Here is a 72,089-nt window from a genome sequence, read left to right as displayed (position 1 = left end):
AGTCACTAATACCATACTCGGGAGAAGAAAAAAGAAAAGTTCATCGTGAACACAGACCCACTACCAAAAGGAGCTTACCAAGATGGTTGTAATGTCACTGTGAAAGACTGTATAACGACAACAGAAGAGTTTGAACGTGTTATTTGAGCAATGACCACAAAAGCAAACCAAACAAAATTTCATGAAATGAATATATCATGCTTATATTTAAGCAACTAATTTAATTTAATTTAATTAAAAACCAAATTTTATCTTTTTAGAAAAGGCTAAATTTAATAATAAAAAACCGACAATAAAAAAAAAAGACTTTAGATAACTCGAGTTATTTTTAAAATTAGTGAAAAATCCTATAGGAAGCAAATAAAAAAAATAATGGAGTCCAGGCTCTAATTAAATCAAATGTTTAAGAATGAAACTGGAAAAAAAAACATGAGCTTAAAAACAGAAAAAAAAAAATATGAACTCAAGCAAGTCTCCTAAATCTGGGTTAATCTCTCAAATTCGCAACCCATTAAATTCGTATGCAAACCAAAAACAATATCATGAGGAGAGCATAGCATGCTTATATTTAAACAATTAATTTAATTTAACTAGAGAACAAAATTTCTTTTTGAAAAGCTAAATTTAATAAATAACAACAAATAAAAAGACTCGAGACAACTTGGGTCATTTTTAAAATTAGTGAAAGCTTAAAGAAAGAAAATAAAAAATTAACGAAGCCCAGTTTCTAATTAAATCAAATATTGAAGGATAAAACTGAAAAAGCATGAGTTTAAAAAAAACACAAATGTCTAGTTGAATCTTCTAAATTGTGGTTAATCTCCCAAATGCCAAACCTATTAAATCCTAGACATGGGCTAAATAAAAAAACTCAATTTAATATTGAATGATGAAATCAGAAAAAAAAAATCAATTCAAAAACTTTGTCAAAGAAAAAAAATAGAAATAAAAGATAGAGGATAATGATCTAAAAAATTAAATAGTAATCAAAAGAATGTAAATCAAATATGTCATATTAAAAAATTGAATAAAAATAAAATTGAAAATAAATTTCAATTCTATAAAGTAATTTAAATAAAACATATCAAATGAAATAATATAAACTAAATCTGAAGGAAAAATAAATTGAAGGGTTCTTGTGAAATTTTGGAAGGTAAAGCGCGGAAATCAAGGAGGAGAGAGAAAAAAATGTCAAATGACAACAAACCAAAGGGAAATCCACCACATACGCCGCCCAGAGAGGTAAGCCCTGCCGTGATGAATCGAAAAACATCAAGGAATGCCATTTTTTTATTGCCACCCAAACACAGTGAGGCAGCTTACACGCTAGTGCGTTAAACGCACGCACCAGTAACCTTTTTTTGTTTTTTGTATTTATTAAAATATCAAATATCCTCTAAAACCACATGATAATCACACACAAAAAATCCAAAATAAAAATACAAATAAGCACTTAGATGCAAGGTAAATAAATTTTGAATTTAATGGCAATAGTCATTTTTATATGTTGTTAAAAGTGAAATTTCAAAAAGAAAACCTAACCCAAGTTAAATAATTTTTTTTAAAAAAAAGCAATTAAATAAGTACACCGTGCAAAAAATAAAAAAGTAGTTGCCCCCAATAAATCTCATAATGCCTAATTGACTTTGTGCAAAGACAATAATAACCCTAAGTGCAAGGCCATTGGATTTTCTTCAGGGGGCAAAATCATAATTTTATTATTTCAATTTACAGTAAATCATGCTTTGTGTACAATACTTTCCCCACGTGTTTTATATTTTTCTTTTAATTTTCCTAAAAAATATTGAATTTAATCCTCTTTTATATAATAATAATAATAATAATATGCTAGGGTAAAAGTTTGAAACAAATTTCAGGATATGATATGTCCACCTAAATTCTAACCCCTTAGTTTGTTTACCTCTATGATATAATAATAACTAGAAAGCTTTCGCACGCTTTACCATGGGTCGGACCGATTTTTTTGTAATGTAAGAAAAAAAATGCTTACACATTATAGGTGTATTTTAAAAAAGAAAAATATTAACAACTCGACATTATAGAAAAAGAATTGAAAAAACTAACATTGACAATCCCTAAGAATCAAAACATTGAATGATGAAATAAAAAAAAATCAATGAATAAAAAAAAGTCTAAAAAACTTAACAGCAAACCCAGGTGAGGTAGCCAAAACTCGTGAGCAGGATCACGCGAACAAGATAATCTAATAGAAAGCAAAACAGGTAAAAAGACAAAGCTTAATTTAAAAAAAATTGATTTCTAAAGGACAAAAAAAAAAGGAAAAAAAAGCAATCTAAAAAAACTTGGGTCACCCTGTTAAACCTTCTCTCTAGATCGTGAGATGTGGATAACTTTATTGAAAACAAACCAAATAAAATAAAAAAGTTCATTACTCAAAACGAAAACCTTCGAAGAATGTAATCGGGAAAACAAACGATGTAAACTCGTGTCAACTTTTTTAATTCATGACCCTAGCTAGTGACTAAACGAAAAGCACCCCATCTGGAAAGCCGTTATTTTAAAACCTGGCTTGACCCAAAAGATTGACCCGTGACATAGGTGACTCGAGGCTTAGGCTAATCCGAGTTTTAAAAGAGATTGGGAGAGAATTGATCCAATGTAAAACAATTAAAAGACCCGATTTGACCCATGTCTCGGTTAACCTGAGGCAAATCCATTCAAAATCAGGTCAAAAACCTTTTACTATTTTTCTTTATTTTAATTTTTTTAAATAATGTCATTTCTACTTATTTTATAAAATAAAAAATTATTTGGTTGACTTGGGTTAACTCAAGTCAACCTGCTCAACTCAAGAATCGTACTTGTCCCGATCTTGGGTCGGGTCTAAAAACTATGGAAAAAACGACAAAGGCCAGATCCTAATAAATCAAATGCAAAATGATGAAAAATAAAATAAAAATAGCACTTAAAAGAATAAGAACATCATATAAAAACAATTGAGAGGATAACCTAAAATTTTGAATAGAAAGAAAAAACATAAAAAAAATCTCATTAAAAGGACAACCTAAAATTAAGATTTCAATAGTGAAAGGGTATGCCATGCTTCCTCCTTTAATCTCGTTGAAAAACATGAATGGGTTATATTTTGAGTATATAGAGGAAATGAATGATTCACTATTATGTTTACTTTAACAATTAAACCCCAATTTTCATCTTCAATTCTACATATAATGTTTTTTTTTATATAAACTCCATACTCCTTTTCTTGAAGCTGACCAGTGTTAAATAAATTTATTTTCAATTATTGAACAAAGAGAACATTAAAGATGATATGAACAATATTCTTCTTATTTTGGATTACTACCATTTCTTTTTCCATAACAAGAACTTTAGACTCATCACCAAACTTCATAAAATCTTGATAAGATTAATCTAAATTTGAGAAGACTTATTTATCTTGACTCATGTGTTTCCTATACCCAGTTCTTAAATACCATAAATCTTGCTGATTTTTCTCATTCATATGACAAGACATTAATAAAAATGTTTCATCTTTCTTCTTTACAAAATTAGATTTTCTACCACCATTTCTATTCAGATTTGTAGTGTCCATACCTGTAATACTTGAAGCATGAACCTTTGATTTATCCACCGGATTTTACTTTTAAAAAGTTAAATAATTGTTATCATATCCTTTTTCTTTTCTTTAAGGATTAGAATTAAGATTGATTATCTTTAAATTCTTGATGTGAAAATCTTTCAATATTGTTGTTTGTGCTCATTCCTCTTTCTCGTCCACCTCTTTGTTAGGTAGAAAAATGATTATTAGATGAAACTCATAAAGCTTGTTCCTTATTGTTTTAATGATTCAACTTTTATTCATGAATTAGCAAGGAACTTTAAAAATTTATAAATGGAAAGTTCATCAACATCCTTAGCTTTCTTTATTGAACACATAACAAAATTGAATTTTAGCATCTGTCATAACCCAATTCTGGGTTATTCCCCAAAATTCACTATTTTTCAAAATAAAAATCAAAAAATAAAACAAAAGCTGGTAACGTGGAGAAAGCAGGCCGGGGAATCAAGCTGTAATTTTTTGGAGGAAATTCAAGACCTAATTGGACCCCATTATGCCTAAAAATGGAGAGAAAAAAATGCAAATTCAAGGTTAAATTAAATGATTATTGGACGAATTTGCATAAAAATTAAGTCCAATGACATAATTAAATTTTTAATATGCTAATTTGATTTAATCATGGGCCAAATTAAATTTTAATTATGTTTAAGAATTAATTTGGGTCCAATTGAAGGATTTAATTAAGTGCAAGGACTTAATTATACTTTAAATGGGTCAAATTAATTTTATTTGGGGCTTAATTGGTGAAAAATTAAGTTTGGGAGCCTAATTTGGGCTTAATTGAGAATATTGAAATTTTAAGAGACCAAATTTAATTTTTACTAAGTTAATTGATTGAAATTAGGGGCCAAATTGCAAGAAAATTAAAGTTTTGGGGTCAATTAGGGGTTAAATTGACAAAATTCACAGCCAAGAACCAATCTGCAAAAGGCGCCAAACTATAGGGGTTTAATTGACAAAATCCGACAGTCAAATTGAAGAAATTGAAAGTTTAATGGTCAATTAGGGGTTAAATTGCATAAATCCGAAACCAAGGACTACACTGTAAAAGGCGTGCAAGCTTGGGGTTCCAATTGAAGTTTCGGCAGGGGCTAAATTGCACAAAATCAAAGGTTTAGGGTTAATTAGGGGTACCATTGAAACAATTTGCAAGAAGGAGGACTAAATTGAAAATCAGTCAAAACACCTTTATTTAACCCAAAACGGCGCCGTTTTTTAATTTTTTTAAAAAAAGAACGAGACCAAGCGACGCGTTGCCTGGTCACTGTTCATCATCTTCCCCGTGAACGCTGCCCAGGTAGCAATGTTGCAAGTGCATTTAATGCCTCGTATGTCCCCCAAAATTGACAACACATGCACCAAAATGGCCACCTGAAATCCCTCTATCCCCGAGTATTATCCGTTCAGGCCTATTAACATGAAAACTGCTCCGATGACGGGCCTGAAGTAGCCAACTCGAGCAGCCTTGGACTGTCAAATTTGGCAGTTTGAGGTGCACACTTTGAACCAACAGTTGGGATGCTTACCAACCAAACCAAAGGCCACGATTTGGCACCATTAAATACAAAATGTTCCTCTTCCACCTCCTATAAATAGGGCTGCATTTCATGGCCTGAGGGAGGAGAAAATCGGGTCCAAAGTCGGCCAAAAACCAGCCCCTCTGCCCACTTCTCTGCAATTTTTCTTTCCCTCTCTCTCCCCGCCATTTCAGCCACCAACTAGAGCCACCACCGGCTTCTCCTCCACCAACAGAAGGCGTCTCAGCCTCCCCAAGAACCCAAATCCTCACAGGTGATAGGGGCAGCCACCGTGAGGTCTTCCCTCTCCCCTTTGCAGATTTTTGTCTTCTGCTTCTTCTTCTTTCTTCCTCCGCCACAGGCAGCCAACACTGCCACCATTTCTTCCACCAGCACCTCCGCCAACTTCACGTCAGGCCAGTAACAGCAGCTCCTTCTCCTCCGCAAGGTTGCCTCCCATTTCACTCCGTCGTCTACAACTGCAAAGTTGCATGCAGAATGCGAACTTACTGTTCACGTTCTGCAAATAATTCATTTGCAATTGAAATCAATCAATTAGAAAATTTAATTTTTTTGCCTTGAAATCTTTCAATTGTTGCGTTTCTATCTCTTTTTTTTGCATATTCATTGTAACTGATCTAGATGGTGGTTCAATTATTCTTTGAAAAACAATTTGTCGGTACTCTTTGGATCTTAAAAAATTCTCCATGAACAGCTTCAATGATCATAATGTCCATCGAAACATGAAATGGTCGGTTGAACAAAGTTATTGGAAGCCATGTTTTTAATTTATTGTGATGATGTTGCTACCTTGTTCGTTGAAATTTTACTGCTGCAAAAGAACTATTTTCCTGTTAACGCAAAGAGTTTTTCTTGCTTCCTTGGTTTTTTCTTAATCAACCTAGACTCTAGTATCAATTATTGAAAACAATACACAGAAGTATTTAAACCTCCTAAACTTTTATTGGTTGATTCACACTTTTAAAATTCTAAATATATTGACCTTATATTACATCTCTGACTATTATAATTTAATAAGAATTCTAACTAACTAATTAAACAAGTATCTAAATTAACTAGTCTAATGTATTTTTATTTATTTATTAAAGATTCCTACTTCTGCTAAGATTTTAATTAATATATATCTAACATTTTTTTACAAGAATAAGATTGAAAATAAAAAGAGAAGAGTTTTATGGGTTTTCAGTAGCTTTGCTATATTTTCTTTTTAAATATTTTTGAATACGAACAAGCTTCATATCCATTGCTATATGCCACGTCAACATAACATTATAGAATTTTAATTGAGGCTAGATGTATATTGTACATTTAATTTATTACAAAATCAGATAAAGTAATGGGGTGTTGTGTAGGGTCATGTCAGGATATGCTTTATTAAATCTCACTATTTGTTAATTATTCAAATTGCTTGATCTTTTTATTTTTATTGTTATTTATGACTTTATACAACTAATTGTATTAAATTCTTCCAGTGCTACAAAAATATTCAATTACCAACCACACTTTCAATTACATTTAATTTGTTTGTGGGATCAATTCCTTTCTTTTATTATATCTATTTTTAAATTCTTACCTTTAATTTTATAATTGAAAAAAATAGTTAAATAAACAAAATACACACAAAAAAATATATGTGAATGGTACGTGAAGCAACGTTTATGTAGCATAGTAATAATAGTAATATCTGCTGCTTCTTTTTCTCAAAAAAAAAATCAATAAATAGGGAAAAGAGGAAAATAAATCCTTTGAAATAAGAAAAATATAATAATAGTAATAAACAAAGGGACAAATAAAAGATTCCTCAAAATCCTTTTTAATGTGTCCCCTCAACCACCTACTGCCACCCCTTTAGCTGACAACAACCGCACATGATGGGCTGTATTGGGACTGGGTCCACCGGGCCCAAAATAGAAAAAGACAACCTACCGACTGAGAAAGCCGATAAACCACCCAGAAGCCACCGGATGCTTGCCGAAAAGCAGGTGACATTCGATATTGGGCCTCATCGAACATTGGAAAACAAAAGGCCCATAAAAGTTGTGGGGTCCATAATCTTTTTTTTTTAAAATATTAAAATAAATATTCAGTTAGTTTGCACGGAAGTGAACCTCTAAAAAATAAATATAAGAGCTACACCCTCATATTATTTTTTCTTCTACTTTTAGAGGTTTTGTCTCACTGTTTGCATTTATAAACCAAGGATCACTCATGTCTTGATTTTAGCACTTTTCTTTTCTTTTTATTATTAAATATATACTCAAATTAGTTATCATGAACATACACTAAGTTTTTAATTTATATAATTTTTGTAAATTGATTTATGCTGGTTTTGACTTTTGACTAAAAAAATAAAAAATATATTTGGTTAAAAATAACTTTTGATTTAAATAATATTTATTATAAAATATAGTGAAAATTTTGAACTTATGAATTTATAACTAGTATGGCTTTCATTACTTAAAAAAAATCATTTTAAGTTATTTTTAGCAAATATATTTTTAATTTTGAAAGTATTTTAACTCACTTTTATCAAATAAACAACAATTTATAAACGCGAAGTTATATTTTAAAAATCATGCTAAACAAACTTCTCGTCCAATCGAATTAAAAATATATGATTCATGTAAATTTACTCGTCAAACCCAGCAACTAATGTATCAACCATTGCAGTAGCCTCTTAGATCATCATTTTGATACCATAATATTTGAGGTTTCTTCTCGAATGATCTTAAAGACTCATCCTTTTTGTGTTAACCTGATACCTTAAGCTCATGTCTGCTGCAACTACAACAGCTGAATTTCATGTAACAAAATCGCATTAGAAAGAGAAGAATTTGCCAACCCATCTTAGAAATGGTTGCTGTATTTGTTTGGGACATGTTTAGGGTGTCAAAGTCTTTAGCTTACGAGTTTGGCACAGAGAAAATTACAGGAGCATAGCCCCATGGAAACGCACAGACCATGCTCATGCACGGTTTTTCATCTTCATTGATTGGTCATACCTGCTGTACTCATGATGTGGGTTTTTTTTAAACTGGTTTTTTCCTTGCTAGCAAATATCAGTGCTTTGTCTCTGCATTTTTTTTAATTTATCCCAAAGAAAGATTCAATTGTTGATTTCCTGAATTGATTGATGGTCACCTACTCCAAAATCAAGAAAAATAAACGCAAATGGAGATATCCAAAAATTCCCACTAAATAAATGATAGTATAGTATAAAATGGTGGTCTTTGTTTCCCTGTTGAACAACTAATTAGTAGTAGCATGCATGTGTTAATGCCAAACTAAAGCATGAATGGATGGCTACTTTGCCTTTTTATTTTTTTTTCCTATATAGAACTTTACTTCGTGTGAAATATTTGCCTTTTTTCTTTTCTAGCATGCATGGCCACTAGAATATATGCTTCTCATCCAATTAGAATTCACAGCTTACTAGCTAATTTCAAATCCTGTTTCAACGAGTTCCTTTCTCGTATTTATTTGTCATGTTAGCGCACAAGTCTTATTTATAGAACTTCTTATATGTAGGATGAGTGGTTTCAAACCAGCAAATGCATTCACTCAACAACCAAGTCAATAGCAGCTCTGCCCTCTCTTTTGCACAGGAAGCTTGGAGTCCCTCTCTTCATTCGAACCTGTTTTTGTTTAAGACTTTTGTATGGGAGCTTTATTAGCTTGCTTTGTACTATGACGTTCATCAACATGTTATCCTTCTTTTGCTATTTTGAATATTTTTAGTTTTCTCTCTACCTTGCAACATACACTATGGACACTTCTTTTTTGCTTTCGACTTATGAATGCATCTGCTTCGCTCATCATCTTCTTCGAGTATCATAGCTTCGTTTACGTACTGAAAGGTAGCCCGTGCATGGCATAGCACGGGCAACCTAAGATTTCATGCTTGGCTACTACATGTTTGAGTTCCCTTATTTCATGTTCTTAAGCAACCCTTGGTGAATGTCTTTATATTCTGGTTGTTGTGGTTGACTCTGTGGTTCTAGCTACCACATACGTCCGAAGCATGCTTTTTACAATAAGTTCCTCTACCAGGTTGGATGGGAGTTGGCTCAAGGAGATTCTGATATGGAATGCTCAAACCCCTTTAGGAAATGCGACATTATCAGTGTGATTCCTATGTGTAATTAAGGTGTGTATTTGTGTTCTATAAACTCTCTAAAATTCCGAGCACATAAGAGTTTCAGCCCAGATTTGATATTTTCACCATGCTTCATAGAGTGTAAGATGCTCTTCAACTGATGGGCAAAATCCGTTGGAGTCATCGAAGGTCGCTCTTGATAAAGAAAAGCTCGAGGATGCTATTGGTTATGGAATTAAAGAAGGTGATATCCCATTGAATCTATATGTTAATGCTATATTTATAAATTCCTTTATTCAATTAAACATGGTATTTAAAAGTGTTGTAGCGGTTGTTTTTTAAAGTGATTTTCATTTTAAAACGTATTAAAATAATGTTTTTTTATTTTTAAAAACTTATTTTTAACATCAGCACATCAAAATAATCTAAGAACATCAAAAACATATTAATTTAAAATAAAAAATAAAATAAAATTTTTTAAAATTTTTCAAAAACACTTTCGAAACACAATACCAACCACTGCGGGTCAATATATAGTCTTCTAGCTGTTCTCTAGATTTTAATCGGGTATCAACTATCCTTTTCAGCATTCGTTTTGGTTTTATAGATTTTACATGTTTCCTTTACGAAGAGGGTATATCTATAATGATGCATGCTTCATGTTGGTTGAACTGCACATTAATGGTAAATATTCCCAGCTTCTATATATGGAATGGTTGTTTGAAAAGGTGGGAAGTTGAACTCAAAAGCAGCTAGAGTTCTGCTACACTCTTACAAACGTGTCTGTACTTTGATTTTAGCATTGATGCAATCCGGTAGAGAGTTTAAATGTTCTGGTTTCTGTTAAATTATTATGAATTTATGAGCTTTAACCAGACAATTTCTTACCAAATCTAAATTTATGTTCAAATTGTCCCTTTAGATGTTCGTTGTAATTAATTGTTGCCATGAAAACAGAGTTTCTACGAATGCAAGATCTTGATGGGAACTTGCCCTTCTCACATGTGTAATCATAACGCATTCTTTAAGGTTTGTGATGGGGACAAAAAGTTTAGGTGAAAGAAACTGCATCGCTGCATTGTGGGTTTTATAGTGAAAATAAAGGCTTTAAGATTTGTGACGAGGACAAAAATTTACATGCCTATAAAGTTGCGGTGTCTACATGTGCATTTCTAGCCTGGAATCGGTTGAAACAATGTTTTTTTAATTTTTTTATATTTTTAAATTGTTTTGACGTGCTGATATTAAAAATTATTTTTTAAAATAAAAAATATTATTTTAATATATTTTTAAATAAAAAATACTTTAAACTATAACCGTTCTTACATTTTCAAACACAACCTTCTTCATCATGGTGGGTACAACCTTCATCAAACAATTGGATTGTCGGGGGCATTAATTGCAGCTGTTGGTCAATATATGAAGTGTAGATGTCTCCATTTTTTTTTTAACATCCATAATTCAATAAATAAGAGAAACACTTCTTATTAAACTGATAAACATATGGAAATATCAATTTATTTAGCTAATAAAAATATGTTTATTTTGCCTTTTTTTCTTAAGGCTGATTTATTCATCCCACCAAGATATTCAAGCAAAAAGCTAGCTTAAAAAGGGGTGTATTTGGCTAGAACATACTCAAAATACATGGAGCATGCATATCGTGAGTTTAACTTACATGGATTAGTAGTAACCACATATAATGGTGGTAAAGTCTTCAATATTTATGCATATAATTCTAATAGTATGGATAATTGATTATGGTGCTACAGATCATATGATATTTGATTCTAGATATTTCATAACTCTTAATTTGTCCACATAAAATTTTGTTTCTACTATAAATGATAGTATAACTCCAGTCATTAGAAAAGGATCCTTTAACGTTTATTGATACTTTATAAATTTAGATTTTGTTCTAGTTGTTCCATCATTAAATTATAACTTGTTGTTAGTTTCTATCTATATGTTAATGCTATATATATGAATTCCTTTATTCAATTAGATATGGTGTTTAAGAGTGTTGTAGCGGTTGTTTTTTAAAGTGCTTTTCATTTTAAAACACATTAAAATAATGTTTTTTTATTTTTAAAAACTTATTTTTGACATCAGCACATCAAAATGATCTAAGAACATCAAAAACATATTAATTTAAAGCAAAAAATAAAATAAAAAATTTTCAAATCCCTACTTTAAAAGGATAATGTTGTTTTGTTACTTTTATTAATGATTTTATTAAGATGACTTGGGTATACTTGATAAAGTCTGAAGGTGAAGTGAACTCGTTATTTCCAAAGTTTTACAAAATGGTTGAGTCTCAGTCTAAAACAAAGATTCAAGTTTTTCATAGTGATAATGGAAGAGAATATCATAGTTTAGAAGTTCAATAATTTTTTAAAGCACATGAAACTATTCATCAAACTACTTGTTCTAATACACCCTAACAAAATAGGATTGTTGAGCATAAGAATCGACACTTATTGGAGGTTGTTTATGAATCATTGATAGAAGCTCATATATCATTATTTTATTGGGGAGAATTAGTTGCCCCTACAACATATTTAATCAATTATGTATCTTTTAGTTTAATTAACTTTAAAATACCATTCTAAACTCTCATTGATATTGTTGGTGCCCCAACAATCCTAAATTTATCACCTTATACTTTTAGTTGTATCGTATTTGTACATATCCATCAACACTAGCATAATAAGTTGATTCCTCAAACATTGTGATTTGTTTTTCTTGGGTATTTCAATCATCAAAAGGGGTACCAATGTTATTATCCTTTAACTCGATAAATGTTTATCACAATAGATGTTATTTTTCATGAAGTCATCTTATATTTTTTCTTTTGAGTCTGAACTTTAGATGAAGTACCATGAGAAAATTCAAACTCTAAAATATGACTTTCTAGAAATCAATTTGGATTCTAGTTGAGATGATTCATAAATTGGACCAAATAATCAAGAAAAAGGTGATTTAGATTTCAGTAGTGTAATTTTAAGTCAAAATGGTGATGGACACTTAGAAATTGAAGATTTGACTCTGACTAATACTTATATAAGAAATACTTCAACCAATTTAGAATCTCTCGTAATTAATATACCAAACCAATTGATTGTTGAGGATGTTCATGACTTAATATTTGAGTTAATAAAAAAAATTACCATATATTCACACCAGAGGTATTCCTAAACCCACGTATAAGCCTAAACTTTCTAGTAAAGTCAAATATCTTATAAGTCATTATGTGTCTAACCATCCGTTGTCAAAATTAAATGTCTTTTATAAATCAATTGTCTATTATATTTATTTATAAAAGTGTACAAGAAACTTTAACTAACCCAAGATGAAAAGTAATTATAAACGAAGAGATGAAATCCTTGCACAAAAATGGAATATAAGAACTTATTGATCTTCTACCATGAAACAAACAAGCTGGATATCAATGGATTTGCATAATAAAGTATAAGTTTGATGGTATAATTGAATGTTTTAAAACAAGACTAAAAGGTTACACTCAAACTTATAGGATTAATTACATAAAGATATTTACACATGTAGTCAAGATCAACATAGTTTGAGTCTTATTATCCTTAGTTACAAACCTGTATCGACCATATAATAATTTGATATGAAGCATGCCTTTCTGCATGGTGGATTTCTAAAAAAGTTTATATGAATCTCTTATTAAGATGCATGATACTTGGAAGGTATTATTAGAAGGTGTATAGGGTGAAAACAAATCATTAAATGAATTGAAATAATCTCTGAGAGCATGGTTTGAAAGGTTCATAAAATATATAATAGTATTTGGCTATCATCAAAGCAATTTAGATAACACATTATTTTTGAAGAAATGATAGGATAAAATTACTGCACTTATTATATATATAAATGATATGGTGGTCACAGGAAATGATCCTGAAAAAAGGAGGGCCCTCCAAGAACACTTGGCTAGAGAATTTGAAATGAAAAATATATTTTATACTTTTACAAGAAACACATATGTAGATTATCAACTAATTGACACACCGATAGTAAAAAGATATGAAATTAAATGTTAAGTCCAATTAGATATCAGCTGATAAAGGAATATACTACAAACTTGTAGGGAGATTGGTGTACTTAGCTCATATGATGCCTATGCATTAAGTATTGTTAATCAGTTTATGCATAATCCAACATATAAATACGATCATGCATATTTTTTAATATCTGAAGGCTACACATGGGAAGAGAATTTTATTCACTAAAAATATAAATTGTCGAAGCATATATACATGCATTGATGTTGACTGAGATGGAGCGGTAGATGATAAACAATTTACATTTAGTTACTTTACTTTCATAGTGGTAATCTCATTACATAGAGAAGCAACAAAAAAAAAAACAAGGTATTGTCGCTCACTCAAGTGCAGAGGTTGAATTCAAAGGTATGTGTCATTTGGATTTTATAAAGCATTATGGTTCGGAATTTTATTACATGATTTGGGTTGTTCATCAAGGTAACCAATTTAACTATATTATGACAATAAAGTAGCATGCAATATTACCCATAATGTAGCTCAACATGATTGTACAAAACATGTAGAGATAAACAAATTCTTCATAAAAGAGAGGTTGAAAAGGAAAATTATGGAATTGTCTAGGATCAAATATGAGGATGAATTAGCTCATATTCTCACTAAAGTAGTTTCAAGTTGGGTGTTCTCGAAGTTTCTAAACAAGTTGGGCATGTATGATATTTATGCATCAACTTGAGGGGGTGTTGAGATTTTCTAATTTCCTGTATAGAAATTTAGAGTTAATTTTCTTATTATTTGGTCTTTTATTTTTCCTATATAATTAATTTCCTAAATTAGCTAGGATTAATATATATATTACATCTTTCATGGGTAATTGTTTTGTAACCTTTACCGCAACTTCTTTCTTTGCGAAGGAAGTCAAATGGAAAAGGAAGGAGAAGCAAAATCCATTCCTTGGTGATAATTATATTGTAATCAATGGATCCAAAAATATGAATATGCTTTAGGTCTTGAAAGAACCCACTAACATGGATATCTTAACGTATTATGAAATGAGTCGTGAGCTTGGCCATGGTGAGTTTGGTGTTACATATTTTTGTACTAATATAAACATTAGTGAGAAGTTTTCTTGTAAGTTTATATCAAAAAAGAAGCTAAGGACTATTATGGATATTGAAGGCTAGTTATGAGGATGATTTTGTTTTGCACTTTGTGATGGAATTGTGTGAGGGAGGAGATTTGTTTGAAAAAATTATGGCGAGGGAGCATTACAAAGAAAAACCAGTTACAATTAAGCGTATTATTGTGTAAGTTATTTCCTGATCTCCTGTAATAAAAAGACCTTTTGAGATCTTTATGATTGTTAGAGGTGCTCTTAGTAAAAAAAAATAAAGGAAAAAACATGTTTTAAATGGCTCGAGTCTCATGTTGCAATTCTCCGGTAAACTTGAAAACACAATAGAAGAGGCCAATAAGACAATGTGCTATCCACAATTCTTTCTTTCTTTTTTTAATTCACCTAAGCCAACCCATTAGCTTAGGCATGACGACCCTTACATTCTAGGCTTGTTTTGCATGTGCCTTGCACGAGCTGACTTATTGCTCTTTTTTTTTCTTTTTTTTTCTTAATTAATTTGTTCAATCCATTGTTTTTAGAAAAATAAAATTTAATATTTATTTTATTGATTTCTATAAGAATTGAAAAAAAATTAATTATAAGGATTTATTTTTAGTTTGAATAAAATATTCATAAAATCATGTTTTTAATTCAAATTAGCTTTTTGGATTATAAATGGTTAGTATTGTTTGAGCTTTTAGCATAACAGCTTGTTAATTAAAAAAAATTATTTGGTTAACACCTAGTTTGTTTGAAACCAAAGCAAGTGATTTTTGTATTTTAGAATTAAACCAAGACAAATGTTACTTCATAAAGAAACTAATTTGCGTTTAGTTAAAGATAAGGGATAAAAAAAATATGCACTCATGTTTTTGTAACTCTAAGAAGTTATTATATCATTTAATGTAAATTAAAAGAAACTAAAAGGATTCTATTTTTACTATAGCACCAATTACTATTCATTGTTTGACAAATTATTGTAAATTAGAGCAATGAATTTTTTTTAGAATTTTTAATTTGATCTTTGAACTTTTATTTTTTATAATTGAGTCATTTTAAACCCAAATCAGGGTGGTGTTAGATTTGTTTAGGCTTTCTCCATCAAAGTGCAAGTCATGTTCCAAACAAATATCCAATTTAACACGTGCAATCCTTTTTGTTTTTCTTTTTTTTTTTCTCTTTCCTTCTTGATTTCCATATTGACCCTACAAAAAACAAAAACAACACTTCATTTTGTTATTTCTTCACATTTGATCCTTATTTTTTTACTATTAGATTTTTTTTATTTGAGATGATTTATGAAATTAGATTTTTTTCAATTTCACCCCCCTTTAATTTTTTAATCTTTTAAATTTGATCTCCATTCATTTAATCGATATTTGTTTTATTTGAGATGATTTTTAAAAGTTTAATTTTCTTACAATTTCATCCTTTTTAGATTTTTTTTTCCTACCAATTTAATTCTTGTTAGTTTGATCTCTATTTTTTTTGCCTTGGTAATTTTTTTAGATTGATCATTTTTTTTCCAATTTCATGTTCGAACAAATAATTTGTTGGGAATTGAGCTTCTTAATTGAGCCCAAGTCTAGAATTTCATGAGTTGCGAGTTTAGAAGATTAACCCAGTTTCAAAAAATTCACTCGGGTTTGCTTTTTTTTTTTTCTTCCTTTTTTTCCATGATCATGTTTTTTTAATTTAATGTATCAACATTTATTTAATTTAAGACTAAATTTCAATATTTTTTTAAACTTCTAATAGGATTTTTCACTAGTTTGGATAATGATCCGAGTTATCTCGAGTCTTTTTATTTGTTGTTCCATGTTTAATTTAACTTTTTTTAATATAAAATTTGTTTTAAAATTAAATTAATTTAATTCATTAAATATAAACATGATTTATTAAATATAGGATTTTTGGTTTGTTACTCTAACAACGCGTGCAACCTCTCTTGGTGTCAACATGAAGCCTTTTACAATAACGTTTGAATCGTCTCGATAAATTATTTTTCTTGATGGAGTGGTGTCCAGGACAGAATAATGATATGTCTTCAACGAGCTTTTATTTTTTCTCCTCCTCGATATGATTAGTTATTGCCTTTTATATTCATGTTATTTATGATGTTTTTTTAATTATATCATTAAATTAATTGAGTTTATTGAACTCGTTAAGTCAATAATCCAAATCTTATATTTCTTTTATTTCTTTTAAAACACTAACATCAACCTAAAATATTTTTTACATCAAGAAATTTTTTAATTGGTCCATGACACAACATTAACCATCCATCTAGTAATAATTTCTCTAACTTCAATAACTTAAGAACTTAACTTTTTATTTTCATAAAAAAATATACAAAAACTATAAGACCAAAAGTGTTGGGTCTGACTGCAACGCTGGATCCAAGAGCTTCGAGTCTATTGAACTTGCCTACTCAAATTCTTATATTTTTAATCCTTTTTTAAAAAAATTGGTTTTTCTTCAATAGTAATAATAGTATTTTTTAAAGAATTTATTAATGATAATAATAATAACAATAACAAAACAATAATTTTTAGTTTTACCCTTCAAATCAAATCTAAGGTTGATTTTCAATATTGATAATAATTTTTTTTAAAATTTATTAATTATTTTACAAATAATAATAATAAAAATAATAATAATAAAAATAAAAATAACAATATTTATAACACAAATAATAATATTTAGAAACCTAAGACCCAAGAACCTTGGGTCCTAACGCAGGACAATTTCGATTTGGTCCCAAGGTAGGACCCAAGAGAATTGGATCCGGAGGCAGGACCCAATCAAAATGGATCCTGACGCAGGACCCAATTGAAATGAGTCTTGACGTTGAACCCAAGAGAATTGGGTGCGGAGGTAGGGCCCAATCGAAATGGGTCCTCACGCAGGACCTAATCTAAATGGGTCCAGAGGCATGACCCATTTCCTTTGGGTTCTGACAAAGGACCGAAATTGGGTCCAAACTTAGGACCGATTAGTCTTGGGTCATGATGCAGGACCCAAGAGAATTTGGTCACGACGCCGGATCCAATCTAGTTGGGTCCTGACGCAAGACCTAAAAGAATTGGGTCCGAACCAAGTGTTTTTGGGTCCCCAAACTTCTTAGATCCTGTTGTGCAACCAGACCCAAAGTTATTTTGGGTCTTGCCCCCACAGGACCCAAGAGCACTGGGTCCTACGTCAGGACCCGTGAGCCTTAGGTTCCGACGGGGACCAAAGAGAACTAGGTCCTAACGCTGAAGCCATGAGCCTTGGGTCTCGCTAGGGTCTATAGCCATGCGCGCGGGTCTGACCCAGCCCATAGGTAGGGCAGCCCCAACGCTAGGTGTCGCGCGCGGGTCTGGCTTAGCGCCTAGGGCTTGCCCACCCTAGCGCCAGGTGCCCGCATCCCAGGCACTGCAACCCTACCAAAACTGGAACTGATCATTTTCTCCCCAGCCATCCTTTCAATGTCAAATGCATCCCAGTGAAATGACAACCCCACTGCGGGCCAACTTTTTATTTTTTAAAAAAACATCAAGAAAATACAAGACCAAAAGTGTTGGGTCTGGCTGCAACGCCAAACCCAAGAGTTTCAAGTCTATTTAACTTATTTGCTCAAATTTTTATATTTTGTAATCTTTAAAAAAAATTGGTTTTTCTTTAATAGTAATAATAATATTTTTTAAAAATTTATTAATGATAACAATAACAACAATAATTTTTAATTTTACCCTTCAAATCAAATCTAAAGTTGTTTTTCAATATTGATAATGATTTTTTTTCAAATTTATTAATTATTTTATAAATCTTATTAGTTATAATAAAAATAAAAATATTTACAACGCAAATAATAATATTTAGAAACCTAAGACCCAAATAACACATATAATTATATTTTTTATATGAATACTTTGAGTTGTAATAAAAATAATTATATTTATAACACAAATAATTATATTAATAAACTCAAGACCCAAGAACCTGGGTCCTGATAAAGATCTAAAGAGACCTGGGTCCTGACGCACGACCTAAGCGAGCGCGTCTGAAGACCCGCTCGGGACGCCTTAGCCTTGGGTCCTGCATCAGGACTCAATAAGACAACCCCAGACTCGCTTGCCTGAGTTTGTAGCCATGTATGCGGGTCTGGTCCTAGCGCCCAAGACAACTAAAACGCCATGTGTCTGCAGATTGTGGTCTGTAGACCTACGTGGCGCGTGGGCACCCAGGGCTTACCTGCCCCAGCGTCAAGTGTTTGCAATCCAGGGCTTGCAGCTCCACCAAAATTGAAACCGATCATTTTCTCCCCAACCATCCCTTTAATGCCATATACTTTCTAGTGAAAAGACAACTTTACCCTCCCTTGCAACTTTTCCAACTCTCTATGACAAGAGCTCAAATCTATATTGCTTTGTATTTATGTAAATAATAACAAGAACACCGTTTCCTTTTAATATATTGTATAATATAGTTGTCTCACAAATAAAAATTACTGATTATTTAATCTATTTATTTATTATCGTTTTCTTTAATAAAAAAATGACTATTGCTGAGTATAGAGAATGACTATTGCGTATTTTTTAATAAGAAAATTGGAAAAAGACACAATTAACCTTGAAGTCATTTCCCGCCAAAACGATGAATAGAACCCCCCACTACAATTGCTATAACCCTAACGACATCGAAACCTTCTCCTGAACTTCTCTCTCTAAAAAATGGCGCCTTCTGCCACTGCTTCTGAGTCACTGTCTCCCTCGACGACGGTGGACACCACCGAGAATAATCTCCAGGTTCTCACTCCCACTCCTCTCATTTTCTGTTTGTTTCCCTAGAAAATCCTCATGAAAATAAGTAAAAAAAAAGGACTTAATTACGCGAAATGGGTTTGATTTTTTTTTAATTATTTTGCGAAATCTAAAATTCTCTTCGCAGTCAGCACTTGATTCTCTCTTGCGTTACGAGTTTGATTTTGTAGCAAAAGTACTCTCTCTTTTTGCAACAAAGTGGAGAACTAATTTATCCAACATTTGTTTTTCTGTGCACTGCAGCCCTTTTTTGTTCTTCACAGAGCACGGTCTCGGAAATCGGAGAAAAAACCAACCGGAACCTGGAAAACCAGGAGGCGTATTGATTTGTCTCCATCATTACCTAAGAATGGTGAGAACTTAGACGCTGAGAAAGCTGAAGCATGGGATGATTGTCGGCATGTGAGCATAAGAATGGAAGCTTTTGATGATGTTTGGTCGAAGATCAAGTCAACCATTAAAGTTTGTCTCCTTGATCCTTTCCTATCATGGTGTTGTAATTTTTGTTCTTTTATATTTTCTGCTCCATTTGGTTGCTAAGGAGAGATGCATAAGAAGAACCAATCTAATAAGGGACTGCTAAGCAGTATGCGAACCAATAAAAACTACTGATTTCTATTCACCATGAGATGAGCAGTTTCCCTCAATTAGCTAATTACTGTTACTTTTGGGTTGGTCGAGATATGTATTTTTCACATTCCTATGAAAGATGATTGCAAAGGAACATAGCATGTGAAATTTTTCATCATTTTCTCCACTTTATTTCCTAATCAACCAATCTAGTGGTTGTTATCCATCCATTAAAGAATTCAGAGTTGACAACCTTATTGCAGGATGTTTTGAGGGATGTCAACACCAATGTATTCAATGAGATACATCATTGGGTTCGCGAGTCTTTCAACATGATCACATCATTTGCAATACCTACATTTCCTGAAGCAACGGGGTCTTTTCCAATGGTAACAGATGCTGCCTCTAAACAACTATTCACTGGGCTGGTTCTCACCAGTAAGTTTTCCTCCAATCCACTAATGCGCTTTCAGGTGTGACTGTAGAAGAAAGAAATAAGGGATCAATTCATCTTCAGATAGATGTAATTCATGCACTCGAATTAGAAAACAAATCGAAAAACTCCATTTGCATATTTGTTCATGTGATGGTTAGGTTGTATTTATACTATCATTTGAAGCTGGTATTTATGTTGTTGTCATCCTAGTCGTCCCAGCCAAAACACATAAATTCATTCAGGGGATAAAAGTTTCAATAAATTTAATTTTAATGGTTCCAACTTAAAACTAGAATGTCAATTTCAATGACTGTATTAGCTTCAGCATCTCCCAAGTTTTGGACATGGAATGTAAGGAAGGAATGAGGGAAGAACACATGCATGAGATATGCAGCCATCGTTTGATGATGCATCGTCCTTTGTGGGATCTAGCTCTTCTCTCTTGTTTTTATGTGTGTTATTTTTATGCTGTCTATGTTTAATATGTATTTGATGTATTAATTTGTAAAACATACGAGTTATCATTTTCTGTTTAACCCCCAAATATCATTGATTGACAATGTATGTCAGAAAATATGGAGTTTGTTGATGATCTGCTGACTTTCGAAGAGCTTGGATCATATTTGAAATCTCAAGGATGCCATGTGGCTAACCTTTCCTCACTGGAGTTTTCAGTGAAAAACGGTATTGGTGGTTGTCTAAGAAGTTTATTGAGACAGTTCTTAATGGTTACTGTAGATGTAAGTAGTCACACCTTTATATTCCTTTTACAAGTGAAGTGGGTTCTTACTTGATGAGTTCATTACTTATACTAGTTTGCCATGCTAATGTTTTGCAGGCAGCTGATGTATCCATCTTAGCAACATGGTACAGAGAACAAGGAAGCTGTAATTATCCAGTGGTCATAATAATAGAGGATATGGAGCGATGTAGTGGGTCTGTCTTGTCTGACTTCATCCTCATGTTAAGGTATGCGAGTGCATTTTTTTCATCTTCCCACCCTCCTTTACTCATTTTATCTTGTGTCATCTTTTCAGTTACTTACTTTGCCCAAAATACAGCAATCTGGTCAAAATATTTCATTATCTTTCTAGACACCAAATTTTGCTCTGGTTTCGTAATCATCATGGGCTAGTAATGGAGCCATGATCATTTTTACATGGGTCTAATATTTAGTATATCCATTAGGTTATCAATCATCACCTCAAATAAATTAGAATTACAATTCCCTTATTGCACAGCGGCTTTTCATACATTGCACTCAGATTTTATTGTTCTAGCCCACAGAAATATGCTTTTCTCTTACTTAAAGTTATATGTACATAGACTTGGAATTTGCATTGAAAACCCCAAGTGTGCTTGGTGTTTGGATCTCTCTGGTGTTTTTGTTAACTTGGTCATGGAGTTGACCTGGTCTTTTCAGTAGCTTGGGAACTTTTTTCTCGATTTTCTGGAACCCTTTTCAGTAGGACTCAAACCCAAACGACTCCCTCTCCTTTGGGAGAATACCACTAGACTAAACACTCTTGTTTCAGTGGCATGAAGACTATTTGGTCTTAAGAATAACAAATAGTTAGAGTGGGATGTCAAGGAAGATATTTATTGGTATCTAGATCACCAGATTGAAAATTAGTGGTGGTATATAAACACCAACTGCAACTTTTTTGCACCCAAATCACCTGACTTTTAGATTATATAGGCCTTTTGTGAGGAAATATGGAACAGTTTCAAAATTGGATTTAAATTCATGGAAGTACAAATGATGATGCATCCTTTTGGTAAATGAGCTAACTTCGTGATTATCCCTGCTGGATTGAAAAATAATGCTTTCATATGCTACAATCTATTTGTTCTGAAGTCATGGGTTGAGCAGTAAGAACATGATGTATTTGAACGATCATATGTAGTCTTGCAGTGAAATCATATTGTTTTGAATATTGTGCTTGAAGTAGACTCTTGACTCAAAGAAGTGGTTACTGTGTTAAATATTACTCCCTGCTACTAGGGTAGAATTGGTCTATACATCAGAATTTCACGACTACTTGATGATTTTGTAAGCTTTGTTTCTTAATTATTGAATAATAATTGAAAATGGATTGGACTTGATGATTTTGTGTACTTTGTTACTTGATTATTTCATTATATCTGAAAACGGATTGGAACTTTTGCACTAATGAAGTGCTTTGAGTAACTAAAAAGTTTATTGAACAATGATGTTGTTTTCTATCCTATTGAGACCTTGTCATTTTATACAGTGCTTATGGGATCAATCTAACAGCTTGGAGGATTTGATAGTTTATGAAAGCTTGTCCCTACCCTCTAAGTTGCATTCCTAGTTTTTGCCCTATAAATATGCGGAATTTTCTAATTTCTAGAATTACAAAGTGTTCTTGGACTTGTACTTACATTTATTTTATTGCCACTCTAATTATATAAGCATATCTGTTAAAATATCCTACAGCCAGTATACTTATGCAGTTTTTGCCTGTAACCTTCCGTTCTATCAGTGAATGGGTGCTTAAAATCCCAGTGGTTTTAATAATGGGAGTTGCAACAACTCTTGATGCTCCTAAAAGTATACTTCAGTCAAATGCGCTCCACCATTTGTGCCCTTGTAAATTCATTTTGGGAACTCCTCCAGAGAGAATGGATGCTGTTGTTGAGGCTGTTCTTGTGAAGCAGTGTTCTGGATTCGGTATAAGCCACAAGGTGGCAGTTTTTATGAGAAATTATTTTGTAAGCCAAGATGGAACTATAACATCTTTCATAAGAGCTTTAAAGGTTTGGATATGATTACTGTTTTGTTATTGTATTTTACAACATCTGAGCTTTCCTCTCTGGTGAATATAATCAAATGCCATGTGATGTTTTGGAAGTGTTTTCAGATAGCATGTGCTCAACATTTCTTCATGGAACCCCTGAGCTTCATGCTCTGGTTTCTTCTTGGAGATGACAATCTGGTAAATTTTCCTATTCTTCTCCCAAATACTTTAGTACTGCAGTTTTCAAATGTTTTATTTGTTCATAAATTTCACTTTGATATATAGTACACGCTCTACTCTAGTTGCAACACATGTATTCGCACATGCCATGGCAAAGACATCTACCAAATATTTTGTCAAATCTATATGTTAAGAGAAATCATCTGCCATGTTCTATATATGAAAAGCATTGAGTTAGAGAAGTATCTTGGATGATTCAAAGAAAGCAGCATTTCTTTATCAGCTTATCCTCGATCTTCTATCTCATGAACCATTAAGCAATAATAACATATCATGCACCTTTTCAACCAGCTATCTTATTGTTCACTTGCTTTTTTTATCTGCTTTTACATGCTTCAGAGTGCATGACTAGCAAGCACTTAAACTTCTTCCTTGTTTGGACTGTTTTCCCCTCTTTTTTTCCTTCCAATTTGGAAAAAACCCTACTTGCTTAATATTATCATTGCTTGACTTCTCTTTCTTTTCCTTTTTTCTTTTGCATTTAACATTTCACCATTCAAGATGTTACAAGGTGAAAAGTGTGGATTGTCACCAGAATTGATGCTCAAGCATGCTTTGAACCTTCCATCTTATCAGTCTTATGGAAGGTACTTAATAGCATCAAAATATTTGTGTGAATAATTTTCCAGACATAATGGAGGAAGTTGTAGCTCATTTGGGTTGCAAAATCTAATTACAGAAATAAAATAGCCAAACAGCATGGCGAAACTTTAGTAAATGGTTTGGCAGAATTGAAGAAATTGCAGTGTCAATGGAGCATTGTGATTCTGGTGAGCCCTTAATCCTTTTTGGTTTGATGCATTTCATTAACATTTATGAGATTGAACATTTAAAGCATGCATTTTTTATATCATGCAAAGCAGCTGATTGCAAGGTTGCTATCTTTTCTTTTTATATCCATTTTAAAGGTTATATCACTCTTCCTATTCTCCAGCTGGTTACCTTAGCTATGTTTTTTATGCTAAATTGATACATTTTTTAATTTTCAGTTTGTTTTGAAATTTACATCTTCTTTTTGCTATGGTCTGTGGATATGGGAACCTGTATTCTGTTTCAACATAGAGACTCAGTGCTGCTTATGCTATGCATGTATGTTTACTATCTAGTAAATGTGGAGTGCATCATTTTCTTCTACTTACTTAGTCTGTTATATTCAGAAGAGCCATGCTAAAATAAATGTGCCAGTTTCTTGAAAAAATTGGAACACACTAGCAATAAAACATGTGCAAACTTTCCTTGAGTGTTCGATAGCTATTGTGTTCTCAAATGTCTGATGCACTGAGGTTCCAGTAGAAACGTCTAGCAAATGATAGTCTCTTGAAATATAGAAATTTCAGAAGCGTCCAGTAAATCAGCTTTTTGACAATTATGTTTTTCTTAATAGTTAAATTCTGCTTCCACGAGCTAGTTTAATCCACATAATGCAATTAATCTCTGTTTCTGGGCACATCATGAGTTGCAGTGTCTATATGAAGCTGGAAAGTGTGATAAAGTCACACTGTTAGACCTATTCTGCGAGGCCCTTGATCCTGAATCATTCAAGTCAAGGGCTCCTGACAATGGTGGGGGCTTAGAAAATGACTCTGGAGTATCTTCAAGTGATTGTTACAAGCATCAGCAATATCATACTACACGGAATAGTGGTTTTATTTGTCAGGCAGTGCGAAAGTTGAGGTAATTAACATTTTAGAATCCAGATTGTCTTTCATAAAGTTTACATATTGAAGATTTTGTAAGGTCTATGCTAGAAACATTTATTCTCTAACAACATCTGCATTGTTTTGGTGTTTCCCTTTGTCTCTTTGGCCTTTTTTATTTTTAACCCTCCAACTTAAGCAATTTCTTTGGTGAATTTATCATGTTGCTCAGTGAAATTTGGAATGTGAAATATAATAAAGAAAGACAGAAATTAAGATAACAGAAAGGAGAATAAGTCATCTTTCAAAGGAGAAGTACAAGAATAAGAGAATGAAAACAGAAGGTTTTTCCAGCCTTGTTGAATCTCCATTAAGTAAAACTTTTAAAAGCTTCGGAAATAATCCAACGCATATCATCAATAGCAAAATTTATGAATTCCAAATCACATGGGATTGCACAAGAATAACCATCTGCCCACTATAAAAACATCTGAAGCAAGCATCAGAAAGCATGCCCCTTGGCGCCTCACTTGGAATAAGTCATTAGTCATAATTTTGGTCAAAACCACTAAAAAAAATAAACTGTAGTGTTAGAAGGTAACCTGATCTTTCCAGACAGACTGACTAAAAGAAGCCAAAAGAATTGGAGGACTGAGAACATGTATGAAACAGGTGTACAAGAAAAATTGCCGAACCCCTCGAAGTTCACACCATTCTATCAGACCTTAATGCAACCAGAAAGATGTTATAATAGGAAGGAGCAAATAGAGCTCAGATGCTTCTTGCTCATTTAATACTGTGAGGTGATAGATCTTCCAATCTATCTTGTGAAAATGCTGATGTGAATGTTGTTTAAAGTGGATAGGAAATAAGATGTGGGAAATACAATTGATAAAGGTTGGTCCCACAACAAGATCCTCCCAGAATTGAGTCCGAGAGCCGTTAACAACTCATAACATAAAAGTGGAAAGAAATGCAGAGAAACTCAGTCATGGGTTATTTTGTAAGCAGGTGCTGAATTGTAATATCTCTATGTTCCTGTGAATAAGGGTATTTTAGTAGCTTTCAGAGTTTCTTGAAGGTCTAGTCTTATTTAGGAAGTTGGTGTCATAGTTTTTAATAGTCTATCCTAGTTGTTTAAGTAGTCTTAATCTCTATAAATAGGGATGCCATGTTTTCACTTTCAGCAGAGCTGAATTCTGAAATAAAGTTGAATTGTAGCATTTTATTTTTATGGCTTGGTGCCTGAGGTTTCTTCTCCATCCTCTTGTTCTTCTATTTTTTACTAATTTCTCTTCTTTCTTGCTTAAAAGTATTGCTGCTAGTCTCACTTTTAACCACCTAATTTCTCCTTATATTCTCTAATTGTGAGAATAACAAACCCTAGCTCACCATAAATCCTTCGTAAAACATAAATCTCAAATTTGTCCTGCATCACACAATGCTCCTAAACAGACCTACTCTGGTGGTGGATGCTGGGAAGGTTTAAAGGCTCTAGTTGAAATGAAAATGTTATAACTAACTAATTTGTAAGCACACACACAAAAAAGGCGGAAGGGAAATGATTACATCCATGAGATGGTAGAGGTGGCACCACTTTAGGAATAACTAAAGGATAGTTGTTTGAGTTTGAGATGTTTAGCCGTATCCAGACCTGAACTATAGCTGCACAAAGAGTGTTGAAGTTAAAGTATTGGTAGAAATGGGGAGAGGTTGATCAAAAATGAAATTGGATATGTAGGGTCTAAACAACGTATAAAAAGTTTAGCCTGTTATAGAACTTGTGGGAGGTGGCCAATCCATGTAGCCAGCTTCAACTAGCTTAGGTTTTTGATGTTTTGTTGAGTTGAGTTAGTTTAGTTTCACCACTAGTTGTTCTAGCCTTGAGCATCCCAACCATTCAGCTATAGGCCACACTACCTGCAGGAAATTGCCGGATTCATGGTCCTCTGTCCTAGATCATAGAAAAGCTTCTGCCTTCCTCTCAACTCACTTGACAACTGCAAAGAGATCTTTTCATACAGGAGAATAACAAATGGGTAGGCTACTAGATAAGTATAACGTGACCTCTTAGGAGAAGAAAGTGCTTTTCTACCCATCTAGATACTTTGAAACCTGCTCTACCATATGATCTCAGAAAAGTTGTGGGCTATGGATCACTGCCAAATGGAACGCCTAGATGAGTTGAATGCCACTCTCACTTGGCATACCTTGTGAGAGAAGCAAAGTTGGAGAGCACGTCAGATTCTTAGTGAGTACCTGAAACAACACATTTGGGCATTTTTTTTCCTTTCCCAGGTATGCCTTCTAAAATGTGTGTAACAAATACAAAATGTTTGGGCATACCTTTGACCGTGCTACTCATGCCAGTTTTACATACATTTCCCTATACTTCCTTTGGTAGGTGTGAATGATCATCTGTAGGCCAAGCTCTAGTTTAATATATTCTGGCACCCTTGGTCACTTTTTTTGTTCAGACATCTTTTTTTATCCTAGATTCTTGTGGTTTTTCTTCTGGTTTTTGCCTGACTTTTGTGAGTGTAGTAATTCATCGCATGCCCCAAAATGTATAATACTCTAGTTGTGATGATTTATTTTCATAATCATCAAAAAACTCATAATGTCCTTTTTGCTCAAGACATTGGACATCTGAGAAAAAAAATCTTACAATCCCTTGCAACCTGAAGTTAGACTACTTTTCTTGTGAATTGATTGATTTAACTCTTTTAATAGATGTAGTAGAATGCTGAAATTTGAATTCAATCAGGGATCTTCCAGCAGTGCAGCTACGTAAGCTGCTGAAGGGTTGGGAAAAATATACTGTGAATGTCCCTCAGGTATGGTTATAATTTCAAGAAAGATATCACAAGCTCCCTCAGGTATTGTTATAATTTCAAGAAAGATATCACAAGCTCGAAGGATTTCTTTAACTCATCTAATTTATAATGGATCTATCTTGATGTTCTTTGAGTTATGTGAAGCAAATCAGCTTTTATTTGCTTTATTGTATAGCTTTTGGCATCTGGTAGAAACATGAGATTTTTCTTTGAACAGTCACCCTTATCAAGCTTCTCAGAAAACAGTTATGCTCTGGAAGTGCTTGAAACATGTAAATACACAGTTTATTTTGTGATGTAGGGGCTTGCACGTTAATATTTTGGTGATTTCAGATAAAATAGCCTGCGTAGTTGCTTGTGCTTGGTCTTAAGGATTTGTGTGAGCTATCCAGGGATTGTTCCCGTGCTGCAGAAAATGAACTACCTTGCCTTGTTTCTTGCATTAAATTACTCTTCTTCTTTGCTTTGTTTGAAAAATATTGCTGCTCTAGTGTATGTTGGGATGATTCCATTCATGCTATCCATAAATTTGTTTTCTTAAACACTCCACCATTTCTTTTTTGTCAGAAGATACTTGAGACTGTGATTTCACAACTTAAAGACAAGAAATTACCTTCCCCAATTTACTTCAGCATTTTGATTGATGGGTGGATACTGCATCTTTATCTTGAATTGCTGTTGGGGGGATCTAACTATATCATGACTTTTTATTTGTTTTAACATTTTCTAGGCACTCCTCATACTTGCATAGAAGCTAGCTTTGTTGGTTTTCTTGTCATTCGGCACTCATGTTTTTTCTTTTACTACCCTGGACTGTTTTTGGCATGCTTTGATACTCTTTTCATCATTATTTGTCTTTTATAAGGTAGACCTACATTGATTTGGGAGGCTCAGATAAAAGATAACCTACCATTTTTACATGATCCGAAATTTGATCCTGAATCAACTTATCTTCATTGAATTATGTTCTTATAGATTCATGACAAAGTGAAGAAGTTGCTATCTGAAATGAAGTTTGAGGATGGCAAGAGTTTGGGGCAAGATTTAAGCACCATATCCAAGTAATGTTTTTGTATTTTTTCTTTGTCCTGTATACAAATGTTGCATTTTCATCATTTTGTTATTTTTGGTGAAATTTGGCCTGCCATTAGGCAATTTATGAAGCATGTTACAATTGAATATTTTACAAGTCTTATTATATTGGATATCTGTTCAGCTCTCTGTCTAAATCTACAACTGAGTAGTTTAGCTTCATGATTATTTAAATTGTTAATCTGATGGGCTCTTTGTGGAACGAGAGGATAGTTCTTTTCTCTGTCCTGGCAATCAGTGGCACAGGGTGGACTAAATTGTTTTTTTTTTTTTTAGGGGGGGGGGGGTGGGGGTTTAGAAAAGTCAGTCTTTAGGAGTATCATGGAAAATTTTGAAAATTTTGGGAGGGCTTGGTAATTATTTTAAGAGTATATGAAAACATGCCTAAAATTTAGGGACTAACATGAATTGTTGCATTTTTTTGGGAGTGAGGGGCACAGCTTCCTTAGTCTTGGCAGTGACATGCCACCTCTGCTGGCAATGGTGGAAGCAGTTAAAAAAAAAGATGATTTCTAATAGTTTTGAGTTTTCCAAGGTCATGTTATATGGAGGATCAGTTTGGATTTTTATCAGCACTCATAAGCTAGGAGGCAGGGTGACACTGAATTAAAAATAGAAGTCCCTTAAATATGAAATGTATGCCTTTTAGGTGTTTAATATCATTGAAGACTTATTGGATGCTCGTTTGTATGCTCTCTTCTTTCTTTTGGACATTCTTCAAATTCCCTGTAAGCTGTTTCACTTCATTTTCCATCATTAAAGCATCCATGTAGGAATGATATGATTAGTTAAAAAGTTTTTTCTTTGAGATTTAAGAGAACTGGTGAGAATCTCTTTTGTGTTGTTTATTAAACTTTGTGCTATAGCTCAAACAGATATGGACGTAACAATAATAACTAAGCAACTTGCAGTAATATGGTATTAGTGAGAACTGACAGACATGTACAGGCATCACATCTAATGAAGAAGAGTTGAGATCCATATAATATTAGTGAGAACTGACAGACATGTACAGGCATCACATCTAATGAAGAAGAGTTCAGGCATCACATCTAATGAAGAAGAGTTGCGATCCATATAATATTTCATTACAGAGATTTTTTTTGCATATACGGTGTCAAGTAGTGCTGTTATATTCCTGATGAAGATAAACAGCTTTTGCGGAGTTGTGACTTCCTATGTTAATTTGTTTACTAGATTGGTTTTGTTGTACAGTGTTTGAGTATTTATAAAAACGAAATACTGTTAGCATCAGAATCACTACATTATTTTCATTAATTCTGCCATTACTATCAATTTCAAGCTAGGAAGGAACATAATCAGTAACAGGTCATACATGGACCCAGATTTTAACTAAAAACGCATGTTTGTCTTGTGCATGTAAATGTTGTGAGATTTCAGTCAAACTTCATTCTGCCTTGCCATTTACCATGCATTCTTGTCCTAAATTGCTGGTTTACCTTGATTAGTTCTAGTAGATAGCATCTCTTTCAAGAGACTCAGCAATTTTAATCTCTGTTTCATATATATTACATCTTATGATTCAAATCCTACCTCTGTGCTGTTGCTGCTCTCTTTTTTTCCCCTTCATAATCTTTTCCTTTTGACATTATTTTTCACTGCATGATTGTGAAATCACTAATTCTATCAGTTTCATCTTTGCTACCAAATGTGACAGGAGACATTCATCTCGTAAACATTTGAAAATTGAAGACTCCAAAGCAGTAAATGAGAAAGCTGCAAAGCTATTAGAGAGCATGGTTAGGTAGGAGTATCCCGTCTGTATTCCTTTTTGTTCTTGTCTTGGTTGGCTACTTTCTTTGCATAGAATAGTTAACTGCATTGATACCAGCCAAACAAGAGCTCTTTTTTTTTAAATCTTTGAATTAATTATACTTCTGTTATGATTTGTTAGCATTCTGCTATAACTTGTTGAGTATTTGTTGTAAATAATAAGATTTAATTTCAAAGATGTATTCCTTATTTCACTCTGGCATGCACATATGCTTTGTGCCTAAACTCCAAGAATCCTTTTCACTTAATCGCACCTAATGCTTTTAACAACAGCAGGAAATGCATAATTTGCACACTTGCTCCCCTACTATTGATCAATTTTTCTGCTTTCTAACTTCCATCAATGGTTTATTTTTTAAGGCGAGCGATCCCAAGCTTCTGTGTTATAAAGCATGTTAAAAGTTTCATACTAGTTTCTTTCATGGTCAATCACTCTTACAATGTGTTTCGAATTCCATTTTTTTAGAATTTCATCATAAATCCCAGATCATTTTTCAAAGAAAATCCACAATTGTCAAATGTATGGAATGCATTTCTTAATTTTTTTCCATTTTTGTAGTTCAAATTAATTACAAATGATCCAATGGGGTTTGGTGTCTGAATTCTTATCTTTGTGTGAATCAGGAACTATATGCAGCCCCTTGAGTGTGTACCTTTCCATGAAATTGTCTGCTTTAAGAATGTCAATGCACTTCAAACAGTAAGTGTTTAAAAAAACAGTTATTCTGATTTATGTACTTGCAGAATTGTTTTTGTTTACTAGAAAGAATTCAAAATTTTCTATACAGCTTCTGACCTGTGAGTAGACAACAGTAGACATTTGCCTTAATTTATGGTTGGCATGAGAATTCGTCTGCCATTTACTATAAGTCAGGAAATTCTAATGATTGTAATGTTATCAATCAATCGATCTACAATAATTCTCTGCAAAACATGAATTTGTTTGAAAATTTTGACTGGTTTATGAAAGTTTGAAATGAGAACTTTCTTGGCATTTACAGATGCACAAACTCTCTGAACTCACTGGCCTATATGTTGAAATATAATTCATGGTATTCAAATTCAAGGGAAGTCTACTCTTTTAACCTGATATTTTAATGAAATTCTCTGAATGTCTTATTCAAATTGTTTTGTGGTGTGTTTTTTGCCCGTATAATTTGTTTATTTTAATTGTAGGATAACAAAATGCTTAGAAATGTTTCTTACAATAAATCATCAATCTTTTTAAAATTAATTATTCAGGTTTGTTGAAGTTCTTACATTTGTTTTTGTTGCTAATGCTATCGCCTATGGATCATTCTTGTTGATTAGCAGTAAATTTGTTTCTCATGGAAATTTGTGTTAAGCAAATCTCTCTCCTATTTTGTTAAGAATGTCTCCCTGTCCTTTCAGTCAAAAAATTAACCATGTTCAATTTTAGAAGGATCTGGTATAGAGTGCCTTTTCAGTTCATGCTTAAAGATTATTTTTCTCAATGATGGGATGTTCAGGGCTTGGCCTTGAGATGCTTTGTTGCTTCCTTACTTGCATATAGAATTGAATGAATTGCTAGCTACTAGCCTACTTCCATGGGGTGACTGCTACTGGTTGGTTTTCTAGTTGTATCAATCGTCAATGGTGGAGATCTTTTCTAGTGAAGTTCTTCATCACAGGATGGGAGCAGCAAACCCGTTTATTCATGTTAAATTGCCAAATTTTTGCATGCCAGTCTTTCAGCACTTCTAACCTCTCAGTTATGTTAGGCTTTAATTGGAGACCCAAGAAGAAGGATTCAAGTCGATCTTCTGGATGTTCGGAACATCATACGGTGCAGCTGTTGCATTAGCAGTAGCAATTCACTATTGCCATCGATGCATGATTCCTCAATAATGTAAGTGGTCCCTCCCGTAAATTTCTTATCTTGGAATTATGAAATGTAGAATTCAAAGTGCAAACCAACAACCCAACAGGGATTTTCCAGTACAAGAGAAGTTTGTAGATGATTTTTTCTTTTGTATATCCCCTTTTTGCGTACTGCGTTGCTACCTGTCTGTGCATTAGGCAATCTTTGGAATCAGTTCCCGAGATGGTGTTTAAAGCTTACATTATCAAATAGATGGATACCCTTGAATGTAAAATGATGGTACTTCAGTCTGCAACTTCTGACAAGAACTCAAGATTGCATGGAGGAATATCATGTCTCCTCGTTGTGTAAACAGTGAATGTTACACAGAGGTTGTGATTTGTGTTCATTTGTTGTTTCAGGTATACCTTGGCTCAAGAGCATGGTGATCTTATTAATCTTCATGACTGGTATCAATCTTTCAAATCAATAGTTATTTGCTTGAGCAATAAAGGGAAACATGGGTCAAACTATTCCCCGTCACTGAAGAAAAGGAAAGCTACCACTGAACCTGCAAAGCCAAGTGAGGCATCAATTCAGTATCCTATTGGTATAGTCTTTCTTTTGCTTATCTTTCATTAAGTTGATTCAATGTAATTAGGGCATGGTGAGTTTAATTTTAACAATTCTTTGTGGTCTTCGCGCGTGTCAATCACACCCTCATTTATTTATGGCGCATGATTTCAAGCTATATGCACCTAAATGTATTGCATTTCCATCAAGGATCTGTCAGGATGGATGTAGTCATCTTGAACTCTGATGAACTACCTTTAGTCAGATTTTGGCAAAAAAACAAATTGCTAGTACCCGGAAGGTTAAAAAGGAGGGGAAGAAAACAGTGATTTGTAAAGCACCCTCAATTTTTTATTTTTCAATCGATCATTTCCCATGAAGATCCTTAGCTTGTTTCCTACAGAGCACGTTTTTGTAGGGCAGTTACAGAGCTCCAGATTACAGGGCTACTTCGGATGCCTAGCAAAAGACGGCCTGATTATGTGCAGAGAGTGGCCTTTGGACTTTAGTTCAGAATTATCAAACCGGTCTATTCTCTCTCTGACTCCTTTTCCCCTGAATGTACTTTTGATTTTGTATTCCAGTATATATTTCCTATCCTCTTAATGACCCAAATTTTATTTAATTACTTGCCTCCCCCCAACAACAATTCCATTGTAATTCTTTGTTTTGGTATGTATGTAACCATAGATTTTATTCTGGCTCATACCAACAGCTTCTGGAATTTGCACTCATTCTTTTAGAAAAAAGGGAAAACCCAAATTTATATTTCCGTTTTCATTTGCATCCCAAACTCGTAGCTTTTGTTAATTCAGACAAACATTTTCTACAGTTGCATTCTTTTGTTAATTTTTTTTTAATTAGTTTGAGTTGTATTTTATGAGTTAGAACAATGTTGATTTGAAGAAAATTTGATGAAAAATTAATGATCAATAACATTTTTAGTCTAAAGTGAATGTTTTATGTACTAGAATGGCATTAATACGAAGAAATTTTGATAAAATTGTTGATGTTTATTAATCGAAAGACAATTGAGGATTTCTTAAAAGAATATATGGAATCAATTCGACACCATGTATAAGTTTGGTATAAATTGAGAAAACATCCTTTTTTTTTTCTTTTTTTATGGCTTTTCAGTCACCATCACAGATGAGTGTGTTTTGTAAAATATTAACTAATTGGGGAAAATTAATTTTTTTATATAAAATATTGTTTATTGGAATGATAGTTTTTTGTTTTGATTTTTTTTTAAATTCTCGAGTTATAAGATCAGAAAAACCTAATGAAAAGTAAATAAAATAAATTATGAAGTTTAATTCTAAATCAAATCAATATTAAAAAAGAAAATTAAAAAAAAAATGAGTCAATCGGGTTAACATGTTAAATCAGGTTAACCCATCAAATTTAAGATTCGTATAATGAGAATGTAATAATTATATAAAAAAATTTAATATTAAAATGAGAATGTAATAATTATATAAAAAAATTTAATATTAAATGATAAAATTTAAAAAAAAATTGATTGAAAAAAAACAACAAAACAAATGACTATTTTAATGAATAGTGTTGTTTTGGAAGGGGTATATTAAAACTCCATCCTCCCTCTTTTAGTTTAAATTTAATAAATTACAATAAACCCTGAAGGTAACATGAAATTATAGAAACCACCTGAATATTCGAAGATTCGGCCAAAAGCCTATTTGTATCCAAAATATCGTTAATTGCTATTTAAAAATATAGTTAAATTAATAAATTAGAAAAAAGTATTAGAAAAATCTAACCAAATGGATAGAAATTAAATAATAAATTTAATATTTCTCATCTACTAAAAATAATGATGATCATGTCCACTTTATTTTATATTCTTTTTCTAATTTGTTAAGTTTTTTTAATTTAATTATCTTTTTTAGTTGTAACTCAGAGCATTTCAGACGCGATATGGGATTTCTGTGATATTTTTTTCAAATATTAAAGGTTCATATATATATATATATATATATATATATAGATGCTCTCACACGGTGACATTGTCCATCACTTTTGAATACTCTCTTTTATGGACAACAATTTCATACTGTATAAATAGGTAATATCCATTCAAAAAGATAGCTTTCATGTATTTCTAAACATAAAATTCTTTGGACCTAAAAAAATCTATGTGACTTTTTTTTTTTCTTTTCCTTGATTATGGTTTTTCTGTGTTAGAGAATAATATAAATCATATCCTGGAATCTCATCTAACAGCTTAAGCTTTTGGGTTGAGATGGTTCTTTGACATGGTATCAGAGCCTTAATGACCAAGTGGTCTCGAGTTCGAATTTCACCATCCCCATTTATTTGATAAAAAAATTAAGTACAAGGTAATGTGGGTCTGTTCAAGTTTCAAGCCCAAAGGGCTTTCACTTGAGGGGATGTGTTAGAGAATAATATAAATCATATCCTGAAACCTCACCTAACAGCTTAAGCTTTTGGGTTGAGATAGTTTTTTGACAGTCTGCAATAGCTTATTTCTCCTTGTTTTCATTATATAGTACTTAAAATCTCAAAACTTATATACTAAAACTCCCCATAGTTTAAATATTACAACAAATTATTTGGGTTGAATGTTTAGAATTTTATGATTAAACCCTCAATTATTTTATGAAAAAAAAACAAAATTTTCAAAAAACAAATCCTAGAAAAGAGAGGTTTCAGGAGATTTATATTGTTACACGAATAAGTAAGGTAACGTGAAAGGAAAAAAACCTCAAAGGTTGGCTTAACGAGGGTTTTTAGTATTTGTTTAGAATTGTGATAACGGTGACGACTTAAAGTGTTTTTTATTTAGAAATGCATTAAAATAAAATTTTTTTAAAAAAAAAATTATTTTTCACATCAACACATCAAAACAATCTAAAAATATAAAAAAATTATTTTAAATAAAAAATAAATTTCAAAATTTTAAAAACACAATTTACATCTCATTCCCACCGGACAGATCATTAATTTCCAAGTTCAAATTTCGAAGTCAGTATTTAAAGATTTTTATTCAATTTTTCTGAGTGTACTATGATGCTGTAAGAAGAGAGAGAAAAAAGGTTAGAATGGAAAAAAAAAAAAAACAAATTAAATAGTGACATGTGTTGCAAGTAGGAACCTAGAAACTGATAACTCATTTTATCTCTATGGAGGGTTTTTTTTATATAAAAAAAATATTTCACGATTAATTTTTAAATTTAATTAATTTATTAAAAACTATTTTTATTTTTAGTTTAACATAGGTGTCCAGGTCAGTTTGCGCGCACCTCGACTAATCCCACGGGCCCTGAAGTTAACGACCATGTAAACCTCCAGTGGCCATCATATGAGCAACCACAAGGCTCGAGCCTGAGACCATAGAGAGAGCAAACAACTTGGTCCCAAATTCTTACTATTGGACCACCACCTAGATAATTATTAAAAACTATTTTTAAATAATGATGATGCATCATAAATATTTTACTGACAAACAATATCAGTCTTCAACCATAGTAAAATGAACAATAAAACATTGCCTAAAACCACGAATGGAGTCGTTACAAAAAAATAAATTAAATTAAAGCCTAAATATTTGAATAAAATCACAACTCTACCATTGTAAGAGCTTATGTCCTTTTCGTGCTCTTACTTTTGTATTATATGGTACACCTCGTTGTATTATAAAATTGGATGTATATTTGGAAATTCTTAATTTTTTTTCAGAGGACAATTCATTATTATTCTAAATATTTTAAAATAAAAATATTTTTTTAATATTTTGAAACTTTGAAAAAAAATGTAGATGTTTAAATTAAAATAAATATATTAAAATTAAAAGTATAGTTATGAGAAGCAAAATAATTATTCAAATAACTAAAAGAACTGATTTTTTATTTAATTTTTTTGTGATCTAATTTCATGAGATAAAATTTTAAATTATAGAAAATGATAAAATTAAAAGAAAAAAACCATAATGTAAAAGATAGAGAAAATATGTGGTTAACCTTAAAGCTTTTAAATTTTTTATTTTGATCTAAATATTTATTTTGTTTATTTTTCAATCTCTAAATTTGAAAGAGGAGAAGAAAGCTCGTTATAAAACATTAAAAAAGATAAAGTTGTTGGTTGATCACATTCTAGCCACAAAAAAAAAAAAAAATCTTGGTGTCAATGAGTTTCTATTAATGAGAGGAGTTTAATGAAAGTGTTCCATCTAAATATTGCAGAAAGTAGATTAAGTTTTGTTTGGTTTATTTCTATTCGATTGATTTTTTTAAAAGTGATTTTAGAGTGTTTTAGAGTTGTTAAATGGTTTTTTGAGGTTTATGCAGTGTTGTGGAGATGTTTTAAGGGGGATAAGATATGAAAATTGTGTTTTTAAAGTCTAAAAAACTAACCCTATTTTCCTAGTCAAGAGAGGTGACTAGAAAAGCGATTGATCGATTACATGAGTAGACGACAACATATCATCTTCTATTAGGAAAAAAAAACTAATAAAAAGGCATGGATCTGGGCTTTTAGGCCTATATGTGTCTTGGTTGTTGATTAAGGCAAGATGCGTGGGTCTAGCCTATCAGCACCTCGTCTCTTTTGTGTTTTTTTTATTTTTATTTTTTAATCCTTTCCATTAGTTATTTCTATTTAAATATTGATTTATGTCATCTCTCTTATTTCATAAACAAATTGATTTAACTTTGTTTTTTAAATAGTGATTGATATTTTTATATTTTTTTTAGTTGCATGATGCTTTAAAGAGATTAATTTGATTTGTATATAAAAAAAATTTCTTCTTATATCTTATATGAATGACCTGTATTTGTATGATTTTTTATAAAAACAAAAAGAATTTGTTATTAGCAACAAGATTTAGTCACTAAGATAAATAAGTGAAAATATTTAAAAGTTTAAAAGTTTTATATGTGTATCTAGTTTAAAAAAACTTCAAAGCAATTTGTTTTCCAGCAACTACCACACCCTTTCTAGCCTCCGATATCCCATCTTAAACGGAGGTGGTTGACATGACCCATACCAACAGGAAGAAGAACGAGTTGGTCAACTTGTGGAGTGGTCCACGCACCTCCTTTCTGTAATGGCACATGCAACGAAGATCTGCAAGTCAGCATGTCATTCTGCTTGTATAATCTATATGTTAGGATTATTTTTTTAACAATGTTTTTCCCATTCCAGATGACTTTGACAATTTGTAAAGGTCAATTTTAATGAAAGTGTTTTTCCATCTAAATATTGCAGAAAAGTAGATTAAGTTTTGTTTGGTTTATTTCTATTCGATTGATTTTTTTAAAAGTAATTTTAGAGTGTTTTAGAGTTGTTAAGTGGTTTTTTGAGGTTGATGTAGTGTTGTGGGGATGTTTTAAGGGGGGAAAGATATGAAAATTGTGTTTTTAAAGTCTAAAAAACTAATCCTATTTTCCTAGTCAAGAGAGGTGACTAGAAAAGCGATTGATCGATTACATGAGCAGATGACAGCACATCGTCTTCCCTTGAGGAAAAAAAAACTAATAAAAAGGCATAGACCTTGGCTTTTAGGCCTATATGTGTCTGAGTTGTTGATTAAGGCAAGATACGTGGGTCTAACCCATCAACACCTCGTCTTTTTTGTGTTTTTTTTGTTTTTATTTTTTAATCCTTTCCATTAGTTATTTCTATTTAAATATTGATTTTTGTCATCTCTCTTATTTCATAAACAAATTGATTTAACTTTGTTTTTTAAATAGTGATTGATATTTTTATATATTTTTTTAGTTGCTTGATGTTTTAAAGAGATTAATTTGATTTGTATAAAAAAAAAATTTCTTCTTATATCTTATATGAATTACCTGTATTTGTATGATTTTTTTAAAAAACAAAAAGAATTTGTTATTAGCAACAAGATTTAGCCACTAAGATAAATGAGTGAAAATATTTAAAATACAAGGAACAACTAGTTTAAAAGTTTTATATGTGTATCTATCTTTTATTTCTACTACGAAGATTAACTTTCTACTTTAATATTTAATTAGTGTTAATAACATTTTTATTTATTTATCAATTCACTTGTTTCTTGGTTTATTTTATAAAGTATAAACAAGATCTTTTTTGTTTCTCAATTAAAAAAATATAGATGATACATGAAAACATATCCATAGCGTAATTATTTTTTTCACGTTAAAAAATAACTTGAAATCCTACCATAGCATAAACAACATGGTTGCATTTCTTAATTAAAAAAATTATGATATTTTAAAATGCATCCACAACATTAATACATTCTTTTATTATGTTTAAAATTAACTTGAAATTCTACCCACAACGTAACGTTGATGATAAAACTAGTAGATTCTTAAGGAGGAAAAAAGGAAAAGACAACACAAAAAGTAACCATATCTAGAAAAAGAGGGGCATAAGTTACTTTCCCATCATTTCATAAGTCGAAGTAATGGTGTCATGACCTATTTTTTATCTCTAATTTTTCCATGTATTATAAAAAATATTTTTTTCCAAAAAATATGTTGTCAAGGTAAATAATAAAAAGAAAAAAGAAGAAAGTTTAGGGAGTGATATAAGAACAAAGAGAGAACAAGGGACTGAAAAAAGTAGGGACTAAAAAATAATAAGGGAAGAATATGTGAAAGAGAAAACGAGAAATAAATTGGAGGATCAAGCAAAATTAAAAAAATAATATTGAAAGAGATCATACACATTAAGAAATAGTAGATTTAATTAATTAGGAATCCATGCTCAAGAAGGAAACAATATAATTATCTAATATTATTTTTTCAATTTAATTTTTCATGTTTTGTAGGGATCTCAAACAATATAAACAGATGGCATACATAAACACAAAGGTAGGATACACTCATACACATACAAAAATTGAAGGTGAGACTCTTGAAAAAAAATTCTAGCCAAACAAAAGACCTTACTAAGAGAAGACAAAAGGAGAAAAAACCCTAGCCACCAAAATCTTTGAAGTTTCCAATCTCTATCCTTGCTCAACCACTGACCATCGTGACTACCTCCATTGCCCACCACCGACGTCCACTCACTTTGGCAATCCCACCCACTGTAGCAACAACCTCGAACAAACCCCTAAAGCAGCAGATCATGACATAAAACAATAGTTAAAAAAAAACTTCAAAGCAATTTGTTTTGCGGCAACTACAACACCCTTTCTAGCCTCTGATATCCCATCTTAAACGGAGGTGGTTGACATGTCTCATACCAACAGGAAGGAGTTGGTCAACTTGTGGAGTGGTCCACGCACCTCCTTTTTGTAATGGCACGTGCAATGAAGATCTGCAAGTCAGCATGTCATTCTGCTCGTGTAATCTATATGTTATGATTATTTTTTTAACAATGTTTTCCCCATTCCGGACGACTTTGAGAATTTGTAAAGGTCAATTTTAATGTTCATACATGATTTATTTATTTTTAGAATAATTTTTTATTTATTTGTTAAATTCTGAAACATAAATATATTCTAGTAAATTCATGATGTATTCACGATTTTGTTTTCACGTTCGAGTATGCTCATTTTTATTAATTGATTTGGTTGAAATATTTGTGGTTATTTATATTGGTCATGCTTGGTAAAATAATTAATTTATAGTGGGTTAATATAAATTAGGAAATTAAAGAAAATAATTTAAAACTCCTTTTACCATTATTTCAAATCTCGTTCTATAATTTAAAAAGTGAGAATTAGATTTTTATATCAAACTTAAATCTCGAATCATCATTCTAAGAATTCTCATCTCCAACAATAATAAATATAAGCATTTAGTTTATGTGAAATACTAGCATGTATGCATAATATGTTTTCTTTTATCATAAAACCAAATCATAATTAGATATAATATTTTATAATAACTTTCATATTTTTTTTTTAGAATAACCAGCCCTTCATGACCAAAAAAATATATTTAAAGACCAATTAAAGTGAATTTTTTTCCTTATCTTTTCACATGATAAGATTGCGGAGATATAATCGCGACAAAAGGTACCTCAAGTCATGAAAGAAAAGTCCCAAATTTCAAATAATAATTATAAAAATAAACAAATAAATTCCCTAAATTATTGGTGTAGTGCTTGGGTATGGTCCATTCCACGTGCCAAGATACGGTAATGTATTAAATTTATTTCCAGTAGCAGAGCCAGAGCACCATTTATCTCTGGCCTTTACGTTCTTTTCACCGTTCTTCATTGTTGCAACCCGCAAGAAGCCATGGATCCTCAGGAGCTTAAACAAGGCATAGCCGAGCTTTACGACGAGTCGTCAGGTGTGTGGGAGGACATATGGGGAGATCATATGCACCACGGGTTCTACAACCCGGATGATCAGGTTTCTGGATCCGGGTCGGATCATAGGGCTGCCCAGATCCGAATGATGCAGGAGGCGCTTCGTTTCGCTGGCATTTCAGGTTTGAACTTTGATCACAGTCTCTCTCTCTCTCTCTCTATATATATATATATATATATATATATATAGTAGACGACTAAAAGTAGTGGTAATGAATCTAATTTTGTGATTATACTGGTAGCCTTTTCTTATCTATATAAGGACGGACCGTGTCGGTAACACCCAAGACATAATTCACTATATTTTAGAGTGAGTCATATATTTTAGAAAATTACTAAATAAAGAAATATATAGTGCGTGTTTGACAGTGTGGTTGTGGGTGTTTTTTAAATAACTTTTCGTGTTAAAATACATGTCAATGATATTTTTTTATTTTTTAAAAAATATTTTTAACATTAACATATCAAAACGATTTAAAATGTATAAATTATATTAAATTTTAATAAAAAAATAAATTTTAAATTTTTTAAAAACATAAATTAAACCACGTTATTAAACACTGCCTTCAAATAGTAGCCTGAATCATGACTCGGTCAGAAAAGAGTCTGAGTTCACGCATGTCCGTGCAACCTCAGAGGTCTCATATGCCTGATAATGTTATTTCCACCACATATTCTGGACCCTGTCTCAAGAAATTAAAAAAAAAAATCAACTTGGTCTTGTCTTCTATGAAGGAGTAAACTACTCTTTAGTCCCTGTGTTTTGAGCGATGTTATAAATTAGTCGTCTACTACGTGTTCAGGGACCAACAACTTTGTCTCTTTGTCTGTGCTATAGCTGTCGTACATGGACGAGGTCTCAAATCACCGAGTTATCGGTCAATTATGGAAATAAATTTAATTTGGATAAATGTAATAATTGTCATTTTGCATCACACGTGTCCACCACTAACTGCTAAGGGGATGTGTGGAGTTAGAAGAGGGCAAGTGTTCATTGTTAATCTATTGCTATTTTGATTAAACACAATTAGAATGATTAAGACAGACATAAACGAGATTATGATAGTATGTATAGAATAGTTTTAAAAACCTGCTGGTGCCTGGGTTCTGGGTTTTGACCGGGTCACCGGATCAATTTTTATTTTTAAAAAATACAAAACGACGTCGTTTTAGTTAAAAAAAAAACAAAAGTCAACGGGTTGCAACCGGGTTTTGACCGGGTTTTGCCGGGTCAACCGGGTCGTCGGGTCAACCCGTCGGGTCACACCGGGTCATGGCTTATCCTATTTTTTATCAACTCAGCCAGGTTTCAGCTCCGGGTCGACCCACCGGGCCGGGTCGGGCTGGGTTTCAAAACTACAATGTATAGTCAAATTAATTAAACAAGACGACATTGGATTGACCCGGCAATGCTGTAGCCCGCGACCAATGTCTAAACTCTATTAGTTGTTGTTAGGCATGACGAGGGTGTCTGAAACTGTAATAATGATTGCTTTTTAAAATGTATTTTTTGTATAAAAATACATCAAAATAATATATTTTTTTATTTTTTAAAAATTATTTTTTATATTAGCACATATAAAATAAATTTAAAAACAAAAAAAAATTAAATTTTCACCACGTTTAACGGTGTCAGAAAAAGCTAGATGTGGAGGTGATTCCTGCAACTAGAGCTGATGACATTGCCGATACCTGAGAGCCAGCAACAGCATGTATGTCTTGTGATGCTAGTTAGTAAGATTGGCCGCTCTTGTTTTCAAGTTTGTGAACAGAAAATTGTAGGAGTAGATAACCTTCTAGTGGCAGTAATATTAGCATTTGGCAAAGGACCATGGGGGAGCTAGAGGAGCTAGGAGGAGCCACGACACGCGTTTTCTTTCATAAACTATCTACTTGACTTGCATTTCTTCACACGTTAAATATTTTTTTTTATATACAAAATTTATATATATTTTTGACGTGTTTTTATATATAAAAATATCTTGTAAATTAAAAAACTCATAAATACATGTAATCAAATAAATTTAGAACTATATAAATTAATAAACAAGAAAAAAATCATTAACAATAACTAAAAAAATTTAAAAAAATCAAGAAACATATATAGATTAGGATACTTAATCTCACAAGATAGGATATTTGCCCGGTTGTGCTTGTTGAATTTCTTTATTCAATCAAACCATAATAGAAATAGACACATATTAAATTAATCTAATAAAATAGAATAAAAATATTATGCAATAATGTACATACTAGTAATATTATTTAAAAATAAAGTTAATTTATATAAAACATAAAAAATTATAGATGAATCAGAATAATTTTTTCAAAAACTAAATTTTTTTTTTTGGATTCGAGGAAACCCCACCTCCCGGAAAGCACACTCTGTGGGCTCAGGTGAGTGAGTAAAACCCCGGCTGTCCCAGGTTCTTACAAGAGGTGCACGCCCTGACTCGAACTCGAGATCTGCTGTGCAGATCTCAAGCCCTTTGTCATCACGCTACGCCCCTTGAGGACTCAAAAACTAAATACATGTAGTACCATAAAACAAATTCTATCAAAAAAAGATTAAATATGAAAAAAAAATCACATTCAAAAGGCATTAATTGAAACATAAATTTAAAAATTATTTAAGAAAAAAAAATTAAAAAAAGATATCAATTAAAAAAATATATCAATAAAAAATAACTAGGATGTTGTGGCTTAACTCGTCAAACTCATGCTCCGGGTTATGGACTCAACTGCGTTCAATAATTTTTTAAAAAAATTTATATTTAACCTTTTAAAAAAATAGAAAAGGGCCAAAATAGCCCAGGCACATGGGTGGGTCTTCAAGCCCAGGCTCGAGCACCTGGTTTTGTTTTTGTTATTTCAAATTGTCTGCCCTTGTTTTTTTTAAGAAAAAACACGCAGACGATGTGTTGCTTGCGAGTCAAGATTCTGGCCACCTAGCGGTGGGCAGAAAATCATGGTAGCCTTTTTTTTTTTGTTAAAAAAAACTTAATTTTAAATCATTTTAACTTAGAAACACAACATTCTTTAAACACCCATAAATCAATTCATAAACTCAAAATACCAAAAAAAAGGATCAAAAAACACGAAATCAAGCCTGGGTAGATTTATCTTCCTCGTCCTAGATTTGTTTTTTCATGAAATATTACGGTTCTAAACAACCACCACCAGCCCTACATTTTACGTAAAGGAACGAGTGTTTTACTAGTGTTGCGAACATTTTTGTTTTTTTACAATACAAGTATCCTAATATCATGAAATTAAATCCTCTTTGTATATTTTTTAAAACCCATTTTCTGGATTTTTTAAGAAAAGTTTTATAAATTTTATTAAATACTGATCTGAAATTTGAGCTCAGAAAATAAAATAAAAATCAGTAAAAGTTTTTAATCACAAGACCAATACATTTTAAGAATTTCTTATAAATTATTTTATTTTTAAATAGTTTTTTTTTCTTGATTAATACAAATAAACACCAACCTTAATATATTAATTACATTATTTAATTTATATTTATTTTTAAGTAGTTGGGTTTTAAATATTTCACATAAATAGGTATCGAACTTATTGAGAATGACCTCTTGGTATTAACTACGAGGTAATGGAATTGATTTTGCTTCATTCTTTGATATAACTAAGTTAGCATATGATAAGATTAGTCCCTGTCAAGTTCACTCTTGGACATTGTGTTTTTCACGCAACTTCATTCTTTGGTATTAAGTTGTATGTCGGACTTGTGAAAAAAAATAAAATTGTAAGGAATATAGTTGCGTGATGGTTACATCCAAGAGTGTTAATTCTGTTATTGTTTTTTTTTTAAAAAAATTTGAATGATATATTTTGGTTTTGAAGTATTTTAGCATGTCATTTTGGGATTGAAAATTTTCTTTTAAAATAAATTAATTAAAAATTATACAATTCAAATCTCAAACTCAATATCAAGTATCTAATTATAATTTTAAAATTTAAACATTTATATTCAATAACAACTAGATCATTGATTCGAGTTATATTGCAGGTCGTATCAATTTTTTTTTAAAACATAAAAAGAAATATTCAAGCATAGCTAACATTTTTCTAATAAAAAAAAAAACTTAAATTATGTGAGAGTTGATTCGATATGACTTGATCGAGTCGATGAGTCTAAAAGCAACTTGAACGACATGTGAAAATATAGTCTGACTAAAAAGAATTCAAGACAACATTATTTTTTAAAAAACATATTGAGACTAAAATATATTAAATCGATCCAAGTTAACTTGTGTTAACCTTTCAAATTCACGATCTGGGTTATGAGACCCTGATAACTCTATATAATGAAAATCAAAACAAATTATGAAGTTCAATTCCAAATAAACTCATTGTTGAATTATGAAATTAGGAAAAAAATCAATCTAAAAAAACACAATACAAAATTACTTAGGCTCCGTTTGTTTGCTGAAAAGTAGTTTTCTTTTGGAAAGTGAATTCCGGAAAAATGAATTATTTTTCGATGTTTGGTAGTGTAATGGAAAATAAGTTGGAAAACACTTTCCAGTGTTTGGTTATGTCATGAAAAATGAACTGGAAAATAACTTATTAATGTTTTATTTTTTTTCAAGTTTATTAAAATAATGAGGAATAAATCTTACAAATTAAAAAGTTGAATGAGAATGAAATTGAAAAAAAATATAATTTCATAAATTATCTCAAATAAAATAAATAATAATCAAAATAATAGAAATTAAATCTAAAAAATAAAAAAAATTAAAAGATGAAGAAATTAAAATAATAATAATTAACATTTCATAAATTATTTCAAATAAAATAAGTAACAATCAAAAGAATGAGGACCAAATTTGATAGATAAAAAATTTCAATTAAAAAATAATAAGGGAAAAGCAAATAATAATTATAAAAATGAGGACCAAACTTAATATAAAAATTAAATTCTAAGGGATGAAATTGAAAAATAAATATTCAAAACAAAATATATATAGCAATCAGAAGTTTGATGATCAAATTTGATATAATCAGCAAATAATATGGCATTTCTAAATTTTTCACAACTTCCGGAAAGTGTTTTCCGCCCAAAATAAAAGGAAAACACTTTTCTGGAAACCAATCCAAATTTTTCTTTGACTGGAAAGTGTTTTCTGTTGACCGAAAAGTGTTTTCCGTTGACGAATTTTCCTAATGGCAAACAAACACAGAAAAATGGTTTCCCGGAAACCACTTTCCGAGAAACAAACACCCCCTTAAGTCTACTTAAGTTAACTCGTAAAACTCATGAATCAATTCATGAAACTAAGATAATTTTATAGAAAACAAACAAAAACAAATGAAAAAGTCTAATTTATAATCAACCAAATGTTGAAGATGTTGAATGATGAAAATAAAAAATAAAATCAATTTAAAAATAGATAAAAAAACTCAAGTCAATCGGGTTAAATTGTCAAACCTGTGACATATTCAAGACTAAAATAACTACAAAGAAAACAAATCATAGCAAATTATAAAGTTTAATTTTTATTTGTTGAAAATAAAAAAAAATAAAATATTATTTATGAAACAAAATGAGCAAAATAAATATAAAATATCTCAGCAAACTTGGCTAAAATGTCCGGAATGAATTGAGATTAAAAAAATAGAAATAAATTTGTTACAAGTTATTTTATTTTTTTGAAATGATACGGGTGCAAATCATTGAAGACAAAACATAACAAAGGATATAATATGCATGACCCAACAAAAGGAAAAAATACCATAGTCTAAAATCATTAGTGAGACTTTAATAAGCGAGCATGTGGTACTTCAGGTATGTTTTCAAAAATAAAATTTAATTAAATAAAAATATAGTTTAACTAGTGATCAATTTTAGTTTTATTTTCTAAAGATTATTAATTCAAGTCTCACAAGTTTCAGGGCCGCTGGAGACTTATATAGTCATTAACTTCAAGGCCTGTGGAATTAATCGAGATATACGCAAGTTGACCCGAACACCTGTGTTAATAAAAATATTTAAAAATAATAAATTTTTAAAATTTTTAATTTTTAACTTATCACATCAAAATTATTTAAAGAATATTAATTTAATATTTTTAAATAAAAAAATTTAAAAAACAAATTTTAATAAAAAAACAAAGGCTCACTACCAAACAAATAAAAAAAATAATATCTTCATGAAAAAGCAAAAAACCCACACCATATCCCATCAAATCCTCTCTCTCTCTCTCTCTCTCTCTGTAGCAGACGCGACACCTCATCTTTCCCCTCTTTAATTGTAGTGTTAATCAGTCGAGAAACCCCACAAAGCAAAGTAAAACAAAACCCCCCCTTGAAAAATTACTCCCTAATAATAGCAATACCCATCATGACTAGTATGCTACTATCCAGCACGTCACAAACCCAAATCTTCCACAACATCCGCGCGTTCCAGCCCATTCCTCACCTCCACCCATACCGTACGACGTGTCTTGCCCCACTGCCATGTCGTTCCCGGTCGATACGTTGCGCGGGGTCAACCGCCGTTGCAGACACTGGCAGTACTCGAGAGCTTAAGCAAGGCATAGCAGAGCTTTACGACGAGTCCTCTGCTGTATGGGAGGACATTTGGGGAGACCACATGCATCACGGATTCTACTACCCGGATGAAGTAGTTTCCGGGTCGGATTCCGATCACCGGGCTGCTCAGTTCCGAATGATACAAGAGGCACTCAGTTTTGCCGGCGTCTCTGGTTTGTTACTCTTTTTTCTTTGCTGCCTCTCTTCCATATATATATATATCTCAGCTCCCAAAAACCTCCGTCTTATAAAAAAAAAACTTACGTGGCGTCCTACTATTAGTCCTGCAGTTTATGTTTTTGTTTTTTTATATGCCATTAGCATAGTAATGAAACCAGCCCGGGTAACGGGCTGGCTAGGCTAGTCGGATTGATGTGATTAATTCAAGTTGATTTAGATTTTAAACTTTGATCTGGGTTATATCCCAGATAAATTTGCCGGCTAATCTAGATTTAATAGCTAAAGAATATATTATTATTATGCTAAAAAATGCTATGTTTTGACTTTTGTTGTGTAGGCTTGAATGGCTTTGTGAACATGTAATTTTAATAGAAGAAATCTGAGTGTCAAGTCTCGTGATGAAAACATTGTTCTTGTAATATGGATTACGACTCGTATTATGAGTGCTGCCAGAGTCTACCAAGATGAAGAGTGGTTGCTTGTCAATCTTCCCCACCACTCTCAAGGTGTGAAAACAAGCAGTGCCCTCCAAATGCATTGATAGAAATGTGAGGAATGATTTCTTCAGAACCTAGCTAGTTCCTGAACAACTTCTTCTCCACTTTTTTCTTCATCATTCACGATACACGATGAGTAACCTTTTTTATTCTTACACCTATGCCCTGTTATGAACTTCTCATCACACCAGAAACAGTCCTTTTGCTCTCCTCTCCCCCACCTCCTTGCTCCTTAGTGACCTAGTGGGTTTTGTGTTTGTTTGGTTAAAGTAGTTTTGAGTGGGAGTAGGTAAAATGTCTATTTGAGATGGTTTTAAGGTAATTGGAGTTGATGAGTTTGGAATTCTGTGAGTAGTGAAGTAAGGGTTGAACCTGGTTTGGTTTGCTTGAGTGGTAGTTTGGGTGGGGTATTTAGAATGGCCTGGATGGTTACGCCTGTAGGTGAGGGTGTTCTGTTGCAATTTGGCTAAATTATAAGCTAAATTTTTTATCTCCACCCCAAATCCTCTTATGAAAAAGACTAGAGCCGATTTCTCATTAACCTCAGCTCTATTCCATAATATGTCGAAGTTCTGGATATAAGTTTCCAGGTTCCCAACTTCCTTAATTCCATGAGTTCTTTCAATGGGTCCTTCTGACCCCTAAATCTAGAACATAGAGCATCCACATATTCACTCCACGAGATTGTCTTATCCCCTAAGCTTCTCGTAAAGTTTTGGTGCCAATACAAGGCCATCCCATCTATGTAATAGGAAGCTAATTTCAACTTGTTATCATCCTTAATTTCCTCCATCTCAAAATATTGATTGTATTTATACAACCATTTATGTACATCATCACCATCAAAGTTAGGAAAATCTTGTTAAGGTCTATGTACCTTGCAATGTAACTATCCTCCTCCACAAGTCTGACAAGTTTCGACTGTAGAATTTTCAGGAGTATTTTATTATCTCAAAACTGCAAATTTTGGTTGTGGTATATATATATATATATATATATATATTTTTTTTTTATTTTCCTCGTTTGATCACTAGATCGGTATATTTTTCCTAGAGCTTTATGTAACAACACTCCATCTGAGGAAAAACAAAACCAGAGTATGATTAATGTATATCAGCATGTGAATGAGTGTAAGCTTCTAATTAAGTCCCAGTCCATTATTTTTATATCTAAATTGTTTTCCAGAGGACCCAGAAAAGGGGCCAAAGACTGTGGTTGATGTTGGGTGTGGGATAGGAGGCAGCTCTAGGTACATAGCAAGGAAATTTGGAGCCAAATGCCAAGGCATCACACTTAGTCCCTTCCAAGCGCAGAGGGCCAATGCTCTTGCAGAAACTGAAGGGTTAGCTGACAAGGTGTGTGTTCCAACATTTGAAATATTTTACATTAATTTACCACTCCAAGCTCTGCAGTATAAATTGTGTGTAAACTCTAGCGTCTCTTTCTTTGGCCAATCACAAATTTAGTTGATATCTAAAACATAACCATGTTTACTTTCATTTCTGTTATTTATTTATTTGTTTATATTGATGGAAGCTGGTGAGAGAATTGGATCTGCTTCTGTAGTATCAACACCCTTTTCTTGCATCTTCATTCATCATTTTGTAGATAATAGTACTACACTAGGTTTAGCAATAACAATGTCAACATTTAGCAGGTTTCCTTTCAAGTTGCAGATGCATTAGAGCAGCCATTTCCAGATGGACAGTTTGATCTGGTTTGGTCAATGGAGAGTGGAGAGCATATGCCCGACAAAAGAAAGGTTTTGCTTCTCTCTTACACCTACTAGCTTCACTTATAATTCATTTCTACGCTTTAGATTTGCTTCATTTCTTGTTATACGTGGTTATCTCAAGTTCCACTCCTTGTTCCCTCAAACTGGCAGTTTGTTGGTGAATTGGCTAGAGTCGCAGCCCCAGGAGCCACAATTGTTATTGTAACATGGTGTCACAGGGTTCTTGGCCCTTCTGAAGAATCTCTTCAGCCATGGGAGATGAAGCATCTTAAAAAGATATGTGATGCTTACTATCTTCCAGATTGGTGTTCTACTGCTGATTATGTCAACTTACTTGAGTCCCTCTCTCTTCAGGTAAATACTGCCTTAAATTTGGCTAAAGGATTGAATATTTTTCACAAAATCAACGAGCTGCAACAAAGGCTGATAATTAAACTTAGCCACTCGTTAATGTTACAATTTGTATCCCTTACAGATACATGGTAGAGGTTTCATTTCGAGTAAAACAACAATATTGGAAAGAAATGATGAACTAAAAGCTAGTCAGAATTTGGTCTTCCATTTCATGACCCATTGACCCATGCTGAGTGGGTAGACAGAGAATTTGTCATTTTCACTTGCGAATATATATATTTCTTCTGGACACATTAGGACTTTAGTCAAAATCCAATTTTCCTCTGTGCCATTGTTATCATAACCTATTTGTTACCTCTAAATTTTCTTTTCAAAATGTAAAAACTAATGTCCCAGCTGTCATTGCATTGCAGGATATTAAGACAGCAGATTGGTCTCAATATGTTGCTCCATTTTGGCCAGCAGTAATTCGCTCGGCATTGACGTGGAAGGGCCTGACATCTCTGCTGCGCAGTGGTAAGCTTCGCATTCCTTGCTAGCAATTACTGTTCATTTTCTTTTGTTCCTTACCTTTGTTTCATTTGTTTCAATGGAAACTGTTTCTTGGAAAGCTTTCATGGTTTGGTGTGTTTTTGAAAAAAAAAAGCTGGATCCTTGGCTATGAATCTTTATGTGCAAGAGCATACGTGATATGTCATCATGCAAGGATGACAGTTAAATTTGATAGAAATCGCTGTGACAGAAATCGAGTAAAGCTATGCAAACAAATAAATCATATAAATTTGATAGAAATCGCTGTGACAGTTTAACCACCATTAAATGCTTTTGAGATTCTCATCGTCTATCACTTGACACATCAGTTTGTATTAAATTTTGATATGATTGTTTGCTGGTAAGCAATCTTCGTTCTTATGCATCCGAGGTGAACTACTCCTGTATGACCTTATGAGAAAGGGATCTCAGTGTACCTCTTTCCCATTTCATACCGTAAATGCATTTTGCTATGCATCTTCTCAAATTTGTATCTTTCTTACCATGAATTGATCAGGTATGAAAACCATCAGAGGAGCACTGGTGATGCCATTGATGATTGAAGGATACAAGAAGGGTCTGATTAAGTTTGCCATCATTACATGTAGAAAGCCCGAATAAATTTGAAGACTGCATTCTTCTTTAGACGCAGGAATGGCATCATTCATTACGACTGGAATATTTCTAAGGTTGGAAGAAAACAAAAAGAGAATAAGAATAGAAAACGGGGAAGGAATGCTGGCCAGAATTATAGCATTGCTAATGTTTCCTGGTTAGCTTCTCTCTAGCAGTTATGTTTGATGGTTGTGTATTAATTTATGGATTGCCAGGAGAATGCAAGTGACAGTTGCTATGGCCGGAAGGCTTCTTCTTTACTCTCTCATTGGTTATAAACCATAACTGAGGAGGCAGCATCCCAAAAAGCTTTGAAAAATCAGGCTCAAGGTCCTGATTTTAGGCTTGGGTTCGAACTTGTTATAAAATAATTTCTTAGAATAAAAAAAAGTTCCTCTAGCCTACTGAGGACTTGATTATATATTTGTTATAGAATAATTTTTTAATCCATAAAAAATTGTTTTTTTACCAACCCATTTAGTTTAGTGAACCTATAAATAAAGAGTATAAACAATAATTGTCTACCTTCTAAACAATGAGCAAAAAAACTGAGAAAACCTAGTAAATAAGAAAAGAAATAACCGAAAAAACCTAACTGTGAAAAAAAACCGATTAAAATTTTAAAAAAACCGATCGGTTTGGTTTGATTTTGGTTTTATAAGCTTAAAACTGAAAAAATCAAATTGAATTTAAATCGAATAAAACCGGAAAAAAACCGAGCCAAATTAGAAAAAACCGAGCCAAATCAAAAAAATCAAGTCAACCCGGTTTGAATTGGTTTTTGTTCTAAAAAACTGAATCGAATCGAATAGAAACTGATCGGTTTGAACTGGTTTTAATTTTTTTTAATTTTGATTTGATTATTTTTTTTAATAAAAATCAAATCGAAGATAATACCTTAGTCCAATCTATTTGTAAGATTTAAAAATCACAAGCAAAAAGCTATAAAAAACCGGAGGTGGAATAAAGTGTCAATTATTTAACCGTTATAAAAAAGTCTGCCAACATGCCCATCACGTTCGTCGGCCGAGCAGTGAAGCAGACTCTTCCAATCGACGACCACTTTCCCTTTTCAAACAAAACAAAACAAATGCCCTCTTTTACCCTTTAAAGTTAAACACCTGAATGCTCCCTCCCTTGCATTTCTTCCTTCTTTGAAAACCAGGACATTTGAGAAAAGGCCGCCAATCTGCTAGGCCAATTTCTCATTGATAAAGACAGATGCTTTTATTGATTTAAACCTCAGTTTAGTCTCCAATCTTTACATTCTTTCTCGATTTAGTCCCAATCCATGAGAAGAAATCGGCGACGTGGGAAGGGCATAAAAAAAATAAAAAAGAATAAATCGGCGACATGGGAAAAAGGAGGAAAGTTTGGAAAATTACAGAAACCCCCCATGTAATAAACTTAATTAATCGTGTAGAAAAGAAAAGAAGAATAAATATATATATATAAAAAAAGAAGAAAAGGGAAATCCAAAAGCCGCCAAATCAAAAACCCTCCCTGCTTTTTTTCTTTTCAAGTGTTGAGGTAATTATTTTAGCGTGGACGTTTGATTTGAGAGAGAGAGAGAGAGAGGGAGAGAGAGAGAGAGAAACACAACAAATGGTAGAAGAGGTTAAAAACGGGGGGTTTCAACGGAGTTATAGAGAGAAGACGAAACCCTAATCAATCTATTGCATTGAATGAGGTAGGTTTGTTTGTTTGTCTCAAATTCAATACTTAGGATTGTGCTTGCGATTACCATCTATTTTGAAGCATCTTAATTGATTGATTGATTTATTGACATTTTGTGCTTGTTTTAAACTCCTTAGGAGGTAAAATTATGAAGTGGTTGGTTGTGTTTGATATTGTTATTATTAAGGTAATGATGGTTAGTTTCGATTTGGATTTGGATTTGGATTGAGATGGGTTCATTCATTGCAATATCAACCCTATTTTTGAAGATGAAGTGACCGCAGTTTCGGTTTCTTTTTTCTTCTTTAATGTTTTTATTATTATCAGTATCATTATCAGACAGATTTTGTTGTTGAAGAATATGTTGTCTCTCTTTTCTCTTTTGAAATCACATCCAATCTGTTGGTTTTAATTTACTTTTTTTTTTTTTTTGAAAATGTTTGCATCAGAAATTTCATGTTCTGAATACCTCATGCTGCTGTGTATGTCATTAACTTGTTTTGATATTCAGTTGAAGGTAATAGAGGTTTCTACTCTATTTTATGAAGTTAATAGCAGTAGGGTTTTTGAGAACTTTGAGCTGTATGTTAGATTATGCCAATTTTGGATACTAAGAGTATTCTTCCCCTGTAATCCACATTTATCAGATTGCATGTGTGCATAAGGAGATGAGGGTTATTTCTGGGAGAAGTGAGGCTGAGGGATGTTAAGGGTACTGCCGTTTCAAATATGATGGCAAAATGTGTACTGGACTAGGTCAATGATGAGAATGAAATTTTTTTCCTGTTGGAAATGGAAAAGATAGATCATAGATAATGCAGTTGAGTATTGGCAAAGTCTCAAGTCTGGTTAGGAAGGATTATGGGCACATAAGAGGCTCCTGTTATGCTGTTCATGGTGTTTTAATGATGCAAATGTGAGAATTGGTTGTGCTTGGGGAGGAGTGCCTTAAGGTAAGGATAGTCTTAGTCAGGTTCTACTGTGCTCTAAAACAATGTAAATGGTGCATTTATTGTTGCTTGTTTAGCCAATGGAAACTTTGATAGAGCACGCAAGATGGGGAAAGTTTCAAGCTTTAGCTTAGCCCTTTCCAGCATCAGAGGAAGATAAATAAACTAGCTTTAATATGTCTGGGATTGTAGATATGGTTGGATTTTTGGATGCCCATGCATGTGGATATGTTCTCTATAGGCCAGTGCTTGTGGCATTTACCTTAGCTTGGCTCTTTGATCTTGGCATTGTTTCTATTGAACTGCAACTAGCATTCGATATATTAACATGTTGTCTTTGTTATATTTGATTTGCGGTTCTCACCTGTTTTTTTTGAATTATGCATATACAAGCACACACCTTTATATATCTATGTAATTTTGTATGCATGCGTGTCTCTGGGAAATGCTGAAATGTAGTAATCTTGTTGCTTCCTGATGTGAGTTCACCTAGTGTTTCTATATAATTATCGATGGAATTTTGATGCATTGTTAATGTAGGTCATATTTGGATAATCCAGTGTGTTCTCAAGCTTCTTACTTCCTCTTAAAATGAAACCAAGAACTAATGGGACTTCTAGAGGTCAGAAGGCACAAAATTTTCAGGGTGAGAGACCAAATTGGATTCTTATTGCAGGTGGTGCCTTGTTAAGTACATTGTCAATTCGCCTTGGTTACAAGCTCAAGCAGACACTGGACTCAAAGCAGCAGGCAAATGCTAGTGATGGTCTGAAAGGTGTAGTGCTGTTTATATCATCAGCTAGTTGTCTTTAATATGAGTTTGGCCATAACTTTTGAAGTTCGAACAATACAGGGAACATGAATTCATCTGAGAGGAGATCTCCAGGTTGCAATATGCATTCAAACATGTATTCCTTTACACAAGGTGATGATGTCTGCTTCAACTGCATTTCAGGTATGACAATCTTTCTTGTTCATGCTGCAGAAGGGTTGAAGAGAGTATGTGAAACTTTAATCTAAATGTTTGCTAACCTGTTTGGTTTGTCTGTTTTTGGATATCTTGTGATATAGATTCTGGAAGTGGCTAGTTGTAGCTGCATGGTAATGTCACTTTGCATTGCATCCTCCTTTCAGTGCAGTTCCTTCAGCTTCTGAATATATGTTCATTGTTTAATTGTGGTGACTGAGGGTTGGGGGAGGGATTGTGAGAGGAGGTGGATATGTTCCTATGAGGTTTGAGGAAATGATGAAAAGTAAATTTCTTTCTTTGTGCGTACATTGTTGGCATACAAATCCTATGCGGACCTGTCCTTGATGGACAATCCTACTTTTTTATTTTTATTGTTTAAATCTTTTCCTTCCCCCCCACAAATAAAGGTTAAGCACAATCTACCTGTATCATGGTTCATGCTTCGCTTCCTATAATTTGACATTTATCCCCTCTAATTTTGCAATGCTTTATCACAACCAATCCATGTGATTTTCTTAATTATTAGTACGAGGGAAAGATGAAAGAACAGAGGAGGTAAGTCCTTATGAAATTGAAGTAGATTAGAATAGGGGATGGCAGCATTTGCAGATATGACACACCCACCCAAAAAAAAAAAAAATAGCTGCGTCTTTTCCATGTCACAAATCCAGGGAAAAGAAGTGCCATAAACAGAACATTGTGGCGAAAACAGATCCATGTGCCTGATCCAGCTAGCTTGGGTTTCAAGACATAGTCGGGTTGTTATGTATTTGCTTTATCTGACAATCATAGAATGTGTTATTTGTATCATTGTATAATGGTATCCGTGTTATTAGAAGTTTTTTCTTTTTTATTTCATATGTGAATTTGGGTTTGAATCAGGGAATGAAGGCATTGCAAATCTGAAGCACCGGTCCAATGACCAGATGCTGTCTGAATCGGACGTTGCTCTACCTTTGGTGATGGTTCCTGCTGCGGAATTCACCAAAGAGAATGGTGTTATGTGGGTATCATCTCCTGATCGCCTCGAGTTGCCTCCAAAGCCATTCAGCCATTCAAACTGCTCTGACTCACCAAGTGTCTCGGAATCTGGTTCTGACATCCTCAGCAAAAGAGAAGTTATACAGAAGCTGAGGCAGCAATTGAGGAGGAGAGACGACATGATTCTTGAGATGCAGGATCAGATTCTGGAAATACAGAATTCGCTCAATGCTCAGCTGACACTTTCTTCAAATTTGCAATCACAGCTCGATGCAGCTAACAGGGATTTGTTTGATTCTGGAAGGGAAATCCAGAGGCTCAGAAAGGCAATTGCTGATCACTGTGTGAAACATGTGGACACCAATGACAGACCATCAACAATCACAGCATGGCCATCTGAGGCTAGAAATGGCCATGCAAATGGGTATCTTGATGGGGAAAGCAATTTTGAGACATCGGAAAAGGGAAGGGGAGATGGCGGGAGGATTGAGATGCTGAAGAGGGAAGTAGGTGATTTGAAGGAAGTGATAGAAGGAAAAGAGTACTTGCTGCAGAGCTACAAGGAGCAGAAGGCAGAGCTTTCCATGAAGATTATGGAATTGCAGCACAGATTGGATTCGCAGCTCCCTAATATTTTGTAGGCAGTGTTAGGATGTGTATTCTTGCTTGTTTTCCACGTTCATTTCTTTGATTCTACGTTCCAACGTTTGGGAGAAGCTTCTGTTTTGTCGTTTCTTTGTAAAATTTCGTGTGGTTTAGTTTAGAATGTTCTATGCATTTTCTGGGCTTGTTCAAAAGTGTGCATTGTTGGAGTTGAGAGATCTTTTGGCTGGCAAGTATCTAAACACCTTTATACAGAATCTGAAAACAAAGTTTCCACGGGGAGATTGGACTCCTTTGTTCTCTGTTTTTCTTACCTATTTCTCCACAGTGCAAACCTGCAGGAGTGCTTGGCATCACTGGGAAACTTGAGGAGCTCATTAATACTCACTCTGCTTCAAGAAAGTTAAAGCCATGAAACTATAAAGATATGAATGGAAACCTTGAAAATACAACATGGCCGTGAGGGCTTGTTTTTCATGTTAATCGATAACTCGAGCGCCATTTTTATTACCCAAAGCGTAGAAAATTTTACATAAAATTGTAGGGTCAAGCCTAATTATAAAATAAGCCTTCTTTTGAAGGTGAGAAGGAAAATCGACACCAAACCCAGCTGCATGAGTAGAATTAAGAACAAATCTCCAGCTGGATTTAAAACATGTTATTGAGAGTTGTTATCCATCAAAAAAGCAAATTCAAAATCATTTTAAAGTCAGCATATAATGAATCACAGTAAAAGAAGAAGAAGAAGAAACATTAGAAGCCAGATTAACAAGAGAGTGGATTTTATTTATGTATTGCAGAATCTATAGGAACTTTGAAGTGGTTGGAAGAGATGTTTGGTAGGTTAAAGCTTAGACTTATGTTTTCCATTCTCTCTTTCAATTTCTCCTTTATTATAATAATGTTTTTATTGTTTTGCCTTTTTTTCTTAATCTATATATATTTTTTTCTAATTTCTTTTTTTTTTAATATTTGTTTATTGGAGATTGAGTTTCATGATTTGTGTGGCTTTACTTTTTATATGGTTATCTTAGTTTTATAATCCATGTCACAGGTTCGATGAGTAACCCGGTTGACTCGATTTATTTCTTTTTTTTTAATTGATATTTTTTTCTCAATTTCATCCTTCAACACTTTTCACATTGAGTTGATTATGAATCAAGATTTGTCATTACTTTTAGTTTTTTTTTTCTATGAGGTTAACCCGGTCTCATGACCCGGGTCATAGATTTTACGAGTTAACTCAGGTAGACTCAAGTTGTTTTATTATGTCTTTTTTTTCAGATTAAATCTTTTCAATTTTTTCATAACGTAAAAAAAGATGCTCTAGCGATGATAAGATTTTTAAAAGAGGAAGAAAAATTTGCAACCCAAGTCATTGATTTGAATAGGTTCAATAAGCTCAATTAATTTAATAATATGATTATAAGAAAAAGAAAATGACAATAAAAAACAAAAAGCGACAATGACTGATAAAAAAAATGAATGCTTGCCAATATTATGAAAACATACCCTTTAAATATTCTTAAAAAGTCGCAACGATTTCATTTGATAACAAAACAAAATTGAATGAGAACGAGATAACCTTATAAATAGAAAAATGAAAACAAAAAAATAAAGCTAAATTACTAGCAAATCAAACGCCGAAGGACGAATTGAAAAAGAAAATTAATTTTAACAATGGATAAAAAAATCTGACTCTAGCCAGCATTCCAAACTTGTGGCCCAGTTGTGAGGTTGGAATAATTCCATATAAAAGAAATTGAATAAAATAAAGGAGGTTAACTCTCAAGTAAACTAAATGATGTAAGGAGAAACTGGAAAATAAATCCATTAAAAAAACTTAAAAAATAATTTGAGTCAACCAGGTTAACTTGACTACCTCACGACCCGGGATATGACATTAGGATAACCCTAAAGAAAAAAAACAAAAAAAATCACATAAATGAATGTCTAATAACCTAATGTTGAATATTAAAAAAAATCAATTTTAAAAAAGAAAGATCGAAGTAAAATCGGGCTAATATTCGAAACCTGTAACCCTTGTCATGTGACCATGTTACTCCATAAAAGATAAACCCAAAAAAATCATGAAGCAAAACTTCCAATCATAAAAAAAAACAAATAGCAATTAAAAAAATAAAGACTAATTGTGGTATAACTATTAAATGAAATAAAATAATAAGAGATGAAATTGAAAAATAAAATAAATCGAGAATATAATAAAAAACAAAAAATAGTAATAAAAAGAATAGGGATAAAATATGGTGTAAAAATTAAATGAAATAAATCAACGAGTGATGAAATTGAAAAATAAAATAAATGAATAAAATGATAAAAAAAATAGCAATCAAAAGAATAGGAACCAAATATAATAAATGAAAAAAATTAGAGGATGAAATTGAAAAACAATTATAAATTATTTCAAATAAAACAAATAGTAATTAAAAGAACATAGACCAAATATGCAGGAAAGGTAAATTGAAGAGCTACTTTGAAAATTTGAAAGGATTGGCATGTAAATCGAGGAGTGAGAAAAAAAAAAGAGCTAGCGACACCAAATCGGTGGTTTGTTGACCACATGCGCTGCCTTGTCATAAAGAAGCTGCCAAGAGATTCCAATGATGCCTCAGAAGTCGGCGTTTGGCCACTGGGTAACGCTGCTTGCACCATTTGACGTGTGTAAACAACATCCACAAGCTGATTCGTGTAAGACATACGTCAATTAATTTTTTAATAATATTAATATTTATAAAATTACAAAATTACTCATTAGTCAACTTGATAATAACAAAAAAAACTACGATAAAAAGATGAAGAAGCCCTTATATGTCAGTTAAAGAAACTTGGCTTTTAATGGTATTTTAATAATTTTACTATGCTTAGAAAAAGTAAAAATACAAAACAGACCCTGAACTCCAGTAAATTAAATCTTGCTTTTAAGGGTGATTTAGTAATTCTATTATACTAAGAAAATTGGAAAAGACCTATATGTCCCAAATCAATCTAATAATGACCAATGAGTCTTGTAAAAAGATCATTCTACCCCTATTAGCTAGTGTAATGATTGTTTGTGACAAGGAAAAAAAATAGTAATTTCGCTGTAACAATTCACAATAATATATGTTTGTGTATATAATGAAACACTAACCCTCCTTAGTTTTTTTTTTATAATGTTTGTCCCCTATTTCGCGTATTAGATCGATATGTCGAGGTGTATCCCAATTTCATGTGTAACAAACTATGTTTGTTTAACTCAAATTTATAGGTTAAGTTTTAGGTTTTAGGTCCCCTCTTTATTTTGTTTCTTGTTAACCTTCTTGCTATCTTTTCACAAATGGCTTAACATGAATACCTATATTGATTAGTGTTTATATTATTCATTAAAGATTTAAAGAAAATTCTTTTTGTCTTTTTGATAAGCATAAAATAAATATATTTTTATTCCTCTTATGATATGCCTTTTGTACTATGTTTTAAGCATAGATAAGCATACCAGGGATTATTTTAAAAGAATCGGTAAAGATTAAGAGCTTCATAAAATATTTGCTATTGACGCAAATGTTTTTTCCTTTTTGATAGGTACCTAGCATCTCACTAAGGGTGAGAGTTTGACATAGAAACTAATGCAATCATATTATTCTATGGTTTTACTCATATTTACCTATTATTTTGCCCATGTTTTATATATAAAATGACTTGATATTCTTTATTTTATGTTTTGAAGATATTTTTGGATGTAAGATTAAAAAATGAGTAATTTGGAGATAAAATTTAGACCATGTTCCAATTCGTGTTGAATATTAGCAGATTTGACCTTTAATCGATGTTTTACACAGAACTTGAGCTGTAGATGTCCAAATGAAGTGATTCCAGTTGCATTAAAAAGTTACATGCATACCTTTCTATACATATATGGCAAGAAAAGAAGAAGAAGAAGAAGAAAGAGCATTGAAATCACAATCTTCAAATACAAGTCTCGTATTTTGCTAGTTTTGACCTTTGATCATTCTTACTTGAATATCTTGAGTTAGAGAAGTCCATTGATGTACAATCAATTTTGATGGATTCCTGACTCAACAACCTATCAACCTACCAAATTTCAGAAAAAAAGAAGCTCATATTAAGAGAAATATGATATTACTAAGACAACTCATAAATTCTACTAGTAGACAGGTTTTGTAAGTCCAACTTATTTCCCAAACTTCCAAACTGATATGGCAATTATTTCTTCATATGGAAAAAGATCTTTATTTGGGAAAATTAACTTCACTAAGTTCAAAGTCAAAGCTTGAAGATTTTATGCAAGATTATTTTTCCTTCTTTATAGGAAAGAGTTATTGTTCTACTTAAATATAGATTGTCTTCTTTGAAAAGGACTCCTATAATTTTTTTTTTTAGGATACAAGCGGAAGAGTTATTGTTCTACTTAAATATAGATTGTTTGTTTTTGAAAAGGACTCCTATAATGTTTTTTTTGAGGATACAAGCGAACTAGTAGGAATGTAGGGAGTTGGGTTTTCCTTCAGATAAAAGAAAGGAGGGAGAGGAAAAGAGGGGGGCGGCCAAAAAAAAAAAAAAGAAACTCTCATCTTTTTTCCTACACTTGAAATTATATTTTCATCTTTTCTCTTCCTTAGTTTTTGATAATCATCCAAGCCTAAGTTATTTTTCTTGGTTGAAAGGATACATAAGTCTTCAGATTTCAAAAACTATGAGATCTATTTTATGCTTATTTCATATGGTTTGGAGTTTTGAAATGTGTCATACATGAGAATTATGTTGGATATATATGTATTCATGTGTGAATAATAGTTTCTGATGAATTGAACCATTGTTTCATGATATGATGAATTTCTATATAATTTATGAATTTGGATTCCTTGAATAGATGTTGGGTTTTTGTATGGATACACATGATATGAATGGATTATGCTTGGATAAGACAATAATTGATTGTAAAACCTGTTAACGTAGGAGAGAACTTTGGAGTAGGAAAACGAGAAGGAGGATCTTGACAAAATCAGATTTTAGGTAGGTACTTTGTACCTCGTAAACAACTCTATTTAACAAGTCCTCATTTAGCTTTGTACTCAATTGTGTTGGTGTATGCAACAAAAAGAATGAAATAAGTGTTATGATGATTTATGAGTGGATCCAGTTGAGATTACTGGATTAAATGGCTTCCGAATGGGAATGCCAGAATGATTGACAACCATGAGGGTTAACTGGATTGATAAGTATCCACGTAGAATTACTAGATTGAATGACTTTCAAATGAGAATGCCAGAATGATCAACTACCACGAGGATTAATTAGGGACTGATAGGTATCTAGTTGTGATTACTAGATTTAGTGGCTTCCAAATGGAAATGCCGAAGTGATCGACCATTGATGGTCTTATGGATTTTTATTAAAGTATTAAAAATGGGATTGAAGGTGAAAGAAAGTTGCACAAAATAATGTAGTTCTTGGGGAGTTTTAAAATATTTCATAATAATAGAGATTTATGTAATGAAATGTTAATATTTCTATCAAGTCTTCAATGGAACGTCAGGAGTGACCTTCAATTATTATTATTTTGTTGTAGTTAATAGGTGGAAATTATTCCCAATTTTGTATAGATAAGCTTTTTGTCTTGTAAACTCTTATTATTATTTTGTGTTATGTAACTAAAATATGTAAGTTTAAATATTACATAAGTAATGGCATGTAAAAAAGTACTCACTTCAAATGTTATATATATGAAATTTTCAATGAGCTCAATGCATGTCATTTACTAGTATATGTTATTTACATTTGTTGTTAACATGATATAAATGAAATAAAAAATAAAAAAATGAAAGATGATATAAGGATAAGTGAATGAATGAGTCAGGCACATTTCAGTTGAATATTGATCCAAAATGTTTGGATCAATTTTTTGCTGATTGATATATATTGTTGTAAAGATATGACCAGTGAAAAAGAAATTGATATCTAATGTACTACATAAATCGGTTGACTGCTTAGGATTATCAAATCATTTGATCGTTCGATTAATAAGAAAAACAATGAAATTGACTGCTGTTTAATTCGATCGATCATCGGTCGATCGTTTAATTGACTATTAAGAACACTATTGAAATTTAGTAATATTTAGTTGACCAATTGATTATGTCTATGTAAACTGGTTGACTGTTCTAATTGACAGTAAACTATACTATCTCAAAAAAAAAAAAATGAAAAACTTGTGGTTCCTCCTATATTCAAGAACAAAATTGTGCATTATTTGATTAAGAAAAATAAAGAAGTTACAACAACAATAATAACAACAACAACAATAATAATAAAAATTACATCGAGCCTTCTATAATTTGATTGATTCTTTGTTTTGCCTATGTATTTTAAAAAATTACAATTTATATTTTAAACTTTAATAATTTTATAATACTTTACATCCTTCAACTTTGGCGCAAAAAGAAAAACTTTTCAAAAAAAATGTTCAGGTTTACTATTATTTTTAATTTACATACTAAAAAGCCCGTGTTGATTTAAAATAACAAAATTGCCCACAAATTGACTGTTGACAATTACTCTGAGAAAATAGTAGTTAGTCAATGGTTCCATATTTATATAAAAAAAATGTCATTATATTCATATTCATGTGTTTAACAATTGCTCCCACTCTTTCTAAAACACAAATATCGAATCCTAAAACACACCAATATAAATTTTCTCAACAATTCTTCATCAAGGAACTCACCCTCCATCATAAGAGTGCAATCTAACATACAAAAACACGACCCTTTTGCGGTATATACCAACACAAAATCCAACAACACATTTATAACTATAGGAAGCAAAGCAAAAAAAAATCAATCAAATTATAAAAGACTCAATGTAGTCATAGTAGTAGAAATAATAGTCCTGTGAGCAGCCTGTCGCCCACGATTCCTATATGGACAGGCCACCTATCAACATGGATAGTAGCTTTCATTGAAATCCAGTTTTAATGCATACTATCTATCATTCTTGAATGATTTGGTTATTGTTATAATTTTTAAGACAAATGAAATTAAATCTAATTTATCATCCGCTTGGACACAGTTTTGGAGTAAATTATGGCTAGTTTCCATGCATGTTTACAACGGAACGAATAAATGAACAGAAACAATGGCTTTTTTCCATTAGAATTACTAAGATTATGATTGGAAACCTTCTGCATGTTGCCAAAACTAGTTTAGCATGAAAATAGTGTCGAACCCTTTAATATTCACGAGGTTACTTCAAGGTTTGCCCACTATAAGGGAATCTCATGCATCTCACAGGTGCTTTGAACAAGCTAGTCTAAGAAAGCCACCGGGAGAACATTAGCATTCCGAAATTACATCTTTGTATTACCCAGTTACCTTTGAGCTGGTCATTCATGCTTTCCAGAAAGATAATCAAAATCAGATGTCATTCAGCCATTCTCATGCCATTGAGATTGAAATAGACCAACAGCTTTCTTTCCTGCCTATTACTCTGCATGGTTCATCTGGTGTTCAGATCAAATTCTCCCACTTCTCTCCACTCACCATGTCCTGCTGTGTCCCCATTTTCAGTCTCCTCATCATTCAAGAAATCTTCAGAAGGCTCTTTCTCATCTCTCTGAGCATTGCCTCCCCACCCATTCATCATCTCTTCTGGGTTAACACTGTGTTCCTGCTCTCTCATGTCATGACCGAGTGCACTTGGCCTTATTGGGGCCCGGGACATCATTTCAGCACGAGCATGTGACTCTGCCCGAGCTTGCTCAGCCTGGACCATAGCTGCCATTCTCAACTGAGCCTCTCGACCGGCCTTCTCCCTGGCATCCATTTCAGCTTTCAAATCGAGCAGAAGTCGCTTCTCCTCTTGGAGAAGAGCCTGCTCAATCATCAATCTCTCTTCAGTTCGGAATTCACCCAAGGCACGCTTGCGGGTTATTATGTTGAGGGCTAAGGCCTGTTTCTCAAATGTGCCTGTGAACTCTGCCACTTTTGCAGCAATGTTATGATCCCACTGCTGCAAACGAGATGGCATCTGGCCAGTTGTGTCAGAATCAAGGATTCTATCGTCCTCCTCTGCCTCATAGTCTGCTACTACATGGTAAGGCAGTAATCTGGACATGTTTTGCAAGAGGAAAGGTGAAACGAATTAACAGGATAATTTTTAAAGGCCATGGTGGAAATTATTCATCCAACTAGCAGTGCTCAACCATACAACTTTAAATCCCAATTAAAGTCAGTGTTGTCTATAAGAAGTACCATCTGCAAGTAATGGATGGCACTCTATCTCATCACTCCCTTCATTTTTATTTTTATTTTTGTAATTGAAAAAAAAAACACAAAATTACATCAATTTGCCAATTTGTTTTTTGAAATCATGATGTGAATCATCGCATCCAAGTGCCAACTAACATATCTTTGAGGTTAACGCTCAGCATAATAAAATGTTATGTCACAAGAAAAATTAAAAAGTGCAAGACTTGAAATTAGGCAGTTGTACATATTTCACAAGACAAAGAAAGCTATTGGCATTCTTTTTGCTTCTGTTGACACTAATAATTTAGAATAACAACAATTTCACATTCTAACAAGTAGCTCAAGTAGCCCAAAACAAATGCCGAAAGGAACTGTGTCCAACTTTAAAAATTTTAGACATTGATACTTCTTGTATACTCTGAGGTAAATACTTGAATACACATATACAAAGCAAAATTCACTTATGCTAACCATTTAGCATTGCTTACAAAAAAAATGTTCACCACTTCATAATGCCAAAAGAGCACAAAAACAATGGCTGCTATGCAAAACTTCATTGAAATATGAAGTTGTTACACTGGATTTCCAATAATTGAAGAGCGAAAAAATCACAAAAATGGAGGAAAATTGCAGGATGCAGGTGGATTCCACAAACTGCAAATAAAATAAGAAGACCAATTTTTTTTTTCATAGATAATGAAATATATCCTCTAGTTTGGCAAAAGGACATCAAATAGAAAATAATAAATGATAACATAAGTTCTATGCATGGAACATAACACATCACCAAGTAGAATTTCTCATATTGAGTTTCCATAGTTTGCACAGTATATGCAAGCATTTACATTTGATGCATCCTGTTTAAGCTTTTTTTTTTGGCTGTGCATAAATGTGGGTTGGGAGGGAGTGTTAGGAAGCACATCATTGTGTACTGCCTATAAGTAGGAAAGTTACGTATAAATAAACATGAGTTGAAGTGTTGTTTTAAGAACCTCTAGCATTCAAGGAGAGAGGTTTGTAGGTATTTTTAAATGCCTAAAAGTAAAATGTAAAAGAGAACTCAATAGAAACGGATCTAGTTTCCCCTCACGAAGAACCACACAAGTATAAACCTATCCATGTGCATATATGCCTGCATGAATCTATAAGTATATACAGCGCTAACACAAGTAATATACGCAGAAAAGAATTCTCATCTATGGTATTTGACCATACTCCTGTGTTTCCAACTGAGGAGATTCATTCCACAACTTCTGAGAAATATGGCAAAAACTAACTTCAAAACAATAACATGCTAATAATAAGAGTTCATTTATGTGATCTAGAGAAACTTTTTTGGATCACTACAAGATAAAATTGGAAAATCATTTCTACTATGGAATTTCCCTTGCTTTGTTCCCGGTTCATCTCATCAAATTCATATCAAATCCTTTTTCAAAACACAAGCATGATTAAAAAAACAAAACCCAACTCCTCACTCTGAAAACAACAATTCAAGACCTTCCTAATATTTACAACTAAATTATGTATAAACAAATGCAAGCATCTTTGCCACAGCAGTCAGTATAGTTTCAACAGTTGCATTCAGTGAAAGAGAAAATAACCATCTCTTACAACAGTACAGCAAATGTTATCTGTTTTTTCCATGTTCTTTTCATTTTCTAGCTATGTTAGAAAATAATAATAAAGATCAATTGCATGTGCAAAAGAAAATAACTAGCAAGAGTTCTACATGCCATTTGGCAAATGCATAATCCAAACACCATAAGTCACAATTTACCTTATATCCATTTCTATCTCCAATTTGTTGGGAAACCGTAATAAAGAAATACATATCTTTCTAATGCCACATGTAATGAAGTGTAAATAAGCATATAGTACCCTAACCATCAGGACCAAAGCACCACATGGCAACTCCCATAAATTTGTTCCGTCTATATGCATATAAAGTCTATCAATCTCTAAGAAGCACATTGTATCTATGAACAATCGAACCAAATAAGAACTCTCATAACACCAAACAACAGTAAACTTCAAAGTAGTCTAGGAGATCTTGCTTAAATAATGCATTTTCTCTACAACATGATGCCGAATAAAATGTGATCAAACTCCAATGATATCCATAAACGGGTCCCAACATTACTGCACCGTCACAGACTACCAAAATGTTATGAATCGCAATCTCAATCTCATCACAGATAATTCAATATTCCATTCCACAAGAAGTCACCGTATCACCAAAAAGTGCATGAACAAATAAACTCTCACATTTCACAAAAACAAGACAAAAAATGAAATACCCACGTGCATAACAAACATGGAAAAACAAAATTGAATTACATAAAAAAGAGGGAGGGAGGGAATTTAAAAAACCTCTCGCAAGCATCTTCAAGAGAAGAGAATGGCCTCTTGAAATCTGGATGGCAAACACGCCAAGCATCCTGGTACGCCATTTGGAGCTCCACCTGGTTCACCTGAGGCCGAATCCCCTTTTGCTGCTGCTGCTGTAAATGCTGCGCATTTTGCCCCAAATTGGACCCTTGCTGTTGCTGCAAATTGGGAATAGGGTTAGAGTTAGGGTTTGGGTTTTGCTGGTGAAGAGTGAGTGGGCGATGATTGGATGGTGGACGCAGGTGGGCATCGATATTTGATGGGAATCGAGAAATGGCAGCTTCTTGTTGTTGTTGGGCTTGTTTCGTTAATTGCTGTAACAAGAGAAATTGTTGTTGATGTTGTTGTTGTTGTTGCTGCTGCTGCTGCTGCTGTTGCACTTCTTGTTGTTGTAAGAGCAATTGTTGCTTCTGCTGCTGCTCCATGTCTGTTTCTGTTTTTTCTCTCTGTGGAGCTGGAGGAGGTCCGTTACTTTGCTTGTCCTTTTGTATTGGATGATGGTACCTATCGGCGAGTGAGCGCCGAGTCGACGGAGAGGGAGGAAACTAGGGAGTCAATTTCACTAATTGGTACAATCACTCTTAACTACCGGTTAACTAAATCCATGATCTTTAGATTTTCTGATTTTGGTCCTCTGGGTCAGCACAATGCATCCTTCCCTTAATTGATTTCTAAGTTTTTCAGAGCATCTACACCCTTGCCAGCTGAACCAAATCCTTAGCGAGCTCTGTAGCCCTCTCTAATTGTGGAAGGGTAATGGTGAGGACAGGGAAGAAGTAATTCGCCGGGAAATTTCTTGGTGTTGCTGTCGTTCTTCTCTTTCTCTCTTAGTTGCTTCTTGATTCTTTCCTTCTGCAAGGATTTCTCTCATTTTCTTATAGGGATTAACAAACTCTTCATCAATGATGATTGTGATAAGGGTTTGGAGCTCCACCCCAAGATTTCTTACTATTCCATCTCCAACTCCACCTCTAATATAATGCTAACAATGAAATTAGATTTCTAGTTGTTCCCTCCTAAACATAAAAATAAAAATAAAAATAAGACACGTATAAACAAGCAAAAAAATTATTACTAAAATTAAAAGTTAATTATTGTCTTCAAATTTAAAATAAAAAGATGCATTTTTTTCGCCCTTTCTCTTCAGCGCATGGTGATTGTAAATCAACAAGCCAATCGCATCGAAAGCTGTCACCACCACCGATTCATCACCCATGCAAACCCAGCTGCCATGAATGGAAATTGTGTTGTCTCCACTGCAAATTACATCGCTTGATGTCTTTTTTTCAAGACCGAGATGATGAAAGAAGTGAGATTGCAAAGTTTTTTTTTTTTGTATTAAATATTATTATTTTATAAGATTCAAATTATCCTTACAATATTTGCTAATTAGTTGGTGATAACTACTCCCACCCTCTTTTTTTTTTTTTTTTTTTTATGTCCAGGTGGGAATGAATTTTTCAGTAGTTTGATGGGGAAGTATGAAATTTATGAAAAACAAGTTGCCATGTAGTATAATGACTATTAAAAATTCTAATTAATTTTAAATTTTTAAAGTAAAATATTGATTATACAAAAAAAAAAAAAACACTATTATTCTAAAATATTTTACCTAAAATTAGCTAAAAGATTTTACCTAAAATTAGCTGAATTGGTATTTATTTTTTATTTTTAATGATTTTTTATATTTAATTTGTTAGGTCTACCTATATGAGTGATATTGAGTTTACTACAATGAATTAAACCATAGGTGGATATTGGATATTCAAGCCTGTTCTTTCTAGGACAATGTCATTTTTATTATTTTTAATTTCTTGGTGAATTGACATATCTAAAATCAATTATTTTTAATTAAGGCCCCGTTCGTTTGCTGGAAAGTAGTTTCCTTTTGGAAAGTGAATTCCGAGAAAGTGAATTACTTTCTGATGTTTGGTAGTGTAATGGAAAATAAGTTGGAAAACAGTTTCTAGTGTTTGGTTATGTCATAGAAAATGAGTTGGAAAATAACTTATCAATATTTTATTTTTTTCAAGTTTATTAAAATAATAAGAAACAAATCTTACAAATTAAATAGTTGAATGAGAATGAAATTAAAAAAAATATAATTTCATAAATTATCTCAAATAAAATAAATAATAATCAAAATAATAGAGATCAAATCTAAAAAATTAAAAAAAATGAAAGATGAAGAAATTAAAAAAATAATAATAATCAACATTTCATAAATTATTTCAAATAAAATAAGTAACAATCAAAAGAATGAGAACTAAATTTGATAGATAAAAAATTTTAATAAAAAAATGATAAGGAAAAAGCAAATAGCAATTATAAAAATAAGGACCAAAGTTAATATAAAAATTAAATTTTAAGAGATGAAATTGAAAAATAAATATTCAAAACAAAATATATATAACAATCAGAAGTTTAAGAATCAAATTTGATATAATCAGCAAATAATGATATTTCTAAATTTTTCACAACTTCCGGAAAGTGTTTTCCGCCCAAATTTTCCACGGCCCAAATTTTCAACGAAAACACTTTCCTGAAAATCAAGCCAAATTTTCCTTTGACTGGAATGTGTTTTTCGTTGACCAACTTTCCTAACGGCAAACAAACACAGGAAAGTTTGGAAAGTGATTTTCCGGAAACCATTTTCCAGAAAACAAACACAGCAAAAAAGGAAAACATTTTTCTGAAAACCAAGCCAAAATTTTCTTTAACTGAAAAGTGTTTTCCGTTGACCAACTTTCCTAATGGCAAACAAACACGGGAAAGTTTGGAAAGTAGTTTCCCGGAAACTACTTCCCGGGAAACAAACATGGCCTAAGACTTGTGACCGTTAGTAGTATATCAAGAGATGGTAGTGAATAATTGGATGAGCCTATATTAAGCTCATTAAACCCAACCCAAATCCTAGAAAGAGTTGGTGTTAAATATTTTGTTTATGCAACAATGACCTATGGATAATGACTTGTTAAAGTTTATTTATCTTATAATAACATGTTTACTTGTAAATTTGTTGAATGAGAATTTGATACTCCAGTCCTAAATATCCAAGTATGACCATCATAGGCTCATTTATTTAGAATTAGGATTTAGTGGCATGAAAGTCTCTTTGTGGACTAAGTTCGGAAAATGACATTAACAAATTTATTTTCCCTCAGGTGTGCCTATTTTAGTGAACCTCGTAAAAGAAAAATATTGTTTGAAGTGATAACATTGTGTCCAAAACAACATCGAATAATTTGATGATATAAAATAATATGCATTCGGATCATGAGCTCACCACTTTTTCTCCAAGGTTAACCTCATAGTTTTCTTGATTATCAATGATTTTGAATAAGGCTAAGATTTATCAATATAGACAAATTTAGATTTGATATGAATAAAGGTCATCTTTAATATATCCTTCACAAATAAAAAATAAATCCCTTGTTGTCTCTTTTTTAGCCATATATATTTCTTATATGATATTTCAGACCAGGATGTCCCTCACACCAGGAGCATATTTTGAAAGCTTTTAGGAAATCAATGAAATTCTCAAAATAAAAAGAAATCATTAAAATAGGAAAGGGACAGAAGTAATACAAAAGAGAGGTAACAAATGATCAAGTGAAAATTCAAATGATCAAGTTCTAAAAAGAAAAAGGACGAAAAAAGATGGAAAAATCTCCAAAAGCATCCCTTATAATGGTGCAAAACCCAAAATTCAATATCAATAACAAAGTACGAGAGAATTTATAAAATTAAGGTTGTAATGATTTCAACCACTAAAATGTCGAAGTCAAGGAGTTAAGTTTAAAAGATCTCTTTAGATGAATAAATAACCCTTTAAAAACCTTTTGATCTTTATAAATCTCATTCTTTCATAAACTTGAACCTTAGCCTATATTATGTGATTTTTAAAAGCTCTTTTTGATTTTTTTTTTTACTTATGTTGTTAACTTTTAGCTTCTAAAAAGAGAAGAAAAATGCTTTCCAAACCAAATTATGACTTTTTTATATGCCACATATCATTATTTATGACATTTAATCATGTGATTATACAAATAAATGGATAATCTTAACATAACTTAAAGGAATATGCTCTTATTTTGAAAGCCAAAAAGTTATTTTTAAAATTCAACCTTTCCTTTGTGAAATAAACTCCTATTATGCAAAAAAATTCATTTTAGCCATGTATAGCCTAATTTTGAGATAACCATTTTTTCTCACAATCCTAATTAGTATATACCACTTCAATTGTCAGCAAAATACCTTTAAAATTGCATTTTTATCATTGAATGACGAGTTTTAGGGTCTCAACAAAAAAAAATTGATCTTCACAAAAATACTTTCAAATTTACATTTCAATGATTTTATTTCAACAATTAGAATTGAATGAATATAATCATCAAAATTTATAGTTTAATTCCAAAACAAGAAAGATGATTTTAAACAAAAAATGATCATTGAATGAATTTGCAAAGTTCTTGGCAAATATGATATTGATGCGTGTGCATCTCATGATTGGTTA

The 72,089-nt window shown here is 32.3% G+C and overlaps 4 protein-coding genes across 9 annotated transcripts; 3 read left to right on the top strand and 1 right to left on the bottom strand.

Moving 5' to 3' along the window:
* The first annotated feature begins 19,062 nt into the window (after positions 1–19,062).
* LOC7465625 (origin of replication complex subunit 3) lies at positions 19,063–33,758 on the top strand. 3 transcript variants are annotated; one of them, XM_024583117.2, is made up of 17 exons: positions 19,063–19,194; positions 19,453–19,671; positions 20,043–20,217; positions 20,786–20,955; positions 21,054–21,184; positions 22,723–22,996; positions 23,092–23,175; positions 23,719–23,804; positions 23,897–23,987; positions 24,680–24,891; positions 27,622–27,691; positions 28,667–28,752; positions 30,462–30,548; positions 31,202–31,277; positions 32,320–32,447; positions 32,822–32,998; positions 33,376–33,758. In XM_024583117.2, exons 1-17 carry the CDS (start codon positions 19,120–19,122, stop codon positions 33,479–33,481), a joined length of 2,247 nt encoding a protein of 748 aa, XP_024438885.1. In that variant the 5' UTR covers positions 19,063–19,119; the 3' UTR covers positions 33,482–33,758. The 3 variants fall into 3 exon arrangements, with proteins under 3 accessions (XP_024438885.1, XP_024438886.1, XP_002319778.3); XM_002319742.4 differs by having other exon boundaries at positions 19,091–19,194; positions 23,101–23,175; XM_024583118.2 differs by lacking the exons at positions 32,320–32,447; positions 32,822–32,998; positions 33,376–33,758 and adding an exon at positions 31,579–32,313.
* A 7,334-nt stretch (positions 33,759–41,092) lies between these two features.
* On the top strand, positions 41,093–52,153 carry LOC7465624 (probable tocopherol O-methyltransferase, chloroplastic). Of its 2 annotated transcripts, none has more exons than XM_024583875.2 (6): positions 41,093–41,389; positions 49,685–49,854; positions 50,157–50,261; positions 50,385–50,588; positions 51,002–51,104; positions 51,637–52,153. In XM_024583875.2, the coding sequence occupies exons 1-6, from the start codon at positions 41,194–41,196 to the stop codon at positions 51,738–51,740; spliced, it is 882 nt and encodes a 293-aa protein (XP_024439643.1). In that variant the 5' UTR covers positions 41,093–41,193; the 3' UTR covers positions 51,741–52,153. The 2 variants fall into 2 exon arrangements, with proteins under 2 accessions (XP_024439643.1, XP_002319777.2); XM_002319741.4 differs by lacking the exon at positions 41,093–41,389 and adding an exon at positions 47,484–47,995.
* A 1,035-nt stretch (positions 52,154–53,188) lies between these two features.
* Positions 53,189–57,197, top strand: LOC7493897 (uncharacterized). Of its 3 annotated transcripts, XM_024584091.2 has the most exons (5): positions 53,189–53,424; positions 54,059–54,364; positions 54,902–55,136; positions 55,215–55,316; positions 56,214–57,197. In XM_024584091.2, the coding sequence occupies exons 3-5, from the start codon at positions 54,953–54,955 to the stop codon at positions 56,951–56,953; spliced, it is 1,026 nt and encodes a 341-aa protein (XP_024439859.1). In that variant the 5' UTR covers positions 53,189–53,424; positions 54,059–54,364; positions 54,902–54,952; the 3' UTR covers positions 56,954–57,197. The 3 variants fall into 3 exon arrangements, with proteins under 3 accessions (XP_024439859.1, XP_024439856.1, XP_024439857.1); XM_024584088.2 differs by lacking the exon at positions 54,059–54,364 and having other exon boundaries at positions 54,922–55,136; XM_024584089.2 differs by lacking the exon at positions 54,059–54,364 and having other exon boundaries at positions 53,190–53,424.
* A 6,861-nt stretch (positions 57,198–64,058) lies between these two features.
* LOC7465623 (uncharacterized) lies at positions 64,059–68,902 on the bottom strand. Its single transcript, XM_002319206.4, has 2 exons — positions 67,556–68,902; positions 64,059–65,040 (listed from the first exon to the last, which is right to left on the bottom strand). The coding sequence occupies exons 1-2, from the start codon at positions 67,996–67,998 to the stop codon at positions 64,431–64,433; spliced, it is 1,053 nt and encodes a 350-aa protein (XP_002319242.1). The 5' UTR covers positions 67,999–68,902; the 3' UTR covers positions 64,059–64,430.
* Positions 68,903–72,089: the final 3,187 nt, after the last annotated feature.

Source organism: Populus trichocarpa, chromosome 13, assembly GCF_000002775.5.
Source record: "Populus trichocarpa isolate Nisqually-1 chromosome 13, P.trichocarpa_v4.1, whole genome shotgun sequence".
NCBI lineage: Eukaryota > Viridiplantae > Streptophyta > Magnoliopsida > Malpighiales > Salicaceae > Populus > Populus trichocarpa.
This window is presented reverse-complemented; position numbering and strand designations above follow the sequence as displayed.

Coding starts and splice junctions, on each gene's coding strand:
- LOC7465625 (XM_024583117.2), top strand. CDS start 19,120: ATGGCGCCTTCTGCCACTGCTTCTGAGTCACTGTCTCCCTCGACGACG. Junction 20,956..21,053: donor TCTTAATGGTTACTGTAGAT/GTAAGTAGTCAC, acceptor AATGTTTTGCAG/GCAGCTGATGTATCCATCTT. Junction 24,892..27,621: donor CAGGCAGTGCGAAAGTTGAG/GTAATTAACATT, acceptor GAATTCAATCAG/GGATCTTCCAGCAGTGCAGC.
- LOC7465624 (XM_002319741.4), top strand. CDS start 47,632: ATGACTAGTATGCTACTATCCAGCACGTCACAAACCCAAATCTTCCAC. Junction 47,996..49,684: donor CAGTTTTGCCGGCGTCTCTG/GTTTGTTACTCT, acceptor ATTGTTTTCCAG/AGGACCCAGAAAAGGGGCCA. Junction 50,262..50,384: donor ATATGCCCGACAAAAGAAAG/GTTTTGCTTCTC, acceptor TCAAACTGGCAG/TTTGTTGGTGAATTGGCTAG.
- LOC7493897 (XM_024584088.2), top strand. Junction 55,137..55,214: donor TGCTAGTGATGGTCTGAAAG/GTGTAGTGCTGT, acceptor CGAACAATACAG/GGAACATGAATTCATCTGAG. Junction 55,317..56,213: donor CTGCTTCAACTGCATTTCAG/GTATGACAATCT, acceptor GGTTTGAATCAG/GGAATGAAGGCATTGCAAAT.
- LOC7465623 (XM_002319206.4), bottom strand. CDS start 67,998: ATGGAGCAGCAGCAGAAGCAACAATTGCTCTTACAACAACAAGAAGTG. Junction 65,041..67,555: donor CTTGAAGATGCTTGCGAGAG/GTTTTTTAAATT, acceptor AAACATGTCCAG/ATTACTGCCTTACCATGTAG.